Here is a 72089-nt window from a genome sequence, read left to right as displayed (position 1 = left end):
CCAGAAAAAATCAATAAATAAAAAAAAATGCTTGATAATAAAAAGCCTTCATGTGAAAATTTCTAAAGCCAGTCCTCAAACAGTTTTAAGTTCAGCACTCGTAGCATCATATAACTCATTATGTAGAGCAACCTTGGAGGAATTCATAATACTCAAAGGTAAATAACTCATGCTGAATGACTGAACTGCATGGAGAAGCAAAGAAATAGTCTCTTAGGAAAAAAAGGCTCTCAGGGAAAAATCTTGACTTTTTATACTTTTTAAAAAATAAACAATTAAGTTTACTGTAATTTAACATGTTAAAGCACTTAATGTCATGTTACGAATTAATGCATTACTTAACCTCTTGATACTTTATTCAGCTCAACATCAAGGCGTGTTGAAAGTGCAAAATGAGTTAAATGTGTGGAATTCAAGCTGAGCTCAGTTGGCTGGGCTGTTTCAGTGGTAATCAGGCTAGGATTTTTTTTAATGGGGCGATTTTTACCTCCATTGACTGAAATTCCAGGGACATTTTGCAAAGTATACAAAACAAAATTGTACCTTATCAGAAAAGTAATAGTGATTTCATAGTGCAGGTGTCAGGAAAATGCTGGGCTATTATAAATATGTTCTGTACCAATTTAAAGGACTGACATATCTGAGCAATATAAAAGTCAATTGGTATGATAATTGTCACTATGCAGACTCTCAGTTTTGGATCCCAGAATTTTATCAGAGAAACACAGATACAAGTTTCCAATTTAGTTTGCTAACTATTGCAGCAAAAAATAGCCTGTTAGCTTCCTACGGCTATGTCCACAGTCCACACCACTACATTTTTGTTTAAAAACTGCCTTTTTTAAATGAAAATTACCTCCATCCATACTAGCTCTTTTGCATATCCCCATTCTCAATAAAACAACCGAAAACACATATGATATAGACTTTTGCCTACATTGGGCATGCACCCATCTACGGAGAAATCCTTGAAGACATGGTAATACCGTTAGCCACAGGTCACTGTAGTGACCCGTAAATTATTTGCATTTGCATTCAAACTGTTTCAAAATGCAATTTAGGTGCATACTGGTAAGCAACACAACAAGTACCATGGAAATCAACCCCATTATGTTTGCTATGTTGAAATTTGGCTTTCTTCCATGAAGGGTGACTAAACCAAGCAATGAGATGTTATAATAAGCAGAATCCGGTCAAGGAAGGGTACATAACAAGCATGAGCAAATCAGAGTGTGATCAGTGTCTGCATTTTCAAAAGTCTGCGTTTTCACCCTTCCACATTATAAAACCGAGCTGTCATTTTCAGAAGTATACAGCTCTGAAGTGCATTTTCAAAAGCCTCCATGTTATGGAACTAAAAATCTTGGGTTAGTGTGGTCAAAAGGTGAAAAGAAAAACTAATGTCTGTGTTTTTAAGAGAAAACAAAGTTGTGTGAGCCAATTCATAAACCATGCTCAACCAACACTCACTATGTGCAGAAATTTGTTGATTGGCCGTTGGTTCCAAAAAGGCACATATTTTGTTATGTTTTTGCTGTCATTCACAAAGTCAGCAACACTGCTAGCACTCATTAATGTCATTCAGCTCTTCCAATGCATTTAAAATATTTTATTAGTATGCATCTCTATTTCGAGTGTAACTTTCATGTTTCAGTAGTTGGTAGGTTGGCCAATTAAACAGGAGTGTTGTGCTATTGTATTGTCTTTCATCTTTGCAGCAACGTGTTTAAATCTGGAGACATTTTTTCCCTTTGCTCCCATTCTAGTGGTAATTTTATTAGTAGTTCTAATTTTAATTTTAAAAAAGTTCACAATAAAGCTCATATCCCACCACATCCTCTGATCATATCTCCTTATGTATTCATCCATCTTACCGCGATTTTTACCAAGTTGTTCTTGCTTGACTATAGACTATTGCAGGACACAACCTGTTAGTCAAAATGCTGCTGGATGCAAAACACACAGCTCCTCAGGGGCCCTAGTGTAGTTTACACAGAAATCACACTGACAAAATGATCCTGATGGAAACTAATTATCTTTGGTACATAATGAGACAAGTCTCCATTCTTAACTATTGTATATGCTCAAATTTCATGATGCTTTCAAGCAATTTCATCATTTTCCGAGAAAGTTTGGACAGTGGATAGCAATTCATAACATAACATTTTCAACTCACTCAGTCCAGGTCAGTGTTGTGAAGGGCAGAGCCAATTACGCCTGCACTACAGAACTAGGCAGGAACTAATCCTGATTGGGGCACCAGTTTACCTCTGTGCCCACCTACTCAGGAAAAAAATGTAGTTAACCTAACATGCAGATCTTTGGAGAGAATATGTAGGAAACAAGCTTACACTAACATGGGGAAAGCGTGTCTGCTTCACAGTCAAAAACAGAGCACGAGTTTCAGTCCTCGAATGCTGTTTCCATGAGGATGCAATATTAAAACAGTACTCCACCAACCAGCCCATTTCATGGCAGCTCAATTTATTGACATATTACTAAACAAATCTATACAGCCATATGAAAAAGTTTGGGAACCCCTCTTAATTCTCTTAAGTCCTCACAGGTGGCGCAGTGGTAGTGCTGCTGCTTTGCAGTAAGAAGACTGTGGAAGCTTGTGGGTCCGGTTCCTCCCTGTGTGGATAGCGCTTTGAGTACTGAGAAAAGCGCTATATAAATGTAATGAATTATTATTATTAATTCTTTGGATTTGTGTTTATCATTGGCTGAGCTTTCAATGTAGCAACTTCCTTTTAATATATGACATGCCTTATGGAAACAGTAGTTTATTGGATTAACAGAAAATATGCAATATGCATCATAACAAAATTAGACAGGTGCATATATTTGGGCACCCCAACAGAGATATTACATCAATACTTAGTTGAGCCTTCTTTTGCAAATATAACAGCCTCTAGACACCTCCTATAGCCTTTGATGAGTGTCTGGATTCTGGATGGTTGTACTTTTGACCATTCTTCCATGCAAAATCTCTCCAGTTCAGTTAAATTTGATGGCTGCCGAGCATGGACAGCCTGCTTCAAATCATCCCATAGATTTTCGATGATTTACAAGTCAGGGGACTGTGTTGGCCATTCTAGAACATTGTACTTCTCCCTCTGCATGAATGCCTTTGTAGATTTTGAACTGTGTTTTGGGTCATTGTCTTGTTGGAATATCCAACCCCTGTGCAACTTCAGCTTTGTGACTGATGCTTGAACATTATCCTGAAGAATTTGTTGATATTGGGTTGAATTCATCCAACCCTCGACTTTAACAAAGGCCCCAGTTCCTGAACTAGCCACACAGCCCCACAGCATGATGGAACCTCCATCAAATTTGACAGTAGTTGCAGGTGTTTCTCTTGGAATGCAGTGTTCTTCTTCCACCATACAAAGCGCTTTTTGTTATGACCAAATAACTCAATTTTTGTCTCATCAGTCCAAAGCACTTTGTTCCAAAATGAATCTGGCTTGTCTAAATGAGCATTTGCATACAACAAATGACTCTGTTTGTGGAGTGAGTGCAGAAAGGGCTTCTTTCTCATCACCCTGCCATACAGATGTTCTTTGTGCAAATTGCGCTGAATTGTAGAATGATGTACAGATGTACACCATCTGTAGCAAGATGTTCTTGCAGGTCTTTGGAGGTGATCTGTGGGTTGTCTGTAACCATTCTCACAATCCAGCACATATGCCGCTCCTGTATTTTTTTTAGCCTGCCAGACCTGGGTTCAACAGCAACTGTGCCTGTGGCCTTCCATTTCCTGATTACATTCCTTACAGTTGAAACTGACAGTTTCAACCTCTGAGATAGCTTTTTGTAGCCTTCCCCTAAACCATGATACTGAACAATCTTTGTTTTCAGATCTTTTGAGAGTTGCTTTGAGGATCCCATGCTGTCACTCTTCAGAGGAGAGTCAAAGGGAAGCACAACCTGCAACTGACCACCTTAAATACCTTTTCTCATGATTGGACACACCTGTCTATGAAGTTCAAGGCTTAACGAGCTAATCCAACCAATTTGGTGTTGCAAGTAATCAGTATTGAGCAGTTACATGCATTCAAATCAGCAAAATTACAAGGGGATCCAAATTTTTGCACAGCCAGTTTTTCACATTTGACTTAATTTCATACAACTAAATACTGCTTCACTAAAAATCTTTGTTCGGAAAACACCCCAGTACTCAGATGTTCCTAGGAAATGAAAGACATACCACCGTTATCTTTTTTGTTGAAAATAGAGTAAATTATTATGCAGGCTGAGAGGGGTTCCCAAACTTTTTCATATGACTGTACCATTAAGAAATACATTAGTACAAAAAAATTAAATATATTTTTGTTTTTCCCTTAACAGATTAAACAGAGAAAGTGTTCTTACACATTTACAAAAATATAGGGGAGAGTTTACATTATATGGTCATTGTGTCAAAAAAAAAACGCATTGCCCCCACAAAACATTGTGGTCTAGTTTGTATGAATGCCGGGATTGGACATTACCACAATCAGGAATGTAAATGACATCAGGATTGCCATAAAACGTTAAATAATAATGACACTGTGATTTGTATAAGAACTGATTGAGTCAGATAGTGGCCAAAGTTTTAGTTTTTATGAGGCATATACGTCAGTCCCAAGTATTATTGCATTTAATGGATGTACAGATATGACAGATTAATGACACAAGTGACAGCAGTTACAGGATGTGCAATACTATTAAAGTACAGGTAGATGCTGTGACAGGCTCAACAGCCATTACATGTGTCAACATCCTTAAATCCTCTGCTGAGTGGTGGTACTGTCAATAGGTTGATAGGTAACATCAAGAACCATCGTTGCATAACTTTTGAACATTTGACATTATCAACTGTATTTGCTAAGCTGCTTTAAATGGGTATCCAGTCATTTTCAATGATGAGTGTTACTTCTTCCTTGAGGGCTAAAATCCATCAGATCTGCACTTGGACACAATGCAGGCAACAGTGCAATCCAAACAAACTTCTTAAATGACACACCACTGGAACCTCAGGTATCACAGAGCAAGAGACCAGCACCTACAACATTTGGTTGATCACTGATGCCTGTTCAAAAATACTTCAAGAGACCACAACACTGATCATGTAGTCTATTATGATAGACAACCAAAAAATGCCTGAGCATATAAAGCCTCCATTTCCTGTAATTTCCTATTTGACCTTAGAACCCTTCATTTTTTCCAAAGGAGCATATGTTACCATTCTTGCTCAGTATCTACGCTTTATAAACTCTGGCAACTAGTACCCCTCTGGAGGAGCCATTAGTTTTTTTGGATATACCACAAAATATAATTTAGGCCTTCTAAAAATCTTGCCACAACACAGAGCAGCTTGTGCTGTCAATTTCATGGATTTTCCCTGATTTTAATGAACCTCATGTATGGTTCGATTTTCAGGGTAAGGGTGGAGTCACTCTTTCCCAAATTGTTGGGGAGCACAAGATGAACGTAACCTCACATGCTAGTGATTCCCTCTGCCTGGGAACTTCTCACTTTATTAAAAGAAGAAGAGGTTTCAGACTCCAGTTAGTCATGAGGACATATACTCCCACTGCTCCAAATGTTCTCTTTAATGGTAAACCCAAAGCTTTACATCTTATCATGTAAAAGATATTTTTTATACTTGTATTTGCTTTAGTTTTGTATTTAAATTTCTTTTTTCACACCATGTCTTTAATGCATTTAAAGTATGAACTAAAGGGCATCTACTAATTTTCTGACTTCATGCATCATGCACATGGCACAATGTGGAAGGACATGCAGAAAAGCCTACACAGGAAGAATATGCAAAACACACAAAGAGAACAACGAAGATGAGATTCACTCCTAGTGCCACCATATCACCTCAGACTGAAGAAAAAGTAAGACAATAAAAAAAGTAACAAACTGCAAAACAAAAGTCTTCCATAGAGTTGTTTTGAGCAGTTTAAACCATCAAATTATAAGTGTGTCAATGGGCATGACCGTACCCTGTCTCTTCATCAAAGTTTGGACTCAAAAAACATCAGTATTGGGTAACAGTATTGTAAACAATAGGACAACATGCAAAATACAAAAATAATAAACACCTTACAATCCCTGGGTGTGTTTACATAACAGCTGCTAGATTCTCCTCTAGAGAGGCACTGGGTGCAAGGTAGGGACCAACTCTGAACATGCTGAAAATCTGTCAAAGATCACATTCAGTCACAAATGGGCCCATTTTAATTACCATTCATCCTATCCTGTTTGTTTTCTTGTGCACCAAAGATCAGCATTTTCTAATAGGACCTCCTGTCAACATTATCATTTTTGTATAAGGAATCCTGAGTGCTCCCTCCATGGAGTTTTTATGTTCTGTGTTCTCCCTGTGTCCAAGTGGGTTACCTCCAGCTTCTCTGGACTGCTCAAAGACATAAAAGTTAGATGAACTGGCTTTGTAAAGTTGGCACCTGAAGAGCAGGAACTTCTGTGTTCTATATACATTATTATTAACCCATGACTAACAGGATGTGTGAAACATAATCGTCTGTGAGTCTCAGCAGGAAACCTGGGTGTCATCACTTGATGCATTCCAGAACCACAAAAAGAGGCTACAGAGACCACATAACTAAAATAATGAACAAATAATAAACACAAGGAGGACAAATACAAAAGGCAACTCAACTCAAAAGTATCAAAATAAACATCTACTGGCCTTCCAGACTCTGACTAACAGGTAAAATACAGTGCAATTGTTCCTACAGGCCTTTCCCACTTCAAACAAGCAAAAAAGCACTTCCCTGCCTCATCTCAGACAACTTCTCTCAAACATATTTTGACACTCTACCTCCCGTCAGTTAAACCCTTGTCCACCTACACTCCCAACTTCATGTTCAAAGGCCTTCTTACCAATGAAGCCCCAGCCTCAAAGTACTACTTGGGTCACTTCTGGTTTCCTCGGAAAAAGTTTCAGCCCAGGGTTAGCTTGTTCCTTGATAAAAGACACCAGGTCACAGTTCCATCTAGTACAGCGTTTCTCAACCTTTAAGTGTTTGCAACCTGAGTTTTCATAACAGCTTTAATCACGTCTCCCTAACCTCTAAATATTTGTAACCCAAGTTTTCATAACAGTTTTAATCACGCCCCCCTAACATTCTTTTGAAAGGAGCCCACTAATACAAATTTGTTCTTTTTTAATTAATAATATATCATAGATGCATATTTTATTATATCTACTTAACTTTTATCGATATTTATCTAACTCTATATATATTTTTCTAGTATCAGAATGTAGTTTAAGTTAATTTGTTTTGGTTTCAATAGATGTATTTTTCATATTTTCGATTCTTGTTTTCTTTTTTTCACATCTTTGCGCCCCCTTTTTTGTTACTTTGGGGCGCTCCCCACAGTTTGAGAACTGCTGATCTAGTAGATCCTACTGTCCATGAAGCCCTACAGGAGTTTCTGCACAACGTGTAACAGGGCTGCTTCCAACTGGGCTGATAATCACAAGGGTAAAGACCATGGATGGATGCATAATGAGATAAAATGAGCAGTCGTACATGGGGATGAAAATAAAAAGATTGATTTAAGAGAATTAAAAGAACAAGGAGGAAGAAAGGAAGGTAGACTACCTGCCTCTTAACGTTGCAGATTTATTAGTTAGGCCCTGGGCATAGCTTATAGATATTTGATGTTTGATTGTGTTGTGGATTTGTTTTTTTAATGTTTCACACCTTCATAATGTGTCTCTTGTTAAATAAAAGGGCATCAGGAAAAGACACAACCTGTATCTTTGAGTTGATGTTATGTTGGATTGCAAGATATGGTAAAACCCAGTGATAAAAGAATAAAAATAAATGAAAACTACATATTATATTATTATATATTAAGTATAATTCTGAGCTATTTAGTATTATCATAGTAATATTGAGGCTAGCAGTATGTCCCAGAAGGTAGGTGCTTTGGCCCAGTGTTTTTTATTAAACTTCTTAGGTGTTCTCTGCAGACGCTCTGTATTCTCCTTGCATTCATGTGGTTTTCACCAGGCACTCTGTTGTCCTCGTTCATTGACAAACACATGTCGCAGTGAGCTTCTGTCTGCTTTTTATTTGACAGTCTGCAACAGACAAGTAACTCACTCACCATTGCTTCCAGTATAGACTGTCATCTCACAGCCTGAACTGAATAAACGGAGCAAATGATAAACAAAAGCTTATCATATTCAAATTCATGACCATGCAAAGCATGACAGATATGGAAAATACACAGATTAATTAAAATTTCTGTCTACATAAAACAAGATGGGCAATGTGTTTTATTCTCAGGATTGAATTTGTGTCATTCAGGTGATCCATGCTTTTAAATTTTAAATTTAGTTTTTTTTTTCTGAATTTTCTAATCAAGTAATCATGTCACTTAAAGATTTTAGAACGTGCAAGTTATCAACAAATTTAAAAAACGAAACAGCTAAACAACTTATTCATTCCTTCACTAGTGTTCTGTTTAATGCTCATTTGCATTATAATGGATGAACAGGGTGGACCCCTGTTCCCTTACTTGAACAGGAGGCCAACACAGGGAATGTCTCGGCCAACTGCTTGAAGGATGCAGTCACAACATGGCAGGAATGCATGGGAGTTTATACCCAGATGGGAGGCCAGTATAATGGATGGACAATCTGGGGGCATCCTGGCTGGGAAGGTAAGTGTACCCTTTCCCGGTTGGGAGGACAGGGCAAGTGAAGGACACTAGGAAGCTGTCTCTTGTACTCCTTGCTCCTATTTATATTGGAGAGGGAGCAACTGCATTTCAATATCTGAAGGGCATCATGGGAGTTAAGGTGCTTTAGGCCTGCCCTGTTGGGTTCCAAAAGTACCACCTGGGGGTGCTATAGGGTGGTTTTGCCTGACCCAGAAGTGCTTTCTGGAGGCAGTGATTTAGCACCAGGGGTTCTCCCAGGTAAGATTCTAAAGGGAGTGCTCCACACAGCCTGGGGATTTGGCAAAGCTTGTAGGATAGGAGTGAAGGCAGAAAAGGTAAGAAAATACAATGTGTTGGGGAAGCAGCATGTTACAGAGGTAATTTAATAATCTATTGGAGGTGGTTGGAACATGGGACAGTTGCCTGTGTAGTTCTGTCAAGGGTTTGGGACACAGAGTTTCACACATTACATTTTTGTTCACAAGAATTTTACATAAGTGGTTAATTTAATAATATTTTATTAGAAATTCATGTGTTTAGGACTTTGTGTGCATAATTCTTGATTACTTGACATGTGGATTATGGGATATGAGTAATGGGAGTTTTTTTCCATGGATGTTTTTGATAGTTTGTTGTTGTCAAGTGTTGGTCTCCATAGACACCTAGTCAATCAGAAACGTTATTATCTCTGTTCTACATGATTTTTTTTTTTTTTTAGCCATCATTACAAAGAACGTGGGTTAAGTTACTTATATTTTATTAATTCAGTTGGAGTATTCTTTTAATTAAGTAACACAATTATAAACAGTACATAACAAATACAATATAAACTTCTAGAATAGAGTTATTCTTGATGCACAACGATTATTTTGCTTAGTAGTTAGCAGTGTAACATGTACAGAGTACAGTGAAATTCTTGCATGTGGTCAGACCATTATGCAACAAGGAGTGACGGCGTGTGCGTGTTGGGTGGGGATTGCTCTGTACATGTGACAATATAGCTACTACTGCTACTGACGCTACTACTAGATGTAAAGGTGTTATGCCATACAGAGATATGTGAAAGTCACATAATATATATATATATATATATATATCCATCCATCCATCCATCCATCCATTTTCCAACCCGCTGAATCCAAACACAGGATCACGGGGGTCTGCTGGAGCCAATCCCAGCCAACACAGGGCACAAGGCAGGAACCAATCCCGGGCAGGGTGCCAACCCACTGCAGGACACACACAAACACACCCACACACCAAGCACACACTAGGGCCAATTTAGAATCGCCAATCCACCTAACCTGCATGTCTTTGGACTGTGGGAGGAAACCGGAGCACCCGAAGGAAACCCACGCAGACACGGGGAGAACATGCAAACTCCACGCAGGGAGGACCCAGGAAGTGATCCCAGGTCCCCAGGTCTCCCAACTGCGAGGCAGCAGCGCTACCCACTGCGCCACCGTGCCGCCCATATATATATATATGTATAATATAGTATATAAGTGTATAATTAGATATACATAGATATGAAAGGCAGTATGTATATGTATGTATATAACAGAGAAACAAATTAATGCTAAAAAATTAAAGATGTTAAAGGCAGTGTCTTTTATTACTTTTTTTATTTATCATGGGGCTGTAGAATCAAAACATGTTATATTTTGGCTGGACATGCAAGTAGGAATTTCACCATATTCTGTACATGTGGCAATACAAATACTACTATTAGTACTACTATCATCACTTTCTAGTCTCATAAAAAATTAGATTGCATTAAAATACATCATTTAATTCTATTTAATAATAATAATAATAATTCATTAATAGAAAACATAATGCAAGTTACCCAATGTGTGTTTCGATATATAAGATAACAATTTATTAATCCCCAAAGGGAAACATAAGCACTGTAAAATTAACTAATATTTGTTGCTTAAATTTAGACAGATTAGTTAACTTCACAGAGCATCTAACATATTAATGAAATGGCCTTCTACACCTTCATTCTTTCTTTTTGTTAGAAGTATTAAGTAAATAAATAGTGCCCTCTATCAGTCAAAATGGGAACTTCTGCAAAGGTTCCTACATAGCATTAAGCTAAAAATAAAATCTAACCTGTATGTGAATACAACGCAATAATTTTACACAACAAAATTGTGTTGCTTGCTAGGAAGCATTAATCGTAAGATGTAGAGTCTACTTACATTGAGTTCAGAAAAAGTATAAATCTGTGCACATTCAAAATTCACACAGGCAGCTTTTATTGACAGATACATATTTAAAAACAACATAAAGCAGCTACTGGTTTTGAGATTGCTGTCCATTGACAGATTGTCACTATTATTTTCATTGAATTTGTCTGAAAGAAATGAGTTCACATTCTCTCGGCAGCTGTTCTCACAGTTTGTTCACATGCATTGAGGATGTTGTCTATTAAATGGCCGATATGATACTATGGTGAACCATTTTAGATGAGCTCCCAACAGAAACTCCTTAAAGTAAGAGAAGAACAGATATTATTCTCCAACTTAAAGTAAAGCAGTAAGTCCTGAAAGATAAAGGATAGAGAAAACTGGGAAATCTTGAATAGGGTCTGTTCACAGTCAGCTGGCACCATAACTATGAGGAGCTAATAGGTTGATGGTAGACAAGAATGCTTCTACACTACTTTTTTATTAAAATACATTTTTAGTTAAAAAGCTACGCAGGAACAGTGAGGCACTAACCAGTGACATCTACAGTACAGTTATCTACATAAGTGGTGAAAAGGTGAATCACTATTCCAGTTATATTCTTTATTTTTTTCTTCATCTTCTTTCTTTTTTGTAAGTCTTATGTGTGTTTGAAAGGGAGATTTGCTGTTTTTTAATATTCAATATTTTATATTTTATATGTATCTATCTATCATGGACGGAGTGTTGGCTCTGAGGCTAGGGATTTGCACTGGCAATCGGAGGGTTGCCAGTTCGAATCCTGTAAATGCCAAACTTGACTCTATTTCGTTGGGCCCTTGAGCAAGACCCTTAACCTGCAATTGCTCCACCCTGGGTATGACATTAATCTGCATCCAGTCCTGCATGTAGGCCCTCCAACCTGCAGGGAAAAACCTGGGGGTTGGTGGCAGAACTGGCAATTGCCACCATAAAAAACCTCACACTGTTCCATTCCATCTGAAGCAGTGTGGTGCTGAGGTGTCAGCTGTTGCATGGCTGCACTCAGGTCCTAATCTGGGATCCTGAATTGGTTCGTCATGTGGTGGGTGCGGCAATGTGCTGTATCAGTGCGTGCTCCTAACCTATCTATTAATCATTAGTTAAACTTCATTTTTTTCATTTCTGGGTGGCTCTTGGAACCTTTTTACCTACCCCATGTCTGCTTAAGTTTCCCTCTGGATACTATGGTTTTCCCCTCATGGGGAGCCAAAACAATTTCTGAATGGACACCAGACTGGCACAAAGCACTGCAATTTAAAAGTGACGATTTAGCTAACATAACCTGCCCATGTTTGGAATAAAGAAGAAAACAAGCAGCAGATTAGCACATGAACAAAAGGAGAACATTTAAATCCCACACTGGAGCAGGCCAGGAATTGAAATTTTGTTTGTTGTTTTACATTGAAATTTGCTTTCAGGTATAAAAAATTAATATATAAAATTTGGTAAAGATTTACAGTATAAAGGCAGAAAAAACTGGAAAAATGTATGTGGCTTAAAGCTTGTTATGAAGAAAAAGATTTAACAGCTACAAGAAAATAGGAATGCATGGCTGAATGTCTCCTCATGACTAATTAGGTCCTTGATTCAAAGTTTCCGCAACAGCTGCATGAAGCAACAAACATTATTGACTTTAATTCCTTGAAAAATGAAAAACAGGATCAACCAAACTTCACAAAGTGTCAAGCAGCCCAGCAGCCTAGGATCTTGGGCAATATTTTTGTGACAGTCCATCAGTAAGTTTCCTGGCAGTTTTTGGTGAGACTGTAAACATGTGGTCATATGTTTCGGTTCCTCAAGGCAGTGAAGTTAAAGAAACAAACAGAGTGGTCTCTGTGTGAAATGGGAAGATGTAAAGAAGTCGCAACAATAAGCCCAAGGGATGGGTGAGACGGGGAAGATGGCTTAATTCCCTGTCATCAGACCTCTAGTCAGTCTGACAGATATAATTAAAGAGTCACTACTGTAGGCCTCAATGGGATTATAGCACACATAGCAAAACTGAATTGTTAAAGAAAAGGAAAGTATTTCAAATTTGCTGCTGAATTGAGAATTTCAACCATATACAGTGCCGAAGATTATTATGGAGTTTACTAAACACAATAATGCAGTTTACTGCAATAATGTGGCAAGCTTTTTGTTAAACTTTTCTACATCAGTCTGCATAGCTCCAGATACCAGCATTTGATTTTGATTTTGCTTTATACAAATACTTCACAAATTTCTCTTTGATTCAAGCTTTCTTAGTTGGCTTTTGTGTCAATGACACCATTTTTCTGTATTTCCAGGAAAGACACTACCTACTAGATGCTAGGAAGGCCATCTATTCAGTGATGTATCAAAGCTGCAGACATCATGATAAATTAAATTGAGCCACTCAGGCCATTATGAAGCTCCAGTTTCTAGGATCCAATAATGAAAAATACTGAAATCATCTTTATGGTGACTATTCTTGTATTCATTCTTTAAACAAATCTACATTTAAAAAAGTGTTTTATTTTTTTCTGTTGAACCAACACCTTGCTCAGCAAATTGGCACTGTCAGCTTACAGCATTACAGACAATTTGCATCCCATTGTATCCTGTATGACAAGGTTACCAAGCAACAATTTCTGATTGAAAGGGGTAATTGGATTCTCACCATGGCCTGTTCACCAAGGAGCAAAGCAAAAATCCTTCTCAATATTAAAAACATTCACAAAACTAATCAAGAGAGAATAAGCCTTCTCCAAGCTTGTTGGCTAGCAATACACTTATTTTGTCAAGTCACAATGATAGGCTTTCTTTTTAGATGAACATTACTAACACTAATTAAGCTTTGAAAGATGGTGTGATATCAGGACCTACTGCTTTAGAGACATTTAAAAGGGAAAAAGTGGTGAGCTACTGCCTCACAAAACCCAGAAAGAGGAGAATATGAAAGGCACAACGTTCTTAATTGACATCCTCTTTAAGTGGCAATAGATGGAAGAATTCAGTAGAATTCATTAAAATGGAGAACGAAAGAAAGAGAAACTTCTATTCAACCATTAATGATGCTGATATTGATGTCGTACTATGCATATGTTTCTTAATATATCTCAAAGCTCTGTTCAAAGAAATGCTGAGCTACATACCCAGAGCTTAAATCAGAGAGGCTCGTACAGCATAAATAACAATTAAGTTGTGAAATTCAATATCCAAGTTATTCTTAGGTAGTACTCATCTAAGTCGAAAGGTTCAGAGCATATCAACAAACTTACAAAGGAACAAACTGTGTAGCAATTATGTAATTCGAGCACACCCATCTATGGACACAAATAACAATAAATTTAAATTTATAGTCTGGTGGTTAGGATGCTGGTCCAGTCAGTTTTTATTTTGCCTGCATTTACCAATAGGGAAACAATCCTAACTGGCTCACAAGACTCATAGTGATGTAAATTTGTTCCTATTCTTAGAAGTAGGAGGGAAAGCATTTTGTCAAGTGTCCTAATTTAGGAAACTTCTCCTAACGTCACCTAGATTTAGGAGAGCTTGTAAGTTGTCCTAACTCGCTATTGGTGCCACCAAAAGATGATGTTCGGACAGAGATAAGCATTAACTTTTTAGGAAAGGCAAAATGCTTTGGAATGCTGTACAACAATGAACTCATAAAAAGATATTGATTTGACAGAGATAGAATATTATTCACAATAAATCTTGTACATCCTGATATGGATGTGATCAACACTGGAGCAGCACAAGGAACAGTCCTTTTTCCTTTTGTCTTCACCCTGTACACTTCTGACTATAAATATAACAGCAGGTCACGTCACTTTCAGAAATTCTCATATGATTCTGCACTTATGGGATGTATCAATAAAGGAGAATGAGACAGAATATAAGGGTCAGGTGGAGTACATTATTTCTTGGTGCAAAGGAGAATTGTCTACATCTAAACACCAGCAAAATCAAGGATCTGGTTATTTACTTTCGCCTCACCAAAAAGCCTCTATGTCACTATTCGAGGAGTGGATGTAGAGGTGGTCCACTCCTACAAGTACTAGGGGGTCCACATTAATGACAGGTTGGACTGGTCTTGGAACACAGAGGAACAATATAAGAAAGGGCAGAGTGGGCTCTTCTTCCTTAGGAGAACTATGTTCCTTCAGTTTGGAAAGTGACATCCTTCACATCATTTACTGTACAACTCTGTGATAGCCAGTGTGATTTTCTACACAGTGCTGTGCTGGGCTGGTAACATCACTTCAAGAGATGCCCCCAGAATCAGCAAGCAAATTAAAAGGGCATGCTTAGTTATGGAATGCACTCTTGAGTTTGGAGGTTGTAGTGAAGCAAAGAGTTAAAACAAAACTGAGTGCCATTATGAACAGTGCTGCACATCCTCTCTCTAACACACTAACACTGAGGATTATTGAGCAGAAGTGGGTGAAGAAATGCTGCTGGAGCTCCTTTATACCAACAGCAATACATCTGCATAATACTTCACTGTGACTGTAACAGTCAAGTTAGACTTTTTCTTCTTTTTAGTTTTCTTGATTTTTAGTCATTTTGATGTGTGTTCAGTCCATAGTGTGTATAAATATTTACTTATTATTCTCTCTATGCATTTATTTATTTAACAAGCTTCTATAATAAGCCAAATTTTCACCTGGGAACAAATAAAGATCTATCTATCTATCTATCTATCTATCTATCTATCTATCTATCTATCTATCTATCTATCTATCTATCTATCTATCTATCTATCTATCTATCTATCTATCTATCTATCTATCTATCTATCTATTTTATTTGGTCGGATTTCATTTTGCAAGTTTTCTGTTTCACTACTGCTGAGAAAAAACAACAGTTTTGCTATGGTGGCTGTATAACAGTGTTACTGCCTTACAGCTCTAAAGTCTAAAGTCTCGGGTTCAAATTACAGGAGAGGTGCAAATGATGTACAAATAAAAGAGAAAAAATAAAGATGCATGTGTGCCTAGTGTGTATGCACACACACACTCACACATTCACACGGTTAAGCCAGGGAGGCAGGCTAAATTACTGGTTTGTGAGGGATATGACTTTGGGAAAGAATATGACTTTGGGAAAGAAACTCTTTGGGTGTGTGTTAGTTTTAGTTTTAATAAACCTAAAGCATTTACCAAAGGGGAGTTTTTGGAGCAAGTGATGATTGGGTGAGATGAGTCAGTGGTGATTCTTTTAACATGGTTTGTGGCACTAGATGCTTACAGGATTGCAAAAGATTAATGAGCACAGCCAATCATTTTCTCATCAGAGCTCAGAACACGTGGTAATTTATTTTTGGAGTGCACTGTTGCTGAACCAAACCATACAACAATGAAGAAAATGATCACACTTCTAGTTACGGCTTTGTAGAACTGTAATGGGATGGGCTGGGAGATATTTAATTTCTTTAGATGGCTTAAAAAGTTCAACTGCTGATGAGCCTTCTTAGTGATGGAAGTGGTGTTAATGTCCTAATTGACAATGTCTGTGATAGTTGTCCTGAAAAATCTAAAGAATTCCACCAAAGTGACTGTAGAACTGTTAATTTCTAGACAAAGAGGTTGTAACTGCTGTTTGCAAAAGTCAATTACCATTTTCACTGTTTTGGAGGTGTTGAGTACCAAATTATTTGTGCAGAGCACCAAGATACAAGACTAGTCACCTCCGTTCTGTCAGCTGTTTCTTTTCAATAATTAATATAATGATGGTGGTGTCATCAGTGAACTTAATTATTTTACTGAAGGGTCAGTGGACGTAAAATGTTTGGTGTACAAGAAACAGAGTAGCGGGGAAATACACAGCCTTGTGTTGATAAAGAGAGAGTCTGAGAGGTGGGAGCCCATCCAAACATACTGCTTCCAGTTTGTCAAAAAACTGTGACAGTTCATGGTCATTGGTGTTAAATGCTGAACTGAAGCTTACAAACACTATCCTGGCATGAGTTACTTTATAGTCCAGACGCTCAAGCACAAAGTGCAGACCCATATCTATGGCATCATCCACAGATCTATTGGCTCCTTATGCAATCTGAAGTGAGTCAAGATGAGAAGCAGTAACTAGTTAGAACTAGCCCTTCAAATATTTCCATTAGAACTGACATAAGTGCAATGGGCCTATAATCACTGACACAGCGTATTTTATTTTTCTTGAGAACAGGGACAAGATTTAAAGCAATCAGGAGCAGTACACTGTACAAGCAACTGGCTAAAGATGACAGTGAAGAGAGGAGCAAGTGTTTGATTCTTGTGATTGAAACTAAATCAGGACTTTTAGAGTTTTTGCAGTTTTTTCTTGCAAACAGCTTCCAAAAACCATTTTCCTTGATAGAAAAAGAGGAGTAGGAGTGAAGCTTTCCCAAGGAAGGAAGTCATGTCAGAACCATTTCAGGATGGGAGAAGCAAAGAGAGTGTTGATACTCTGCTGCTTGTGGTTCAAATATGCTGTAAAGCTTATTAAGCTTGTCAGGGTGTCATGAATCTGGGTGAGAACTGTAAATTATGTTTCTATAGTTAGTAACAGATTGAAGGCTTCCCCATACAAAGGAGCTATTGTTTCCTGAAAACTGAAGCTCCAGTTTACTCTTGTGTTTCCATTTAGCGTATCTTATTGCACTGATAAGCCAATTCCTGGCCTGTTTGTAGGCTTCCTGCTCAGTTTTATGGGCTATTTGTTTTGCTTGGAGAGAACCCCTTAGTTCTTTGGTGAACCAAAGCTTTCCAGAACCATTGTTATAAGTCACAATACTTTTGGTGGGATGCAAACCTCTTTAAAGAAGCTCATATAAAATGTTACAGTGTCAATCAGCTCATGAATGTTTTCACAGGTATTTCTAAAGACATCCCAATGAGTACAATCCAAAATATTTTGTAATGTATCAATTGCCTCAGCTGACCATGTGTGTATAGATTTTATTTACAAGTGTAGCTGATTTCAGTTTTTGTTTAGAAGTGCGTAACAACTGTAGCATTACATAGTCAGAATTATGAAGTGATATGCAAAGTAAAGCCCAGCATACATCCTCTATTGGCACTGTAGCAGTGATCTAAAATCCTTCCTTTGGTAGGTCTTTTAACTAGCTCTTTGTATCTGAGAAGCCTGATGTTTAAGTTTGCAAGAATACAGTCACCTATCACTATAAGTGAGGACTTCTCCAAACTCATGATGGAGAAGCTACACTTCATTCACATTCACCTCAGGTGGGATTTAAACTCAATTTTTTTCAAAAGTTCTCTAGGTGAACAGAATGAATTCCATTTAATAGTGAATAACACCAGATTGCCAGAACAGTGTTTCAAAAACACAGAAACATTGCTGCCCCATTTTATGAATACAGAAACAGACACCACTGACTTTAGACTTATTGCAATGATCTGAGTATCTATCTGCTCTATAAACAGGAACCCCAGCAATCCAACACTCGGGAACTGGTTCCTTAAGCTACATTTCCTCAAAGCAATATGCTGAAGTAAGAAAGTAATCCTTACTTGCTAGGAGGAGAAGATGAAGCTTGTTGATTTTGTTCTTAAGTGATGTGACATTAGACAAAAACAGACTGGGATGAGAAACTTGAAACCTGCATCTCCTGATGTTAAAGAAAGACCCTGTGCATTTCCCCCTTCTCCACTTCAGGTGCATGTTACCTACCCTAGAGTCCATGTTTGCAGTCAGGGTGTTCACAAGTGGTAATTATGCATATAAATGCCTTTACTCGATTGATGCTGTTTGAAGCCTGATCCCACTAGAAGCTGATCTCAAGTGTAAATAATCCTCATTTTATTACAAAAAATAAAGTTAACAGACAAAAGCAATAGACACATAAGCAGTGAACAAACAACCATGGCTACCTGGATTGGCAACATCAAGAAGCTAGTTATATTGACTGCAACACTTTGAAGTGAAAATGATTACTGGAGATCAGCATTTAAACATGTCCACTCATCTCTCAGATATGCCCCACTTGATTTATTATTGTATATATTCCAGAAGAAGGGGGGAGTTAAGTGTTTTACATTAAAACATGCTCTTACAATCTTAAAATGGCAACAGGCCCTCCCCAGTCCCAATGCATAAAGGCCAATGCTTTTGTGAATGGGAAAATGAGATGAATTCACAATGGGGACCTCAGAGTAAGTACAACATAATCCAACTTCCTTATAAACCTGTCATGGTGATACAATATGAAATATTTAATCAATCATCATAAATTGGATAAGCCTATTGAATTGCCTGTGCCAAGATGACAAACATTTTTATCAACTTGAACATTTTACTCTTTTCCAGAATCTGCACTTGGTAATTTTACATCAGAAACTGTATGTGCACATTCTTTTCCTCATGAACTTTGCATTTATCTCTTGAAGAATTATTTTTTGTTAGGGTTTTTCTTTTAAGCAAGGATTCAAGAGGCGTCCAATACACTATCAACCACTTAAGCTCTCAATTAAACAGTTGAGACCAGGTAGTCAAATATGGTCAAAGCCCTCTCACCGATGTTCATTCTTTGAGCAGTCACAATCTGTTTCAGTCTTGTTTCATTCCACCATGCTATTCTCTTTTAGTCTCCACTTTTTCAGCCTCACTGACACCTTCTCATGGTCTGTATCATTCTGCCTTGTCACCGTCTTTTTTGTTATCATATCATTCCATCCCATAGTAAGCTCTGCCTGTCCCACTTAATTTCACTTTGCTGTGGTTATGATGAAAAAGTGTAAACGCCACTGAGAGTTTGACCAGGCCGACATGTATGTATAGGAATCTTGAGATTTAGCAACAGCTCAAACTACTGCACTACCATCACATGCTTATCTTTTTTGGTTTACAATAAGTTATCCTTTCTCTTTGGGGTCTATTTATGCCTTATCATCTTTTCCTTCTCATCTTATTCTAATACCAGTAACCTTGCACTCTCTCCTTTATTACATCTTTCTGTGACACACCAAAATTATGCTGATGATGTTGTTCTTGCAAAACAACTTTATAATAAATCTTATCTGAAATCCATCCAAGCAAAGGCACATTAAGTTTGCAGCTAAACATTTGTTTGCCAAGGTTGGGCCATGCAAAGCTTCTTTTGTTTCAGTGGGTTCTTTTTGCTGTTTTTGTTTCACCCTGTACAGAAATATATGAGCACATTCCCCTTGATGTCCTATTTATGGATTCTGTTGCTATCCCTGTCACTAAACCTAACTTCATTTCTCAAATTTCATATCTACAACTCGGATGTCCGACTGCTATATTTAATCATCATCAGTCTTGCTTATGTCGGTTCTAATCATCATTCATCTTGGTCTGGATTACCTGGAAATTCTTAATGGGTAGATTTTACTGAAAATTCCTATTTATTTAGTTAATTCACACGGCATAACTTTTTAAATAATTAAAATTTTAATTTTGCTTGTGGTAGTCATAAGCTAAATCCAATTTCAAAGCACAACATTATTTTTAGATTTTCACATCTTCTGCTATTATTAAAAGGCCCTCAGACATCTCATAATATATTTATTACTATTAATACTGCAGATTTTTTTTGTTTTGCTTCCCAGAACTGTAGGCACAGGTCCTGCCAGCAGATACTCATCCTCATCTCATACTATGACACTAGAACCAAAATTTCAAAATCATTTATCAACAAAACAAGTAGAATATACTTTTCTTTTACTCATCAGGCTGGAAATCAAATCTTATTTCTAAATTAAATCCATACTATCTATTGCCTGTTCTCTCCATTTTTCTCTACAGGAACAAAACCCCATTTATAATTTAGACCTAAACCGTGATGACTTTGTTTTTCTTTTTCCAAATCTACATAATGACATAGTCTTGGTGTTCCTGCATAAGTGCCAACCAAAAATGTCGAACTTCAAAATTAAATGGATAAGAAACAATTTTATAAATATTACTATGAAGGCTGACAGTCTTCTCTTGTGACGGTTCAGGTTGCCTCCACAGTTCTTGGTAGTTTCTGAGAGCCACTGGGACTTAGAACTGTCAACAACATACCAGAGGATGAGCTGAGCAAATGAGGACACACACAGTAAGCAAGAGATGCTTTTATTGCCTAATCCAGGATTAAAAACATGCAACAACAACCCCAAAGTGTAAAGCAAGTTCTTCATAACATAAATAAATAATTAATCATAAAAACAGGTGATATGATCAAATAAATATATCCATGAAATGAGGTTAAGACAATGGGCAGATTCCTGCCACTCAAAACCACAGGCCTTGTTGCTTCTCCAAAAACTGCACCTCTATTATTGGCCTGAAACAAGTCTTCTTAGCCATCAGAGACACCCACCCACAACTGCAGTAAGCCAACACATGGGCTTGTATCCCAATCACCTCAGCTGGTCACTGACTCGTGTCCCTTGCTGCCTTCTCTCGTTTTGTGCAGGGACACCATGAGCCCCCATGCTTTGGCCTCCAGCTGGGTGACATCTGAAGTGGTAGGTGGCTCCTGCTCCTGTTACCCTCAAAAGGAGTGACTTCCACCTCTTCAGGGTCCTCATTCCCAACCGCTTGCATTCACTCTAAAACAACGCTGGCTATCACTTGCTGTTTTCCATCACTTTCATTTTCTCAATCTGTATAACAGCCATTTTTCTCTTCTTCATTAATCCCTCCTGTTTCCTGCCTGGACTTCTAAAGACAAATAGGGATGCAGGTGTGCTGATGACAGACACTGCAGTAATAATGAGACAATGAAATGAGCCATGCATATCTACATGTGCATGCACAATAAGCCGATTACCCCAGTTACCACCCCAGAGCTGCTCCACCCACAGAGTTGCGTGCACAGTCCATTGATCTTTACTCTTGTAACACATGCTGTATTGCCAATTCCAGCACAAATCAACTCATTAAGTTTGCCGATGATACAACAGTAGCGCGACTCATCAGTAATGAAAATGAAACATCTTACAGAGAAGAGGTGGAACAGTTAGTGAGCTGGTGTGGGGACAACAATCTGTCCCTTAATGTCAACAAAACAAAAGAGTTGATTCTGGACGTCAGAACAAAAGCTGAACATCCTTCACTGCATATCAGTGGCTTTCCTGTAGAAAGGGTCAACAGCACAAAATTTGTGGGCATCTACATCACTGAGGATCTCCCCTGGAGTCTAAGAACCACACACCAGGTCTAGAAAGCTCAGCAGAGGAGGCTGAAGTAAGTGAGAATCCCTCTTCCCATCTTCACCACCTTCTACCGGGAAACTATTGAGAGTGTCCTGACAAGCTGCATCACATCCTTGTAGTGAGGATGGCTGAGAGGGTTATCGGGGTCTCTCTCCCCTCCATTGAGGACATTTTTAAGGAAAGATTCAAGAAGAAAGCCCTCTGCATTGTTAAAGACTCCTCATACCTCTCTCATGAAGTGTTTGATCTCTTGCCATCTGGTAGGAGATATCACTACATAAAATCCAGAACAGCCAGAATATGCAATAGTATCTTTCCACAGGCAAAAAGACTCTAAACTCTCTGTAACAAGTGCATGGCAAACCAGTTTTTATACACATAATTGTTTATTTTTAGCCATAGGATTTCATTAACTATTTTACATAAGTATTGGTTGGACTTTGTGAATTTAGCACTGTCTTAGTTTACATTTTTGTGTTTTTTCCCTTTCTATTTTTGCACATTTTCAGGTCTTGAGAAATGCAATTTCATCCAACTTTATTTTACATATGGATGGAATGACAAATAAAAACTTGAACTTGAATAAACTTGAGCTTCAATCTACACCCCTCCAAAGCCTAAGTGCCTTTAATACTGTAAGTTATTTATTTAAAATTGTGCTTTGCCACAAGACCTACAAAAGCAATTTAAAAATTCCATTTAATAATTTTGGCTCTACAAACGTGTTGCCTTTTTATTTTTTTCTCTTGCTCTTATAACATCATGTGATAACTTTGCAGATGTAATCCCAGATTTACATTAACATACCATAACCACAATTTAATCCAACATCAGAGTTAGTTGGGGTTTGAATAATATAGATTAATAGGGACATTATTGTTACAGTTCTAATATTATACAGGATTCTGAACATCCCAGAAGCACTTCCTGGTCAAACAGAAGTGGCACCAGGAGTCCCAGCAGCACTAGGTGCAGTCCTGGACAGGAAGCCATCACGGGGGCCAGTTACATTAAATGCTCAGACAGAGACATCCATTTTATTTTTAATCTGTAGAATATACATGTATCATGGAGAATTTTTCTTACTTTTTTGAATGGGCATTTTTGCTACACACTTCACTCCATACATATGCATTGATTTTCAATAAGTCAATCTTCTTTCAGCTGCTCCTGTTCGGGGTTGCCATAGCAGATCATCATCTTCCATATCTTGCTGTCTTCTGCATCTTGCTCTGTTACACCCATCACCTTCATCTCCTCTCTCACCACATCCATAAACCTTCTCTTAGGCCTTCCTCTTTTCCTCTTACCTGGCAGCTCTATCCTTAACATACTTCTCCCAATATACCCAGCATCTCTTCTCTGCACATATCCAAACCAACGCAATCTCACCTCTCTGACTTTGTCTCACAACCGTCCAACTTGAGCTGACCTTCTAATGTACTCATTTCTATTCCTGTCCATCTTTGACACACCCAGTGCAAATCTTAACATCTTTAACTCTGCCACCTCCAGCTCTGTCTCCTACTTTCTGGTCAGTGCCATAGTCTACAACCCATATAACAAAGCGGGTCTCAATACCGTCCTTGAGAACTTCTCTTTCACTATTGCTGATAACTGTTTGTCATTTTCAATAAGTCAATGAATAATTTTATACAGAACCACTACCACCATGCACTACTACATGGGACAAACAAGAAAATATAAAACAAATGTAATCAGCACATTAAAAATTAGCAACCACAAATACAAATGTATAAATCCATATATCCATTTTAATATTGATTAATCTATTTGAGTATTGTGGGAGCCCTGCATCACACAAATGGCAAGATCCCAACCTGGATAATGTGCCAGTCCACCACAATGAGGATTTTCAGACTGAGTCAGTTTGAAGTCTCTGCTTAACACAACACACATGTCTTTGGGATGTAGGAGGAACATTGGACTAAAGTGCCCAACAAAGCCATTTAGAAAACATTAAAAATGTACACTGAGTAGCCATAAGGAAAAGTAATCACTACAGAAGCATATAGCAATCTTTTCACTGCAATATGTCATTGCATAAGTAAGCACAAGTATTTTTTTTTGTTTTTGTTTTTGGTTCTTTTTTTTATTTTCTGAGCCATGTTTAGGTATGTAGCAGTGCAAAGTTTATGCTGCACCATCTGAGGAAATGTAAAAGAAACACATTTTACTGGTATATAGTATGTATAATAAAATGCATGTCAACAGATGGTGCAGATGCAGCAGAAGCTCCAATACCCAACACTCTGCTCATCTTTAGATAGATAGATAGATAGATAGATAGATAGATAGATAGATAGATAGATAGATAGATAGATAGATAGATAGATAGATAGATAGATAGATAGATAGATAGATAGATAGATAGATAGATAGATAGATAGATAGATAGATAGATAGATAGATAGATAGATAGATAGATAGATAGATAGATAGATAGATACTTTATTAATCCCAAGGGGAAATTCACAGTTTAAGTTGATCTTTTAGATTCATTTACACTTTTACAATGATACAGCGAAAAACAGCATTATACTGTATAAAAACTTACATGTTTTCAAACATATTGACATCATTGAACTCTACAAACTAGGACTTTGTCTCTAACTTTAGCTGTCACATCTGCTAAAAGGTTTATTAATACTGAATACTGAAATTTGAACTCAGAACTTGACATAAACTAAGAAAAATTAAAGAAGCATTAAACTCCACCAAAATGACTCATGGTATTTGACTGTAGCATTTGTAGCTTCCTTTGATCACTTTCTTTTCTATTCTGATTGGCCAAAGTCCATTATTATCTACTATCTATTACTATTTGGCTGATGCCTTTATTCAAGGTGACGTACAACATTTGGAATACAATTCATTACATTTTTTTGTTTGTTCCAATTGGAGAAGAGTCATGTGAAGTGACTTACTCATTGTCTCACAGTGACAGTGGTGGCTCATGAGACTTAAAAGAATTTCCCATTTATGTTTCATTTAAGAATCAACTTTTTCACTAATATTTCCCCTTAAATTCTTTATGAGATACAGCTTAAGACAACAAGAAGACATGAGGCACAACTGAAGTAAAAGGGGTCAAAATTTAGAATTTGGTTTAAAAAGCATGTTATATTTTGTGAGATCTTTTTCTAGTCTTGTTTAAATTTCTTCATATGTTTTCAGTAGAGCAATCTCACCTGTTTATCCATCAAAGAGTACTGGGTGGGACATCACTCACACAAACACCCAAACTGTCAATACAAATGAATATTTAGCCTAAACAATTAACCTAACCTATATTTTGGAAGATGAATGAAAAGCTGGTGTACCAAAACAAATAAAAATAAAAAATATGCTCACACAAGGATAATGCAGAGTAAATAATTATTTAAAACCATGTCATAAAAGCATATGAAAATTGAGCTGATGTAGCTTTAGAATTTCACATTAATGGTAATGTATCAGATTATTACAATACGAAAGGGAATAAATTTAAAAATTCCACACCCAAAAATATATATCATACATAAGATGTGCGGTATTAACAAAGCTGTCTGGCTTTCCTTCATTGTACAATTCACTTGTTCTTTTTGCGTTTCTTTTTCCAATCACTGAACGAGTCAGCATGTGAGTGCTCCATTTCTTCGATGTCTTCTTTGTTTAGCACTTCTTGTTTTTTAAGAAAGTCACCAGGGGCCTCATTTATAAATTTTGTGTGGATTCGAACATGAAAATACAAGCAAGGCAAAAATGACAGGAAAATGTGTATGCCAAAAATATCTAATTTGATAGAACCTGGCACAAACACATTTCTACGCAATTTACCATTTATGAATCCCAATCACTTGCAAATATACGTACACTAGCGCACCTCAAAGGCCACACTGAAACAGCCATATATGGGGCATGCTAATTAACCTCATACATATGCATTCACATTGCTGCAGTGCTTCATTGGCTGATAGAGCAGCCTCTCCCTCCTGACATGTCAAGACACCGCAACATGCATTCAAGAGTATCTGGCTGCTGAGAGCACAAGATCATTAGCAGCATTTTAGTGATTCTCCTTTGTGTTCTGGGGGTCCGGGAAAGATGAAAAGCACCATTTTCTGAGTGCGTAGCTGCTATCACCTGGCACGGTTACAATTAATATTACAGGTCATTTGAAAAATGGATGGTTCAATTACCTTAACAACAAGCCAGACACCACATACAGCACCACCACATCTGTCCAAGCTACTTTGCCACAAAATAAATGAATCATGGGTTAACCCAGGACACCGAGACACAGTTTTCCAGTCACAACTTGGATTTCTTGTGTGTTAAAGAAATGTAACTGCTTATGGTTAAAAAAAGCAGCCACATTCTCGCTAGGTGCCCTTATTGCAATACGAGTACAGTAAAGTGTTCCAATTACATTAGATGAACTGAAAACTGCTGCATATTGACTTTTTATGTTGGCAAAAACATGTTAGGTTTTATGTATGTGCACACACATCTAATGAAAATTGAATGTAGTGCCTCGCCGGTTGGTTAATGGCTTCCAGCACAGCTGGTATGATGGAAATGAACTTGAGATATTCCAGACTTGTTGGCCAGTTAACTGAGAAGTGACAATAGGCAGTTAAAAAACTGACAAAAAAAGTTCTTCAGTACAATTATGCAGAATTGTCCCTCTTAAAAGGGAACTAAAATACAATCTGAACATCATATTCAATACTCTTTAGGTGTAATATGTTTGTCATATCAACGGCTTGGTGTATTATTATGCATCATTTTGCTGGTTTGGCTGCATTTCCTTACTTGATCAAGGGTGTGGTCATGTTCCAGTTTCTTCAAAATGTTGCATAGCATGGTTCAGAGTTGTCGTAAATATACATATGTTCCCCAGTCAAGTATCTTTTATAAATCCCAACATTTGATAAGAAAGTCATGTCTTAAAAATAACGCTTCTTTAATGGCACTATGATTCTTCACTGGGTTATGTGATTCCTCATAGAACTATTGCTTGACCAAGCACCCCATTTCATTCTCGGAGGTTGACTCTCTGTGCTTTGAAAAACTTCCTAATATGTACAAAAAAGCTGAAATCTTCAATGTTTCATAGGCTGCCTAACAGGACACTAACAGATTAAGAAAACCTGGACTTAAGCTGTGTTATTGTATGCAGCAATAGTCATTTTAAAATCATGTCTTAACCATTAGAATTTCACAAATCTGTTACCATCTATCAGTGCCGGATTAACCAATAGGCACATGTAGCATATGCTACGGGCCCCGCAATTTCGGGGGCCCCCAAATGGTGGACCCAATATTTAATGAAAAAGTGTAGCATTGAAAAACTGGTCTTTAAAAATATTATCTTTACGTTTTTAAACTGTAAATTTCTTACACAACAAAACTTTAGGGGCCCAACACATAAAATTTACATAAGATATTATAAGATTCTTATTATAATCGAGAGTAAAATAATTATTTAGTCCGGTTTGAACTGTTCAGAATCTAAATTTCAGATGATGCAGACCAAAAGGGCCCCCAAATTTGAAATGTGCTACGGGCCCCCAAAGCTCTTAATCCGGCCCTGCCATTTATTCATGGTTATTTATTGTATGGAGCATGTTACGGATCTAAATAAATAAATGTTTTCCTCTGGAATCTTCATATGGATAGGCATTTTGGGAACCAAAAATGGTTCCCTCGTGGCATTTGTCTGATGACCATTTTGGCACCTTTACTTTTAAGAGTCCACGCACATTTCGAGCCTCTTTTTGTACATGCGTAAATTTTAGAAACGAGGCCCCTGATCTCCACCACACTGAAATTAAAAAGAAAGCATGTGACAAACCATTGTGAAAGACTGAAACAGATGATTAGACATTGTGTTTTTGCACAAACTATTCAACATATCTATGGATATCAGCCCTAAAAGTCACAGTCAACCAAGTCCCAGCATTGTAAGTATATGATAAATGCTGTCTTGGAAACAGCGTTTCATACTACAGCATGAAAAATGAAGCAAACTTTGGAAAAACAGAGCTACAGCCGGGTTTCCCACTGATGTCTATTTGAATGGTGTGATTGAAACCAAATTCTAGTGAAACGTTTTATTAAAGGTTTAATTCCACTATCATAACAGTAACACAGTTTAAGCTATAAATTCATACCATTCACTATCAAACTGTTTAACTGGAGAGTCAGAAACTGGTACAGCAACATTGAGCATTGAGTCCCAAACACCCACAAACTCTGAAAAACATACACAAGGGGCATACTAATAATGGTCGGTTTATAGTGTCTAATACAAGGAGAGAAAACTAGATAGGCTGGTAGAAAGAGGAAACTCAACATTGGCATTGCCCAGCTCAGCTCCAGTTCTCAGGCTATGAGGCCTTTTATTTGATGAAAACTTAAATACTGGTAGTGCTGCATAGTGACTAGTTAGCTAGACAGCTTGTTTACTATGTAGCCATTCAGTACTCCATAAAAATCTTGCATTTTAGTGCACAAGTTCTCTTTGACATACACAAAATAAAACAAAGTATACTGATCTATAGCTGTTGATGTTCTCAGCTTACAGGGTTAAGATTGTTTGAAAAGGACTATGTTGCCCTCTAGTGTTTGGAAAACAAAAACACCAAAAATTGATAATGGCAAAACTAAAAACAACTGGTAAAGATAAGATGAGCACAATTATGTTAAAGTGAAGGGACAAATGCTCATGTGACAGAAATAAATGAAAATATATATCTAGAGCGTAATTAGCTTTAGAGATTAAGTTGAACAGAGTAGCTGAGCATTAGCTGTTTGTTCATTTAATTAATAATGATCCTGTCATAACTGATGAATAATTTAGTGAATTTTAATTGCCATTTAGAATTTAATTTCATGGAATTGTAATAACCAAGATTATGACCCTGGAGTCAGAGACGGCATAGTTTATGTTTGTTCACTGCTACTTGTCTGGACGTGAAGGTTAGGGTATAGACCTGCCACTTCTTCATATACTTAATAGGACAAGGTGGGTTTAGATTGAGGTGGATAAACCTGGTCTGGGTTGTACTAACCAAGAATCTGACACTGAATTGGATGGCAGTAATTACTTATTATTGGATGCTGTGTCCCTTCCAGTCCAGGATAATTCAAATTTGTTTAATTTGTGCTGTCACCTTGTTTGGCAGATTTTAGTTGATATAATAATGAATGTTAGTTTGATTCAAAATTTAATGAAAGACACAAATATAGTGTTTGGTTATTCAATATCAGCAATGAAGCAGTGTGTTTTAACAGAGCTACTAACTGCGCATGTTTGTGATAACGTGCTTCCATTAACACATTACATGTTGTAGGGTTAGATCTTTGCTTTGTACTTCAAAGCTTTATGAGCCGAGACAAATGTGGAAAATGTGGACTAACTAAAGTCATTTTATTCTGGAATGAATATATAGAGCAGCTCATTTTGTCACCATTGTAGATGGACACATGCAAGGGTAGCACCCAGTCCAACGGTGCCTGAATCATGTATAGTGCAAGCAGGACAGGCTCTCTTAGATTGAAGTTAGACAGCTAGTAAGAAAAATGAACTTTTAGATGGCCATTAAGGGCATGTAGTTTTATGACCGTTATGTATGTAGGTCAAATGTAGGTCCTGGTGTATGTGATAACAGAGTATTCGTATATACTTCATTAAGTATTCATATGTTATCAACCTTTTTCCTTATTTTTGTTTGAACTGTTTGCTTTAAATTTCACTAAAATCTTTTAAAAACAAAGGTACTTGGACTTTTTGTGTACAACGTATCGTACTATTCCTAGAATGTCTTTCTGGTAGCTGCATTTCAACTACTTTGAACTACTTGGAAACCCACAACCAATGCAGCTGCAATTAGTTTGATTTAAAAAAAATATAATGAGTGACATTATTGTTTGGTCATTCATTATCAGCAGTTAAGCATTATGTTTTAACAGCCCTACTAATTTTATTTTACCATCTCATGATTGATGTGAAGGTGCCATTTTTTTAAAAAGGCTATTTATGGTACTGCATTAAAAGATGCTTGATATAAACATCATTTCAACTTCTTCATTCCAAAGTGCAAAACTACAAGTTAAAATGACTCCAACTGATTGGTCACATCATTGTGCTCTCACAAGTAAGCACAAACTGGGTATTTTTTTATTTATAACCAATTCCATAAATAGATAAGCAAGAAAGGATTTTTGCCCTAAAAACAAAGTGGGTTTTTTATGGTTCTTCTGCTGTAACTGGAAATGCAACAGCTTCTCTCCCTGTTTTCTGTGCAATGGGTTCTCTCTTGCTTTATTTGCCTTCACTCACCCTTACAGTTCCTAACTTTTCTTTTTACTTACCAAACATACCATCCAGTGTCTCCTCACATACTAGAAACTGATAAACACTGGTCCATAGAAAACAAAGCAATACATTGCACAATTCATTTGGGCATACACCAAAGAAACACTGTTCAGCAGCTAAAAACACACAAAGCTGTGTTCTCTTTCATTGACTATGGAGCATAGTGTAATATCTGGAAAGATGACAGTTCAGGTTGTTAAATATCTTCTCTCTTGATGCAACAACAGGAGATGCTGGGTTGATAGTCACCAATTGTGCTTTGATTTTTTTATTATATCAACAATAGGTTGTCTTTTTTGCTGCTCACCTGGTAAATATATGTCGTTCAAGCATAGACATAGCAGGAAGTGAATTAGGAATGTCCATACTTACTGTCCCTGAGCCTGGGCTATACAGCTGTTCTTTCTGGTTCACAAACAAGAGAGCACAAAGAAATTCTGTTTCAGCTTTCAAAGTTATTTATTGCAGCTTTGCTGTATAAAGTACTGTTACATGGTACATTATGGACATTACATGACTAAAAAAAATCTTCAACTGCAGATGTATTTAAATCCCTATATTCACATTTCTGTTTCGCCACTTCACTGTATTGAGCTCTGTAAGCATGTGGAGCCAGATGTATAATACATATGTCTGGAAACAACCGTGAGTGAATTTTGCTTAAAAGTGGGTAAGAAAACAGCTTATTGAGTGTCACATTTCTAAACTAATCTAATGCCTCATGAAGGCAGCTCTCAAAGTCATGGTGATGATTTTGAACTGCAAAGAGCAGTGGTGTTCTCATTAACCTGGACCAACAGAGAGGAAACCTATGTTCACAGCTGAAATGCCTCTTAAAAAGATCCCTATTAAACATATAAATGTGTGTGGCATGTGCAGAGAACATAATGAATGTGCTAAAAAGAAACATTACTCATTGTAAAGGAAAACACTCTGTAAAATCAGTTAACATATTGGAATTTAAAGGCATCAATAGACTAGTGGTAAAAGTGAATGATGCACTGTCACAGGTACAATGTGTGCTCTCTGTTATTCAATTACGACGTTAGTGTTGAGGTGATGTCAGACTGAAAGAATTGGCAGCTACATTTGTGAAAACAGGAATTGCAACATACGCACTCAAAGTAAACGATGTGTCACACCCTATCAAAAGGAAGTGAAAAAGACTGCCATTAAGAGATTTGATAATGAAGAGCCACTCAACTCAGTAACACTGACCACTTCAGCAGAACTACAGATGAGACTGCACAGTATCTGCATGTCTAAATGAATGACTGAAGTGAGTTAATATTACTGTGTAATTGGAAATGCCAAAAATGCCATGCTGGACAATAGTTGCAGCATTTTAATAAATAGTGTATCCATAGGCCATAATACTTATTTAAACTCTTCTTGCTGCTGTTATGTCATGCAATGATGCAGTAATCAAAATGAGAGAAAGATATTGTAGCAGACAGAAACACTTCTCAAATGCACCTGCAGTGGTCTTCATGAGTGTCTGTCTCTTATGTCGCTGTGCTCATTTCAATGTACAAATTTATTATTAAGGTTCAGTTACCTTGTTCTACTAGACTCTTGAATTCATAACAGCAATTTCAGCTTTTCATTTTCTATCAATGTTCAGTTTCTTTTGCTCTCTCCCTGATTTTTCATATTTATCTTATGTATTTGTCTAATGCCAGAAGAGATTTTATTTATTTTTTTGTGGGACACTGTAACCCCAGCTGTTTAAAGTACACAGACTGGAGGAAATTAGAGGTGGCATTTTAGGAAGAAACGCTGTGTGCGGAGCCTCTTCTATGGAATACAACCTTTTCAGCCCGTTGTCCCCAGATGTGCTTTCTCACTCAAGAATCACATCTGGCCCCATGTGACTTGTTAGCAGGTAAACTCTGTTGGAGTTTCTAATTGTTAAACAAAATGAGAAAGAAAAGGTTATTCACTAGAATATTGTCCTTATTTTTGTTAATCATTTTACATTAGTTTTGTTAATCACAAGTTGCTTAATTAGAACAGATGTTGAGATGCTATTTTGTTGATATAATATTCATTAATATCCTCTTCCAACTTGGTATTTTCTACTCTAACTGTGTCACTGATTATTTTATGTAAATTGATTAGTTCATGTTCTGTAAAAAGATGCTCTGAATAAAATGCAGCATTCATTTCTATGCCAGAAACTGTGTACACCCAGGGTGGAACAGAATGATGATCAATCAAGCACATCAATGACGTCTACAGAGGAAGCTGCACCTCACGCCCATTTAGGCAGCAGAGAACAAAGGAGCCTGCATGGAACAGAAGGGGGGGGGGGGGGGGGGGGGGAAATGGAGAGACAAAGAAAAAAGATCTGAAAGAAAAAGAAGAGTAAGATAAGGGTTTTTCAGCTTCGTCTATCGAAGCAAGAACGGCTCATAGCTTTAAGGTTCAAGATGAGGATTCAAATGTTTTCAGTCACTTTGGAGAGATCCCCCTCCCTGGAAGAATACCAGAGAAGGTTCCCATAGAGAATCCTAGAACTTCTGTTAACTTGCCATTGCCTCTGTCTATTCCTTTGCCTCGCATTTACTTAATAGATGTGGTGTATGTGTTTTTAAGGTAAGGTTGAACATTCTCCTGATTGGATATAAGTCACTTCTAGTTACAAAATCAGTGTCTTGTAATAGGTGGGTTCTTCTACCTATCTTAGATGTCATCACTTGAATTACTGCCTTTGTCCTTGCTTGAGTCCATTTTGTTCCTTTGGCTCAAGCGGTCTGCATAGGGGCCTCTGGAGAGATGTCAGTGTAACTCTGATTTACACCTTTGTTATCAGATGAAGTTAAGGCAGATCCTGGTACAAGATGAAGTTCAGTTACTTAGTTTGGAATGGAAGTAAGGGTTTTGTGGGGAGGATGCCTACATCCCTGTTAAATCTGCTTTCTTAACAGGCCTGGTGTACCATGAAAGCCTAGTAGAATGGGCAATTCTCACCTTGTCATACAGAACCCCAGCCATGGGTTGAACTCTGGTTGAAACATGACAAGTGATACGGTGTATTATGACATTTTACAGGTTCCTTTCTGCACAAAACTTCCAGGATACATTCTTCTAATGTTTATTTTTATTTATGAATGATTAGTTTGTATTACTGGACACCCTGCGTACCATGCTGTACTCATTCATACACAAATGAAACAGAAGCACTTCAGGATTATTGTGAAGAATAGCATTGCTAAAAGAATGACAGACATGAGAATATCATCTGGGTAATATAAGGATAGATTACTCAAAAGCTTTAAAATATGTTCAGAAATTTTGTAATAAATTCCCTCAAATTTTCAACTTCTTAAGTCCATTTTATGTGTCAGTTTTGTGTTCTCTGCATTATGGAAATCATAAAGCCCTTGTCTTTTCAATGGCAATACCATTTATAATGTTTTGAATGCTTTTAAAAACAAGACAATTGACTGGCATGAGTTGAGTGTCATTTTTTATCTTTTACTGAATTTAGTAAAACATGTAACATTCCATGCAATCAACTTTACAAAACTAAATTAAATTCAGCCCCCACCCATGAGACAGAGAGGAAGGCCAACAGCTAGAGTACAACTTTTGTGAGTAGTAAAGAGAGAAAGGAGTCTTGCTCCCCAATATAAAAGCTTATTCTAAAATGTTAATAATTAGGTCCTACCAGGTTTTTAAAAACTTTTGAACAGATCCTCTAACTGAGAATTTGATTTTTACTAATTGCAAGTAGTATATAACATCAGTTATCCACTGACTTAAAAGAGATAGGTTAGGATTCTTACAGTTTGAGCAACATAAGTCTACATGCTAATAGTGAAATAAAGGCAATTGCAGTTTGTTTGTCTTTCTCCACTTTAAGCCCATCTGGTGGTACACCAAACACGGTTGTTAGTGGATTAGGAGGAATTGTGACATCAAGGCTGTCTGATAGAATTTAAAAAATTTTGTCCAGAATGATGTTCATTTGGTACACGCCCAAAACATGTGGCCTAGTGAAGCAGGAGCTCAATTGCAATGTTCACAGGTTGGATCTTGCCCTGGAAACATTTTTGACAATTTTAAACAAGACAGATGTGCTCGATAAAAAAAATTTAAGTTGAATAATTGAATGCTTTGTGCATATGGAGCTAGAATGAATTCTATACATGACTGTCTTCCACTCCTTTTCTGAAATGTTGAGTAAGTGATTGGAGCTGCGTTTTTCCAAAGTTACCAAAGTGCAGCAACTCTAACTTAAAAAATGAGATTCAACAAAAGCCTGACGCGCAGAAATGATTCCACAGACAAAATATCTTCGTTTTTAAAAGTTTAGTTAAGTTTCAAAGTAAAACAGTTCACACAAAAAAGAAAATTAAAATAGCAAAAAAAAGGAAAATTCTTATTAAGAAAAGTTCTGTTCAAAGCTTCGTGTTACATCTCAAATCGTTACTATTTGCTTAACATTTCTGAACCATTTCAAAACGTTTCTGAACCATTTCAGTGTAAAACTGTATGCTTATCCCATTTCGGAGTTAAAAATGGGTCTTTCAAGTCCCTGTTTACTGGGACCTGTTCTAAACACAACTGAACCTATTATCACACTGTTTCTCAGTTATAGTAAGAAGGTTCTATGTCTTACTAACACATAGGGGGAAAAGACTATACCATTGTCTATGACTATGGAAGAAATTGTATTCTATTCAAATTAAGCAAACATTAATATGAGTTTAACTCAAAACTTTAACTTTCTAAGATTGGCTCTTACAGTGATCCTTTTCCCACTCTATTCTGGGATATTTAAAAGGAAGGGACTTTAAAATGGTTTTACATATTAAAGAAATGCTGTCTGAGTCATCAAGACTGGTCAATATCTCTTCTGGAACAGAAATACAGTAGGTGGGAGATGAGAAAAATTGAGCAGATTTCATTTAGCAAAGTTTCTAATTTGGAGAGAATGGAAAAATTGTGTTGATGGGAAACTAAATTTGGAATGTAACTGTTCACAGGATGCAAAAACATTATTTATATACAAATCTCTAAATGATTTAATTTCATACGTTTTCCAAACATTGAAAACTGTGTAAGATCGAGAGGGTGGAAAAAAGGTGCTTATCATGTAGAGGTTCCACAGATAAAATATTCTTTAACTTTAACTGCTTGCTAAATTGGTTCCATATTCTGAGTGAATGAAGGACAATTGGGTTGTTAGTATATTGACAATAACTTGTATTTACTGGTGTACAAAGCAAGGAATATAAAGAAGTACTGCAGGATTTAATTTCTATTGCAGACCAAGCCTCTGTGTATTCATCAGTTTATGTCAAAGTCCAGGTTTTTATAGCTTGTATATTTGCAGCCCAGCAATAAAATTGAAAATTACGTACAGCCATGCTGCCTTCTGACTAAGGTCATTGTAGGGTCGCCCTGTGGATTCGTGGATATTTCATATTCCAAATAACTGAGATTATCATTGAATCTAATTCCTAAAAATTTTTTTTGTTAATGTACATTATATGGGGATGTTTTGAAATAGAAACAGAAGCTTAGGGAGGATATTCATCTTGATAGTGTTAATTCTCCCTGTTAAAATAAAATGGAGGGTAGACCATCTATGCATGGCTTGATTAATTTTGACCAAACAGAAAAATTTTGTTGAAAAAGAGCTTTATACTTACTTGTGATGTTTATCACTAGATATTTAAACTGATTTGATGATAAAAGGGAAAGTGTCCAATCTAATGTTGTTTGCTAGAGAATTCACAGGAAACTTTTGTTCAAATTAATTTTGAGCGGTGACATCTTTTGAAATTCTGCTAGTACAGTTAGGGCTGCATGCACTGAATTTTGTCAGTCTGATATATACAGTACCATATCATCTGCATATAGTGAAATTTTCTGTTCAAGTCCTTTTCTAAAAATCGCCTTTATTTCTAATGCATTTCAAAAGTGAACAGCCAATGGCTCAATGGTGATTGAAAATAGCAGTGGTGACAAGAGGCATTGTTGTCTTGTACTTCGTTCTAGTTTGAAGTAGTCTGAAATAATGTAGTTAATACAAACTGAAGCTTCTGGACTGGTATACAAAGTGGTGAATTGTTAATCCCATTCAACCATATCAAATACTTTTTCTGCATCCAAAGATAATAAGATCTCTGGAGTGCTAGACTTTATTGGTGAATATATTACATTAAGTAGGCATTGAAGATTGGAAGAGAAATGTCTACCTTTAATAAATCCGGTTTGCTCTTGTGATATTACTGAAGGAAGCATTTTCTCAGTCCTTCCCGCTAGGACTTTGGAGAGTATCTTAACATCATTATTCAGACATGAGATTGGTCTGTATGATGCACATTGCAATAAGTCTTTATTTTTCTTAGGAAAAATGGTAATTAATGCTTGGTGAAAAGTTTGAAGTAGAATTTTATTGTCTCTGGCTTCTATAAATGTTGCTTATAAAAGGGGAGCTAACTTAATTGAAATTTTTTTATAAAATTCTGCAGGGTAGCCACCAGGACCCGATCCTTTCAACATTCTGAAGTGAGTTTATAGCATCTAGTAATTATGATAATCTTAAAAGTTTACCCAACTCCTCTGGACTGAGAGTAATTTATCAAAAAAACACATTAGATTGTGTCTTGTATTAAATTCTTTAAATTTAATATAACTGAATATAAGGACTTATAGTAGTCTCTAAATGTGTGCATTATATTTTTATGGCCAATGATTCTGTCTCAGTCTGTGTGGGTGATTGCTGAAATTGCTCTGTGAACTTCCTGCTTGGGAGGTAGTTAGGAGACCCGGGTCCTCCCTGCGTGGAGTTTGCATGTTCTCCCCGTGTCTGCGTGGGTTTCCTCCGGGCACTCCGGTTTCCTCCCACAGTCCAAAGACATGCAGGTTAAGTGGATTGGTGATTCTAAATTGTCCCTAGTGTGTGCTTGGTGTGTGGGTGTGTTTGTGTCTGTCCTGCAGTGGGTTGGCACCCTGCCCAGGATTGGTTCCGTGCCTTGTGCCCTGTGTTGGCTGGGATTGGCTCCAGCAGACCCCCGTGACCCTGTGTTCGGATTCAGCGGGTTGGAAAATGGATGGATGGACATCCTGATTGTGGATTTGTAGAGCTAAGATCTCATTAGTCCTGCCTGCACAGGAGAAAAAGTAGCTGGGTGTTTGGAGGTGCGCTTGGAAAACGTACATGTACTTGTACATATACTTGTTCTTGTATTTGTATTTGAACTAACATCAAAGAGAAAAGCAGAAAGCAGCAGTAATTGACAGTGGCATCTACAGTATAAGTAAATAACCGTATCATTGCAATAAGTAGCTAATAAGCAACTGAAACAGCGATTCCTTAGTTTAAAAAAAAAGGGGGAAGGCTGACATAAGGGACTGTAGGAGCAGATACGATAGTAAGAAATTAACCAGCAGCAGATACTCACTAAGCAAGTTTTATTTATTTATTTTAGAATGAACAGTTCTTAGCGATCCAGATGTAGAACAGTTAAGTTGGTGACAGTGTAAGGGTTCATTAATATGGGAATTACAACGAGCAAAAGTGGAGAGCTTTTTATGTAAGGAACAAGAGGTGTGCAAAGTTAGAAAAACAGACAGAGAAAAAGTAAAGTTAACCTCATAGAAGAACAAACAGCTGGCAGTTGAGAGGAAGAATTTCACAGGAGCTTAAGGGGACAGAAGATGTAAAATAGCAGTAGCAGTTCTATAATTTAATTTCTTTGGCTTAAGTTTTTTTAGTTTTACCATTTAAGTTAAATATTTTAATTTTTATTTAAAAAAAGAAAGAAAAAGTTAAGGCTTTTTTAGTAATCCTGAATCAATGAGGCCAGTGCAATGCAAGTCCAGTTGTATGTTATACTTTTAAGATGATGCCTTGGTGCAGCCAGTCATCTATGAGGGCTACATCTGGAGGGGATGCCAGCTGATCTCGAGCTCAGGGTCGGTGAATGGGAGGAGGAGTTGGCTGGCTTATGTTGCATTAGAGAATTGGTGAACCTGCCCAAGTGTCCTATAGAGAGACAGATTGAGATAGGTGGGTCACAGTCACACGGCATAAGGTAAAGGGTGCACACTGTCTGGGGGCATCAACCCTAGAATTAGAAGTGTCAAACTGTTTTCAGGTCCTTGCGGAGCTGAACGGTGTCTCTGATGATTCTGGGGTGGTAAGCAGGGATGAGGACCCCCAATGGGCAACCTCAAATCCAGTTCCCAGAAAGAGAGAGGTAGTGATAGTTGGGGACTCAATCATTAGTGGGACTGAAGCACAGGTTTTCTCCAGAGACAGAGTCTCACGCGGTGTGATGCCTTCCAGGTGCACAGGTTAGCCAAAGCTGGGGTGGATCCAGTTGTCATTGTCCATGTTGGAACAAATGACATACATATGGGTAGTCTGTGAGCTCTGCGATCCAAATTCAAAGAGTTAGGTGCCAGGTTGAGGAGCAGAACTGACAATGTAGTCTTCTCTGAAGTTCTGCCTGTGCCACACACCAGCCCATGTAAGACTGAGGAAATTAGAAAGCTTAATGCATGGCTCAAATCTTTGTGCAGCATAGAAGGGTATAGGTTTATGGGGCATTGGGACTCCTTTTGGAACAGATGGGACCTGTTCCGCCATGACAGGTTACATCTGAACCAGAGGGACACCAATGTATTGGGGAAGCATATGTGGAGGTTAGTCAAGGATTGTTTAAACTAGAGAATGGGGAGGACAGGGAGTTTAGGACAGGGCAGGTTTAGAACTATAGATGGAGGAACAAACAACAGTGTAGAAATAAAAATGCGTAGTAATGTAAATTCTAACCCAATGTTAAAATGTAGAAGAAGTAACACATTAGAAACTGCTTGCCTTAATGCTAGAAGTATCAAAAATAAGGTACATGAGTTCGAGTTGTATGTAGCAGAGCATAATTATGATATTATAGCAATAACGGAAACCTAGCTAAATAACAAAGACGGGGATGGGTATAACACATAGGCATACACATTTTTAGGAATGACAGGCAGAACAGAAAAGGAGGTGGAGTTCCTGTTTATGTCAAACAGAATCTAAATGCAAGTCCTCTTCAATTGGACAATGAACCCCATCTTAGTGAAGACATGGGGCTTTGCCTGGAAAACATTAGGAAAAGAGGCCTTATTTTCAGGAGTTTGTTATAGACCACTCAATTCAGACAGTAATTTCAACACACGTCTTTTTAGTAGTATTAAAAATGTAAGTTTAAAGGGGGGTATCATAGTCATGGGGGACTTTAATTATCAGAATATTAACTGGGATAACCTTGCAAATGGCGGAGCACAAGAGCAGAAATTTTTAGAAGTAATCAGTGACTGTTTTTTAACACATGTCAAAGCACCAACGCGGGGTGAAGCTTATCTGGAATTAGAATTTTGTAATAATCAGGATAGAATTGAGGGTGTAGAGGTGATTGAACCACTAGGGTAAAGTAACCATAATATAATACAGTTCTCAGTGTTTTGTAAGAGTGTGGATGAAAAGAATAAAATTTTTAAATTTAACTTTGGTAGGGCAAATTTGAGAAGACACAGCAAAGTCTAAGCAGGATAGATTGGGATAACCTTTTAATTGTGGAGACAGTCAAGTAGCAATGGAACAGGTTTAAAAATGTTTTACATGTAATGCAGGACAGGTACATACCTAAATGTGGAATTAACTGGAAATTTAAAGAAACTCCACAGTGGGTTAATAAAGAGTTAAAAATGAAGCTGCAAAAGAAAAACAGCTGTATAAGGCATACAAGACTAATAACTCCAAAATGAATCGTAGGGCAACCATTAAGAAGGATATTAGGGAGGCTAAAAGACAGCTAGAGAGGAATATAGTAGTTAAGGCAAAAGATAACCCGAAGAGTATTCAGTATTTTAGAAGTAAAATAACAGTCAAGGAGGAGGTAAAGTGCATCAGGAATAGTAAAGGGGAATTAAAAGATATGAAAAGTGAAATAGCGGACCTCTAAACTTGCATTTTTCTGAGGTCGTCACAAGGAAGGAAATGGATAACCTTCCAGCTGTAAAAGGGACAACTAAGGAGGTTCTGAGTGATTTAGAAATTGTAGTGGGTGATATACTACACAGATTAAATACGCTGAAATCAAACAAATCACCTGGATCAGATAATATTTACCCTCAAATTCTTAAGGAGGCTAGTGAGTACATATATAAACATTTGCCACATATTTTTAGGAAGTCACTAAACACTGGGGAGATTCCGAATTACTGGAAAATGTCAAATAATATTACATCATATGAAAAGGGTGACCAGGCAGATCCAAGCAACTATAGGACAGTAAGGTTAATGTGCATCACAGGATAATTAATGGAAGGAATTATTAAGGATAAGATTGAGCAGCACATTACAAGTACAGTTTTTCTGAACAGTCAGCATGGGTTCAGAAGAGGGAGGTCATGTTTTACTAACATGCTGGAATTCTATGAGGAAGCAACAAAAGGATACGATCAAAGTGGAGCATATGATATTATTTATCTTGACTTTCAGAAAGCATTTGATAAGGTGCCACATGAGAGGTTGGGCATCGAACTAAACGAAGTGGGAGTTCAGGGTGATGTTTTTAAATGGGTGCAGAATTGGCTCAGACACACGAAGCAGAGAGTGATGGTGCAAGGAACCATTTCAGAATTGGCTGATGTTAAGAGTAGTGCTCTACAGTGGACAGTGCTAGGGCCGCTGCTATTTTTAACATATATAAATGATTTAGATAGGAATATAAGTAACAAGCTGGTTAATTTTGCAGATAGGTGGATTGGCAGATAATTTGGAATCTGTTAAATCATTGCAGAAGGACTTGGACAGCATACAGGTTTGGGCAGATTTGTGGCAGGTGAAATTTAATGTCAGTAGATGTAAAGTATCACACATATGAAGTCAGTCAGTCATTGTCCAACCTGCTATATCCTAACACAAGGTCATGGGGGTGTGCTGGAGCCAATACCAGACAGCACCTAGGGCACAAGGCAGGAACAAACCCTGGGAAGGACGCCAACCCACTGCAGGGCACACACACACACACACACACCCACCCACAATTTAGGATCGCCAATGTACCTAACCTGCATGGGAGGAAACCGGAGCACCAGGAGGAGAACATGCAAACTCAGGAAATGAACCCAGGTCCCCTTACTACGAAGCAGCAGCGCTACCACTGCGCCACCATGCCGCCCCACAGAGGAAGTAAAAATGTTAAGCTTGAATACACAATGGGAGGTCTGAAAATTGAGAGTACACCTTATGAGGAGGATTTAGGAGTTGTACTAGATTCTACGCTATCAACTTCCCGACACTATTCAGAAGCCATTAAGAAGCCAAATAGAATGTTAGGTTATATAGCACGATGTGTGGAGTACAAGTCCAAAGAGGTTATGCTCAAGCTTTATAATGCACTGGTGAGGCCTCATCTAGAGTACTGTGTGCAGTTTTGGTCTCCAGGCTACAAAAAGGACATAGCAGCAGATGGTCCAGAGAAGAGCAACTAAGTTCATTTCAGAGCTACAGGGGATGATTTATGAAGAAAGATTAAAAAAGCTGAGCTTTTTCAGTTTAAGCAAAAGAATATTAAGATGTGACATGATTGAAGTGTTTAAAATCATGAAGGGAAAGGGAATTCAAGTTCATCAAGAACACAGGGACACACTTGGAAACTTGTTAATGGTAAATTTCATACTAACATTAGGAAGTTTTTCTTTACACAGAAGATCATAGACACTTGGAATAAGCTACCAAGTAGCATGGTAGACAGTAAAACCTTAGGGACTTTCAAAACTACACAATGTTTTTTTTAGAAGAATTGGGTGGATAGGACTGGAGAGCGTTGTTGGGCTGAATGGCCTGTTCTCGTCTAGAATGTTCTAATGTTCTGATTGCAAAGCCTGTCCTTTCAAAAAAAGTGCCTCATTTGGAGGCCTGGCCTGATCTTGATCTATTCAGGTAATTTCACTGATTAACTCTGAGGCCTTTTTGTTATCCAATTTATTTTTGTGGGAGAATTATGAGATCTGTCCTCTTAAAAATGCCTTAAGTTTCCTAGAGCATTCCTGCAGAAACCTCATAGGATGCATCTGTCCTTAAAATAAATCAATTTGCTTAGATATACATTCCATACAGTTCTCATTAGCTAATGACTGGGGTTTAAGACGCCAACTGTAAGATGAGTATGTGGGGCATAGTGATGTGAGCTCCATGATTAGAGGGGCATGGTCAGAGATAACAATAGCGTTGCATTTGCAAGATTTGATCGTGGGCAAGAAATTGTTAATTATAAAGAAGTAATCAATTCTTGAGTAACAATTAGGTACTGGTGAAAAGAAAGAATATGCTTTTAAGTATGGATTTAGAATCTTCATGGGTCTGATAAGTTGTGATCAATTAAAAACTTTGATTATTTTTGCAGTGTTAGATTGCCTCTGTAGCTGAAGACCTATCCAGGTCTGGATTTAAAACACAATTTAAGTCTCAGGCCATTATAATTTTGTGAGTGTTCAAGTTAGGAACAGATGCAAATAGGTTTTGGATGAAGTCTCTGTCATCCACATTGAGTGCAGATATTTATCAAAATCACTTTGCAATTAAAAAAACTATCCATAATTATCACAAATCACCCTTCAGGATCTGATGTTGCATTTGATACTACAAATGAAATTGTTCTATGAATTAAGATTCCCACACCTCTAGGTTTCTTTGTATAGGTGGAGTGGAATATTTGGCCAGTGTAGTTTCTTTGCAATCAAAACTGATCTTTGCTGTTTAAGTGAGTCTCCTGTAAAAATACTACCTTGGCATTTAGACCTGTTATGTGAGAGAATAGTTTCTTCCTCTTTAATTCGTAAATTAGAACTTTCACATTCCAACTCACAAAGTTCACTGATTAGTCATAGAGACATTGCTTCTGAACTTTTGCTTTAATTTTATAATCTGGTCTTGTCCATTACAGAAGATGGACATCTGAGACAGATCTCTGTTAGCAGTGGTGTTACTTGTTATTTTTCCTTTTTTTATCATCCCGAGGTATTCTGTATTTACTTAACTCGAGGAGCTTCAATTACAGCATATGCAATTGTATATAAGCATGACTGGCAGGGAAAAAGGCTCATAAAGAAACAGAAAAGACAGCTAAAGCTTCACCTAAGTCTAAACAGGCCTCAAGTTCAAGTTCAAGATACATCAAGAACAGTCCATGTCAAATGTAACGATTGCGGCAATGATCACCACAATAACTACCGCAATAACTACCACACTTGGGGAGGACATAAATGACATAAAGAGCAATATAAAGAATATCACAAAGGATATAAGAAAAGATAAAGGACATAAACATGACAAATGAGAAGTTGTTTCAGAATATTAAAGACTTGGAGAAACATTTAAGTAATCATTTTGAGGAAACCATTAAAGGTATGCTAAAAAAATTGATGAAAAAATACAAGAAAATGCAAGTAAGTTTGAAAATAAATTTAGAGCACTTGATGCTCAGCTTGAAGATGTTAAGCAATTTTCAAGACTCGTTGAACAATTGGTTTTCACTGCTGTTGAAAAAGCAACAGCTACTAAATCTGAATGCAAAGTGCTTGAGGATAGGCTAGCTGTGCTGGAAGATGGATATACAAGAAATAATATCAGAATTGCACGTCTTCCTGAAAACCATGAAAACTTAAACCCAGTGAAATTCAGTGCTGAACTATTCTCTGACATAATTGGAGAGGACTTCAAGTAGGACACTGGGATATCAGCAACTAACCGCATACATGGATCAAACGCCTCAAAATCTAGAAGCCTCATTATATGTTTCAATGAATTACAATCTAAAATGAATCTGATTTTTCTTCTCAGGCTTATGCAAGATAATTATATTTGAAAATAATCATGTTCACATTTTCCCTAATTTTTCACCTTCAACAGCTGCTAAACGTGTCACATATTACAGCATTAAACAGCGCTTACGCAAAGCTAAATTTAGATGTTACTAGAGTGAAGCCTATACACTCATTTCTGCTTAGCTGTGCAGTTGTGCCCTGCAAAGGACTGGCATACCGTTCACCACATTTGGTTCTGCCTTACATCCAGTGCTGCTGAGATAATGACTGGCTTGCTGTGACCTTAAACTGGGCAGACCATATTTACTCCTCAGCATATGCAGGAAATAATGTTTATGTATAATGTCTGTTCAGGTCTTGTTACTGGATAGCATGCTAAGCTCATGCTTACGTTCACTAGTTGCCATCTGATAAGTGAAGCATGCATATGCCAATAATAACAGTGTCAGCAAGCAATACTTTGCCACATAACTCAATACTTATTCAAAATAACAATAGAATTATTGCAAAATACAATACTTTTGTTAAATCATTTTTCTGGCGGAGTGGCAGGATTAAATTTCCATAGCATTACTATTCTTTTATGGGGTTTTTTCTGAGCCTAATACATTTTTAAGATTTAATTTTTTTTTTTTTATATTATGAATTACATGGATTTATTTTGAAAAAAAAAAATCATGTCACCATTTTACTTTTAACAGGCACCTTTGAGCAAGTACACAATGAGGATTTGCTATGGGGTGAATTCTTGGAAGCCACAACCACAGTTGTTATCAGTGGAGTGGTATTTAAGACGGCATTGCATGTAACTTGTCCAAGTTTGTGGATAATCTCTGAAAGTCAAGTGTGACTTATATAATTTTTATGGCAATGATGTTAGGCTCTAGTTTTCTGACTTTCAATTTTGGTTAACATTTTGAGTTCGATGAAAGATGGGCTTGATACTTTTGACCTTCAATTTCCTTTTAAGGTTGTGCTTCACATTCTGGTCCTTTCACTCTTCTTTTCCCACTGTGTTTCTCTGTTGTGGCATTACAATCAAGGTGTTTTAAAAAATTCAGTTAATCATCTATATCATATTTTTGCACTGCTCGATTATTACACACTTCACATACCATGAACATCCACTGAAACTGGAATTTCTATCCCACCCAGTTCAGGCTAGCTCCAAATGTCATTAGTTTGGACTTCTCAAGGAATACTCTGAAAGGTCATATGAACATGAGGTTAAAGGAGCAATGCATAATTGGTTTTGCGCTCAAATAAAATTTTATTTCGGGAGGCCAACCATATTCAGGAAATGTACTGAGAATCAGGGAGACTGTAGTGAGAAGTAATTAATTAGAAATGTTCAGAACATGTAACAATTTTTATAAAGTAAAATACGGAAATTATTTGAAGAATCATTTATATATTATTAGTGATTTTGGGTCATGCTGAATTAAGAAAAATGATGAATAAAATATTGCTTTTTATTTAAAAAAAATAATACAGAAATAAAATCCTACAATTTCAACTTAATGAAAACAATAAAAAAAAGTCCTGTTAACAATAAGACTTGAAACTATATAAATTTCAATTACATATTAAAACATGATGTTATACAAACATTTTAAAAAGATTTTAAAATCAAGAATTATACCTTTCACCTTTACTATTCTGTGTACTAAAACCAGTCATTTTATCATCATTTTGAAATGCCTTCTCCCCATCCACAACTGGCCATCTTCTAGCATTGCGATTCCTTTTTGCAGTTGAGAAACTTGTGTACAGTAAAGATTCTTGACTGTAAGTCATAATTTAGAAGGTAAATGATATCAGTATCCATATGGCAAAGTAAAATGATCTGAATTCAAAACTCGTTTGTCAAAAACAATATTAAAATCAGGCTGAACTCCTTTTACCATATTTTGATTTGTATTCTTGTTATCAGGCCCAAGTTTAAACACGTCTGTCTTAACAAGGTCAATTATTGACGCAAGGTTCACCTGGTCAGAACTGGCATGCTCAAAAGCAAAACCTTTCACTTTCATGTATGCTTCTCCTTTGAAAGTTTTATATCCATAGGTTTTGTGGTTTGCTGATACAAACTCAATTATATGGTCCTCGTTCTTTATTCTGCTAGAAAAACTTCCAAGTTTTGTTGATAGCGGTGGCTCCCATGAGCCTGGGCGACTGACAAACACAATTGTGTCAGTGTCAAAATATAGACATCTGTCCTGTAAGTTCTCCAATACACTGTACAGCTCTAAATGTACATAGGCTGAGGCAAAAGAGGCCAAAAATATATTTGTTGGGAATTTTTTAGTGTCTGAATCATAGTGCCACTGTACATAAGCGGTTGTCTCATTAAAGAAATTCACATTCAAGACACGGAGATATTTTGAAAAAATATGCTTATCAAGCTCCTGTGACATTGTAACAATGCTGCTTCGAAAATTAACAGCACTACTTCCAAACTCCTCCCAAAGGGAATCTAGCAGCAATGAAGAAACTTTGTAGGAACCCTGATTCATTTTTATATTATCCGTCTCCAGCTTTACACCTTCTTCATCAAAATACTTTTTCACATACAGATCTTTCTGTTCATCATTGTTGCACCAATTTGGAAATCCTTGTGCTTCTTGTTTAATCTTCATATTTCTCTTGATATAACGTTCAAATAACTTAGTTGACCTTTTCTCAAAATGCCACACCTCAAAAACTTTGCCAACCCTGTATCCACATTCCAGAGCTTTTGACAGTTCAACTGTAGACCATATTCCTGTTAAAGATCGCTGTTCATCCTCATGGGTGCAGATTGCTGTTTGCTTCATTTCAGCACAAGTCCTGCACAATGAAAAGAGTATGTGCCCATTGAGACAAGTTCCTAACACTGGAAAAAGTAGTTTCTTTGGTGGGAATATTGTGACCTTGGCAAAGCCGAAGTACTCACTGAGATCATCAAAGTTTTCGCGGATAATGACCGGGTGACCAGCAGGAAAGCTTTTTGTCTTATATACAGACATCAAGAGGTCATTGAAAACAAAATATTTAATTTTCTCATCTGGTTGTATCTTGTATAGCAAACAGATAGCTTCTGCCCGATTTCCATAAATGGATTCCCATGGATCAAATGGATCTGGATATTTTTTCAGAAAAGGACGCATCTTGGGATCTTGTTTCAGTTCGAGCCACTCGTGTTCCCACATAATACGGATCTGAAGATTACGTCCTTTAAGGTAAGAGATTTTTTCCTGCAAATCCTCATACTTTTTACTGTATCGAGCACAAGACCTCCTGCTGATATTCTTTAAGCATTCAGGACAGCCATATATGGAACATGCACAGTATAAAAAGCATATATCTTCACCATCTATAGTTGCAAATCCATCTACAAAATAAGGACCAAATTGTTTTTCACCAGCATTCAAAGCATGCTGAATTTTGATTCCCTCCACAGCAGAAACATACTCTAACCACTGAATGTTGGCAGCTTGAAAATAGCGATATTCTCTACGGTAGATGTCAAAAGGTATTACGGGAATTGTATTCTTTGGAAAAAAAATTGTTCGAAACAAAGCCATTGCAGCATTTCCAATGTTTTCAAATTTAAAAGGATCAATGTCTTTCCCATCTGAGAAAACATTTCTGAAACACAATAATGCTTGCAGCAGCATATCAACACTATTCTTGCAGTATTTTTTCATTTCACTCAGCAAGTTAAATCCAGTGCTCCTTCGTAATTTATACCACGGAAGGAAACAACTACTTTCTTCTCCAACCAAATGCCGCTGTCCATAGTACTGGATGGGTGGAACAAGCCCACAGTAGTTCTCTTTGATAGGTGTATTGAAGTAGTGTGGAAAGTAACCTCTGAACATTTTAAAGCCAAATGCTTTTGGCATTGCTCTTAATTTCATTGGCATAAAGCAGTAAGTATTGATGAATCTGATTTTTGTTAAAAGCACTGTAAACCCTTTGAAACTAGTTCCTAGGTTGAAATATTCACATTTAATATGATTCTGAACAAGGAAATTCAAAATCAGGTCACCATCAAAGTTTTTACAGTTATGTGCAAGGAAAGTATAGCCTTCAAAGCGACTTTTTATAAAAAACGTACAAAACCGTGCAATGCAATCATTGCCATAAAATGCCTTCTCCACTGTACTATCTATAGAAAGAGCATAAATATAACAAGGAATGCGACCTGGTCTGCATATAATGTCAAAAAATATATAATTGCTTGTTAATGGTTCAGGCTTTAGTTCTGAAAGGAAGCATCTGTGCTTTTCATCTCGAGATCGTTCGCCACAACCATGACATGTCACCATTTGACACTGATGTGCCTTAACACCTGGAGTCAAGTTAATAGGGTTACGACACTCCCTGCAGTATACTACAGAATCACATGGAGATGGTGTTGGTTCTTGATTTTTCTCATCACTCTGCAGCAGTTTGTGGCGAATGTAGCACAAGCGAGATCTGCATGTACGATAGCAATCTTTACAAGAAACCCTTTCATTTTTGACTTGCTGACATGTGGAAGACAGGCACACTTTACAGATCGAGTTGCATTTGTGAGTATTTGTTGTAGGACGGTGACATGACCGACACATTTGTTTTGCACCAAGGAAACTCTTTAGACTTGTTATACCATAATAATGGTTGTTCTGTAAATACATGAAATATGTACGTGGATGAGGAGCGGGAGAAGTTTCAAACTCTTGGAGATCTGGACCATTATAGTAAACTCTTATCTTAATGTCAAGCAACTCCTCAAATTTAGCAATGTCCGAAAAGCTTACCATGTGTTGAGGTGGTAAATTAAGCTGTTTATGGAGCTCCACCGCTTCTTTCATTATTTTATCAATTCTTGCATTTTGCAGATCCATTAGCCCAATCAATGTAGCTGCGAAGCACAAATTATTGCCTTGGTTGTTCAAAATAAACATGCATCTTCTTTTCTTACGAAGTATATTACGGGGCAATACATAATTAAGTTGTGAACCGATTCCTGATCCTCCTCTTAGATTGCTTACAGTTTGTAAAGTGAGAGACAGATTTTCACATGCCAATATATCTTTGGTAGCTGGTAATTTATCTGCAACCTTGTTTAAAAATGTGCTCACATTCACGTCAGCAGTGTGTCCTTGAGTAATCATGGAATCTTTATGGGATTCAGTACAGAGGTCAAGCTGAACATAATCATCCTCCTTTAAGTCAGGCTTTGCATGATCAAGTACTTCCTGGAATGTCTGGTGAACAGCTAAATAGAGCTGAGAAAAAGACTTCAAGAAAGCCAAACTTTTAAAATTAAAATTACAACAGAACTCACAGTTCTGAAAAAAGGGTCGCTCTCTCCTTTGTATATGAAGAATAGCTTTATTAAAACTTGGATCCACGGGATGTTGGAAACTACCACCTGAACCGACATTCAGCGTTTGTTTGTCACTCCGTATTTCCAAAACAGATTTATTTGTGGATTCTTCCTTTGCACGTAGTGGAGCTGACAATGTGCTACTTCCTTTCTTAATTATTTTACCATCCTCTTGACTTAAATGCACATTGCTCTGCTGTTCATAAGAAGAGGTCAACAAATCAGATGAGAGAGTTGCATCATTTGTAACACACTTTTTTCTCTTTATGTTTGCAAGAGATATATCCCATTGGTGGTGCTGAGGGTGCAGGATGTTCTTTTTATTCATATCAACAATAGGTTGCCATTTTAGCTGCTCAACTTGTAAATATAAATCAGACATAGGCATGGTAGGACCTGGATTAGGAATTTCAGAATTCACTGCAACACATTCACTCTCTTGTTTAATTTTCACTGAACCCAAGCTGTATTGTTGTTCCTTTTCATTGTCAAATAATAAAGGTGTACAAATGACATTTGTCTGTATTTTAGAGTCATTCAAAGTTTCTTTGTTGTATAAATTACAGTTGCATTGTACATTATGGTCATTATATGCAGAAGATATTTCTTCATCTGCAGCTGTATTTAAACTAATATGTTCACATTTCTGTTTCCCCTGTCCACTGTGTTGAGCTCCTTTAGCATGTAAAACAAGTGAATCCGTGCCTGGTTGTGCAGCAGTTCCCTCTATATTTGATGATTCATTCATGACAGACTCATTCTTTCCTTCATGTTGGAGACTCTGGTTTTGAGAACATTTTAAGGATGCAGAAAAGTAAAGTGTATTAGGAACCTTTGCTTCAATCTCTGCTGCACTGCCTTGAAAATTTTGAGGTTCAATTTTCACAGAAGATTGAAGAACAGGACACACAGTGGCTGGACTTGGCCCTCTCAAACACACAGTAACCTCCCCACTCTCATTTTCAACCTTAATGTCACCCGGTCTGACCAGATGTTCTCTCTTATTTGAAAGTGTGGAACATATATTATTTGTCATCACTCCAGAGTCATCCAGATTGTATATCACATGATTTTTACACTGGTCATATTGAGAAGATTCAAAAGAACCAGCAATAGCTTCATTTTCAACATGAATTTTTAAACCTGTATTTGCCCTTATCTGTTTGATCTGATCCTGTTTATTCTCATTTCTTTGTTGAAGTTTTTGTAATTCCTGGACAAGTGACTCTAAGACAGTCTGAGGAGGAACTAATCCGTTATTCAATGCGTCATCAGCGACAGACTCCTGCTTTAGTTTTTGAGTAAGAACCTGGGTTTGGCACTGTGGCGAGGTATGTCCTACCACCACAGGACAGGACACTGCACCCAGATGTTTTTGTTTGAACTCCAACAACTCATCTTCAGGAGACATCGTAATTTTCTTGGGGATACCTAAGCCTATATCAACAGAGCCATCCTCTTCTTTAATTTCTTCTTTAACCTGATTACTTAGGTTGCCTTTCTCATTTTCACAAAATAAAGAATTTACAGGTGCATTCTTAGAGGAATTGAATAGCTGTGAACTTTCCTCAATCTTGCATTCATTATTCTTGCATTGCTCACTGTGGGAGACAGGCAAAGAACAAGATTGCCTTGAAGCTGATGCATTCTCTTCCATTTCTTGCTTAATCAGTTCACATTTGTTCTCACTACTTTGTTTCTGTGGCTGTAGCTTTATCTCCAAGTCAGTAGAAGTTGTCTCCTTTTTCACATTTGATTGCATAGTTTGGCCCTGGCACTTCAAATTGGCACACTTCATCTCTACAGAACAGGCAGCTGTATTGTTATAGCTCAATTTAACATCCAAGTTATTCTCTTTACAAGCTGGTAAAGACAATACAGGAAAAGAGGCTGTAGGAATGGCATTGGAGATCCCCAGTGCAACAGCAACATCATCACATTCACTTTTTATTTCCAATTTATCCTGACTTTCTAATTCAACTTTATGGTTTTCAGTATTTAGGGGAATGAATAATGCATTGCTGGATCCATATTCAGATAAATCAGTCTTTTCAGTTTTGCATTCCTTATCTTCCCATTTGTCATTATGGTAAGCACTTGAAGAAGGCTGGTCTTTAGTCACAATTTTTGAAGTTAATGTGGTGTATTCCGTTTCTTGCTTGAACAGCTCACTTTTCATCTCACTAATTTGCTTCATTGGCTCTACCATCATATTCAATGTATCATCAGAAACAGTCTCCTTTTTCACTTTTTGTTCAAAAGGGTGCCCATTATAATGTACATCTTTCTGATTTTCAGACTCCAAGTGAGTGGTGAATGCTTTTTCTATATACAGTTCAGAAAAATCAGATTTCTCTTTCTTACATACATTATTTTCAAACTGGTTTTCCACCATAACCTGTCCATCAGATTCTGTTTCCAGCTTAGTCAGATTACATTTCTCATCTCTGTCCTCTTTATATTTCTGTAACTCCACAACATTATTTGAGGAGTGGGCTTTGAAAGTCTGGACTTGGCCTTCCAGTGTTGCATCTAGCACTGAACAGCAAACTGTATCTGGAATATTTTGAAAATTCTGTGGATCACTTGGAGAAGAAACCATTTGTGTACTTAATAAAGAATCACTCTGTTTTCTAATATCTCTGTGCTCACTCTGATTGCAGTCTTCGATTTTGTGATTGTCAAAACAAGCAGAGATGTGAAAAGTTTTTACAGTAGCAGTATCCTTATTTTCTTTAATAATTTTACTCCAAGAAGAACTTTGGTTTTCTTTATAAAGCACAAGCTGCTCAATGGATGTAGAACATGATGTAGATTTTTGCTCATTTATATCCTCTTCTGACTCACTATTTGTTTTTCCAGTTGGACCATAGCTTTTATCATGTAGATTTAGTAGTTGATTACCTGTAAAATAATACTCTGTAGAAAGTGCATTATCCATTTCTGTTCCAGTAACTGTGTATGCCCAGGATGGAGTGCAATGCTGATTGCGTAAAGTAAAAGTATGTGTGGTATCAATAGCATTATCTGAATCACTGAAATTGATTAAAGTGTCAAAAGTAGAGCTTGCAATGTTGCATTCAAAGCTTGTGCTTGTTTCATCTTCCTCTGACAATCGTAGTCTTTTAGGACAAATGCCACTGCTCATGACCTTCCTTTTCAAGGGACTATAACTGCCACTTAGGTTTTCAGAGCCCATGCTACATTTGGTAGGCTCTCCATCACCGGTGCAATTGGTCAAAATTGTATTAGACCACATGTCAAGGATTTTTTCACTTTCTTCATCCATTTCTTCACCTTGCTCGATATTAGGGAAACGTCAGAAAAGGCATGGTCCACTATCTTGCAAAAGTCTTCAGAACTCAAGCATCAAAAACTTGATCTGGCATATCCTTATATCTTCAAGATAGAATGTCTTTAAAAAAAAAAAGTTATATAATTATGCATGCATTTAAAATCTGCAATACTAGTATGACAATTTTTTTTTAAACCACTTTATTTAGCACTCTCCAAAAAAAATAGTCTTATTATACAGGAATACACCAGACATACACAAAGCATTAAACAAACAGTATAATGAATCCTATATATTTCATCATGAGAGAATGCATTAATTAATGACCAATGACTATTTTAAACATACAGTACCTTCCATTATTTTGAACATTTCAGGAAACAAGGTTATCCTGTGTTTTGTTTTGTTTTTTTCTAAAAAAACAGAAATAAAACAACATTATAACTGATAGACCTCATCAATACAGAGTCCCTAAAAGGACATGAGCTAAAAAAAGTCTTGTTTCTCATATGCATGAGAAAGTTTAAAGTGTAAAATGTTGTGGGCATGTGAAACATTCATGTGCACAGTCAAAACTTTCACATATGCATGCAATATTTTCTTGTGTACACAAGAAATACGATTTTTTTTGCTCATGTTACATTACTACGTACAAGAACTTACAGCACTTCTTCAAGAAAACATCCCTTTAAAATATGTTAACTGCCCCACACTTCACTTAGTTTTTTATTATGGTAAAGAACATTTTGAGAAAATATTAAGCATCAACTAAAGCACACTGCCCTAACAAAATGAAATCAAGAAGTAGAAATATATATGTTAATTTAAAAAAATGAGCAGAGTTAATGAGAATATATGAATACAAAAACACTAAACACTGATGCTACTAGGATGGACCAGACAAGACAACAACAACATTTATTTATATAGCACATTTTCATACAAAAAAGTAGCTCAAAGTGCTTTACATAATGAAGAAAAATAAAAGACAAAGTAAGAAATTAGAACAAGACAACATTAGTTAACATAGAATAAGAGTAAGGTCCGATGGCCAGGGAGGACAGAAAAAACAAAAAACACTCCAGACGGCTGGAGAAAAAAATAAAATCTGCAGGGATTCCAGGCCACGAGACCGCCCAGTCCCCTCTGGGCATCCTACCTAACAAAAATGAAATAGCCCTCTTTGTATTTGACAAGAATGTAACATAGTAAGCCTGATACTGCAAAGGACAACCAATTACTTTGCCCTTGGTTAACTGTTTACCAGACACAGCAGAGCAGCTATGGAGTAGTCTTTGTACAGATGCCATTATAGATGGTGAATCGCTGGCAACCCCAAAAGTATAAGTAATTATCAAAATATTCATCCATCCATTATCCAACCCGCTATATCCTAACACAGGGTCACGGGGGTCTGCTGGAGCCAATCCCAGTGAACACAGGGCACAAGGCAGGAACCAATCCCGGGCAGGGTGCCAACCCACCGCAGTCAAACTATTCATTATAACAAAATTTCCATTATTACAAAATATTTTTATTGTCCCATGAATTTCGTTACAATGGGATTCCACATGTATATGCTGACACACAATCACTATGTATTTATTAAACAGTGTGTAATAAATGCATTGTCATATATTTCTTACTACTAACTACTAAGACAAACTCTGCAAGTTGTCCAAAGCTCTAAAAATTAATTTCACTGCATAATGTTGTTTTAAGCTATGATTTGACTATTTTACTGACTCACTAAGTCAGAGAGTTTTTGGCAAGAATGTCATGGAAAACATTTTGCTACCTTGTATGTGTCTTTAGGTAAGAACAATAAAAGGAAGTCACGCTCAAGATGGATATTATTTTGAGGTTTTCAGTTCACTGTGAACTCATTTTGGTTTCAAACTAAACAAAAAGACAGGAAAAAATAGAACTTCTTCAGGAAATAAGATAAGTGTACAATAAATGTCCAAATCAGATTCCTTGACTTCAGAAACCCCGGTTTAGCTATAAAGATGTCCTTGAAACTTACTACAGTACTTACTACAATTAATAAAATACACCAGTCATGACAGTTACCTTTCATTTGTTGTTTTCTGTAGAGCTGCTATGACAATGACACTTCTAGTTTACTCCAATATCTGCACAGCCCAGAAGATGTATCTAAAAGGAAACCAAACTTACTATTACCTCTTCCATAATACAACAATTAGGAAATGAACACAAGCTGTAACATTCAGTAGCATTCAGGGAATTATTTACATTTTTTTTATCCTTGCTGCATTTAAAATTTTTTTACTTCTTCAAAGAGACCTACCACATTGTTGTTTATTAAATATTTTTCAGCAATTAGTCATATCCAAAAATAGCAGTGAGAAGAGAATGTAAATACATTTTAGTATGCACATAAATACATATTTACTAATAGCATTTTACATTAATATGTAGTTAACAACTGAACCAAACAGGCTAACAGTGACTAAATTTGTTTTTATACATAGTAGATTCCAAATCATATGATGTAAATATTGAATCATTGATGTACTATTGTTAATTGCTGGTTGTTAATGGGTTATGTCTATTTGTAGTTCATATTTCTTAAGCATAGAAATTTTAAGGAAGTTCCCACTGGACAGTATCCATGATGGATGGGAAGTAGTGCTATACTAATTATTAAAATTTTGACTTTGGCACTAACAGAAGCTTTGACACCTCAGAACCAAACCAATTCAGTATTTATACTGAAGCAAATAACAAACAACTTGGAATTTTTCAAAAAATAAAACACAAAATTAACTAATAATTCACAAAGAGCAGAATGGACACAGGTGAAGAGAGTACTAAATACTAAAGAGCAGCAGAAAACTTCAGTGTTATCCACTTGTGTACTTATAAGCAAAAAATGGATCAAATAACTTGAACATCAAAAAACACAAAATATTACACAGCAAGATAAAAATAATTAATTCATGCCTATCTTACACACGTGTAACGAAGCCTCTTTAGATTTGATTAGATTTATTAATAACATAAAGAATCAGAGAATGCTGGTCTGGAGAGTATTCTAACCTTAATTAAAGTTCACCCAAAGAAAACACCACCCATGAATCTCCTTTACGTGTGCTTAAATCGACAAAATAAAAAAATCAAAACCATGAACAGCACATCTCTTCTTAACTATGGCAACTCCTAGAGGATAAAATACTTTCAATACCACCTAGTCTCATAAAGACAAGAAAGTACAATTCAGGCAGGTCTGTATCACATTTACATGCTTGCTTCTTCCATTAATCATTTAGCATAACCTAGTTTGTAATTTCTGCAGTAACAAAAGAAAACATACAAACTGTTACATGAAAAATCGCTTAATGAATGGAGAAATCAATCTAAAACAAGAAATTGGTTAGAATGAAACCCTGCAGCCACAGGGGAGCTAACTTTAGAATCCCAATCTAAACAGTGTTAACATTAATACAGTCTCAATTTCTATTTATTTTTGTGAGATATGTAATTAAATCGGTGAATACAATATACACATTTGGAGGGTTATAAATATTGTAACATAGACGGAGGGTTGTAAGAGACAGTGGAATGGATTCAGCGACCCAACACCAGACCGCTGGAATGGCCCAGGAAAGAACCTTAATTTTCTTCGACAGGCCTGCAACACACCATCAAGTCTACTGTGGCACCACTCACTCCCAGCTGCTTTGTCCCCTTGGCCAACATGCACACACATAATGTCCGGCACTGATCATCCCCACAATCCGGGGCTTCTTAGAGAACATGTCTCTCTCAGGTCCACACACACGGTTTCTACAATATTATTAGTGAAATGCATATTAACCCCATTAGCATTATGTTTACCCTGGAAAAAAAAGCATTGATCCCCCCCCCCCCCAACAGGAAAAAATGTTGTGTAATAGAAATATGTAAATACTAAAATGTCAACATAATCACAGTTGGAATGGTATCTCTAGGTTCTGCTACTGTACTGCATATTTAGTATACATGCTTTATGTGACATGCAGTCACTAACGCACATAAGTACTGTTTGAGCAGATATCAAAAGAATGTTTTGAGCTTGACAGGTCAGAATGTCAGTGCACCATCGATATCACCCATTGTGTTATTGTAGACTACTGCAGCGCAAGACTTAGTAACATCCACATTAATGACAGTGGTTCCGTCATACAGATAGATAGATACTTTATTAATCCCAATGGGAAATTCATATTCTCCAGCAGCAGCATACTGATACAATAAATAATATTAAAGATTGATAATAATGCAGGTGAAAAACAGACAATAACTTTGTATAATGTTAAATGTTCAATTCCACTCGGGGGGGGGTAAACATTAAGAGTCGCATAGTTTGACAGATTGAGGAGATCGTTCCTCCCCCAGTGGAGCAGGACAGTGACAGCAGTCTGTCGCTGACGCTGCTCTTCTGTCTGGAGATGATACTATTTAGTGGATGCAGTGGATTCTCCATAATTGATAGGAGCCTGCCGAGCACCCTTCGCTCTGCCACAGATGTTAAACTGTCCAGCTCCATGCCAACAATAGAGTCTGCCTTCCTCACCAGTTTGTCCAGGCGTGAGGCGTCTTTCTTCTTAATGCTGCCTCCCCAGCACACCACCGCGTAGAAGAGGGCGCTTGCCACAACTGTCTGATAGAACATCTGCAGCATCTTATTGCAGATGTTGAAGGACGCCAGCCTTCTAAGGAAGTATAGTCAGCTCTGTCCTTTCTTGCACAGAGCATCAGTATTGGCAGTCCAGTCTAATTTATCTACGGTGCTGCATGCATCAGTTTTCCTCTGAAGTAAAATCTCAAGCAGTTCAGGTGAGTTATAGAAACTGTATCTAAGTACATATTATATTTGACAGCATAGATGATGTAGTGACACCATATTGATTGTACATGCCATTCCACCTGGTTCCTCTACCTTTGAAAAGTATCGTGTTTCATATGTACCCAGAAGCTGCATAGCATTTACAACCTGATACAGACTTATGTCTGTTTGGATGTGATGTACTGTATTCATGAGTCTTCCTTTGTAATCCATGAAACTTTCATCAATACTTCTGTTGGAATCAGGAACATATACCTTCTGCATTTGATGTTGATCTGATACACTTAAAACTGTATAGTTTTGGTCCTGGGTGATTGACTTTATCATAATCATCATTAGTGAAATGTGGGCATTTCAGAATGAGTGAAAAACAACAATTACTCATTGTCTGCAATAACTGATTTTTTAGAAGAGTACCATCTCTAGAATGGCTTACCTACTATGTCCTACAGTATCAGAAGAAAGAAAAACTCTCAAATGGCATCTGCAGCGAGAGCAAGCTAGCAACCACAAATGGCTTACTGTGAGTTTTCTGACACTGATCAGCATAGCAGTTCGTTTAAGCAACTATGTTTTTCACCAGGGTATCATCACATAATTGTAAATAGTCCAGATAATCATAATGAATAGACATCTTAGGACTGGAGTTACCCATAAATGGTCAATGAGGAGGTGCAAAATTGTCAGCAGCAGTATAAAGTGACAGTTTTAAGGGTCCCCGTGACCCCTTGAATCCTCAGACCAAACGTCAGACACCAGATAAAAGTCCAAAATGAATATTTATTATTATAAATAAGTGCACAAAGCACCCTCCACTCCACAATACTTAATAAATTAATAATCACTAATCAATAATCACAATCCTCCACTCCCAGACGCGTTGCCACCCTTCCACCCAGCTCAGCGTCTGGGATTTCCCATCGTCCTTTTTTTGTCCCTGACCCGGAAGTGTTTCCAACCCTACAGTCCATGTGATTCCTTATCACTTCCGGGTCAGATAAAAAGTCCTTTTCTTCATCCCGGAAGCACGTCATTTCCCTTGTCACCTTGCCTATGACGTACTTCCGGGTTATAGGGCATGTAGAATTCCCTGAGCCTCCCTACAGCGTCTCCTGGAGGTCCCCATGGTATCCAACAGGGCTGGTTGTAAAAACTACAAGGTCCATGAGGCCCTGCTGGAATTCGGGGAACCCATATACTGCTGGGAGGGCTCCATCTGGCGGCTTGGAGGTGTGGACCGGAATATATGGCCGGCCATCCCTCACAAAAGTCAACACCAAACATGAACATTACTGAAACTTAGTAGGTCGAAATCTACCAAACAGGTGTCAGTTTCACTGTATATCAACATCTGATGATGAATTCACATTTCCCTAAAGGCATGCATGTTATGCTAACTGGCAATTTCAAACATGGCTCGTGTTGTGTGTGTGTGTGTGTGTGTGTGTGTGAGTAGGCCCTACAATGAACTTGTGCCCTGACTGGGTCTGTTACTTGCCTTGAATGTAGTGTCCCTGGTATAGGCTCTGGCCCTGACAATGACCCAGTATTGGATTAACCAGCCTTTAGATTGATTACATCAATCCTAGTGTCTTATTTTAACATGCTAAATAAATGATTATATTGTAATGCTCTAGTACATAATTAATACAAGCATTTTAAAACACAGTAACATAAATGAAAAAAGTCAGACAGTCATGAAAAAAATGAGGAATGAAAAATAATTTAAATATCACTTTTAATTCTATTGAATTTAAATATGAACACCATGTTGTGGTTTTATGTGTCATGTTTTGCAGTGCACATTTTCCAGCACCTGAAATGTCATCATTAGTACTTTGTTTATAACAGTCAGTCAGTCATTTTGTAACTTGCTTAGTTCCAAACAGGGTCACGGGTGTCTGCTGGAGCCTATCTCAGCTAGCATAGGGCACAAGACAGGAAGAAACCCTGGGCAGGGCCCCAGTCCATCGCAGGGAACACGCACACACCAAACTACACACTAGGGCCAAATTAGTATTGCCAATTCACCAATGTCTTCATATTTGTTAGGGAGAAACTCAGTGTCAGGAGGAGTGGCAGTACAGTGGCCTCAAAGTTAAAGATTTCTAAGCATCAATTTTGACCCAGGTACCACTTCTGTAGAGTGTGCACATTTCCACAATGTTTGTATGATATTATTCCTCTGTTGTACCCCAAATATATGCATGTCAGGTTAACTGGAGAGTCTGCAATGGGGATGCATGTAGGACTGTTTTCTCTCTTGTTGCCAAAGCTGCAGAGATAGCTCATCAACCCTATCTCACTGACATGAAGATGTTGTAAGACAATGAATGTAGAAAAATAAAGTTTTATTGTTCTAGTAAGATCTGCAAGGCCTATATTGATTCTGAAGTTTTGTTTTTAAAAAGATGTGGAATGGCTTTGAACTCCCTCAGAAGGCTTATAATCTTCTTCATAAATTGTCAAAAGGAAATGTCCTGCCAAGGTTATGACAAATGCCGGGTTTTCTACTTAAGGCAGGTTCTCTTTTGAACCATTTCCAGTCTCTATCTCCACTCTTGTGAGAGGATGGTAGCCTAAGGTCAACTTTTTCTGTAGTTAAATGTCTCCTCTTTTTTGTCCGCTAAGGAAGTGCTCTATATACTTACAGCAAGATCAATATTATGATCTTCTACTCCATGTCCTTTCATAAAATCACACAGTATTTTTCATTAGGCACTGATTTGGGGAAATAATGCTTCATGCTATATTAATGCAAGTCCATGAATAATTCAAGAAACCTAACAGATTTGTAGTTGGTAAACAAAAAACAAACAAAAAAAAACATTCCCTATAGGCCATAAAAAGCAATCCTCGCAAATTTTTAGGCACAACTATCCAGAAAAATCATAAACGCAGACTTGCTACAGGCCACACAGCGTCAGTAGCAGGACCTGACCTTATGGTTTGATGTCCAAAACCTTAATCACTACATCCCACTCATACCCTGTTTAAGAGATGGAATCAAAGAACTTGGTGCTCTGGAACAGAATGGATTTACTAACGCAAGGAACAAAAGTGAGTTTTACACACTGGTAATGATGGCACACTTGCTGATGACAGCAAGAAAGAGTCCTGTAATCTGATGGAACCAAATGTAAGAAACACAAGACTAAAATATTGTACTAAACGAAAGCGGACAGGAAATTAACAGGTGGATGCAGAGAGTTATGCTTAACAAACAGTACAAAACATAATTTGATGGTGATGTTTTAGAAAACATAACTCTGACCTTTACAAACTGACTTGTTACTTTATTAAATAACTAAACATTCTCAAAATGATCTATCCAAACCTTGACTTTTCCATAAATATCCATATGCCAACATCACATATAGAGAATAATTTAGAGGTAACAATAGTTAAGTATTTTGCTTTGCATTGTACACTGAAATATGTAAGTATTTGTTTCAGAAATGTTATGGAGAGAACTACTGAAATGGGTAAGTAAATAAAAGGCAAGAATGTACTATGAAAATGGATGACGTAATACACAAAATGTAATAGGAGATGAGTAAGAAATCAGCAGATGTCAGGTAAACAACAAGACTGGACAGTTATCACTTACACAGATACAGAGCCAAAATTATGAAAACGGTGTCACTGCCAAATACTTATGGACCTGGCTGTATTTGGGTATAAGCCAACAAACCAATCAGAGTAAATGTATGCATTAATCAGCAATGGTATGTAACTTCACTTGTTTATAAAATAGACCTGTGCTCTTACATTTCTGTCCATTCTGTAATAGACTACTATGATGAATGCTTCTTCTTCAGCATTTGCTGGAGAGAAATAAAAGACGCATTGGACAAGCTTCCGCCTGCCTGGTTCCTGACTCATTGAGGTTTTGTCAAACTTGTCCTAGTATAGGATAAGTTTCTTTCTTTAATTAATATTAATTGCTTCTACAACATATGCCAACTTGGGAAACTGCCTAGAAATACATTACTGGGATTCTTGATGAAGCTTTGTTAACTTAAGCCTTTGACCTGGAAATCTTTCTGCAAGTTCATGGATATGAGCCTAGAAGGTGGTTGCAGAACCTAAAGAAACTTTATTGCACAACATTTTTGTCCATGGGAGTATATAGTTTGAGTGCAGTATGACACCGTAGCCTCAAGGGGACATCAAGGCAGTACAGTGTAAATGAACATATAGAAGCAAGACACTCCATAAGCCTTAATGCGAGCAGCACTAAATAACTGTCAGTGGGTTTACAGCAAGGAAACAATATTTAAGAAGGTTTGGGCTTAACCTGCAGGGTATCTTGGTATTTTTCAGGCATTCCACGATTCGTTTCAGCTATGGGCCTTGAACGTAGTATTCTACATTTACCGGCTGGTGTTTTAGAGTTGGCATTGAGGCCAAGCACATGGCTGTCCAGAATTCTGAAAGAGAGTTCTGAAAGAGAGCCACAGGGGAGCCCATTTTGTTTACCTGTGAAGGTACACTGCATCATTCTTTTTTTTTTTCTAGTAACCTCAAGGTTAGGTGGAATTGTGTTTTGTTTTGGCAGTTAGGGTTCGATTATATGCATTTTGTTTGTGTGTGTTTTGGTTTTTGTTTGAGTGTGTAATTTCCCCCTGCAAGATCATAATGGTATCTCCCTATGTGTAGGCACAGGAAATGAGAGGTCTTCATAAATACAGTGTATAGTTGTGGGCACAAGAAGGGGAGGTTTTTTGATCAATTGTGGAGACTTGAGAGACAAAGTCAGTGTGTGCGAGGTGCACTAGATGACGAGGGGGCTAGAGGCTGAGCAAGTGGTTGCTGTTAAGGGGCAACTTGAGGCTCCTGGGAACCAAAGACAGCTCCTGAGTTGTTTTTTTTTTTTTTGTTTTTGTTTTTTTAAGGAGTTGCAATTAGGGCTTGGACTGACACAGCATCCGGTTTTAGTTGTTTTTGTTTTTCTTAAGGCTGCTATAACCCTTTTCCTAGACTGAAACTAACTGAACAAATATCAGGATAAGAGCCTGTTTTGTTTCTTACTCCATCTTCACTTCTTAGTGTTTTTTTTCACCCACTTCCTGCTAGAAGATCTGTTTTAACTCTGGACTGCATTTTTTTTATTGTTGTTTAGTGCATCATGCACTTTTTTCTGATACATATTTGCACCAATAACTGAGAATTTTTGTTATAAAACACAAAAGCTCTCTTGTTGAATAAAAATCTACCTTTTGTAGTACATCTGCCTGAACTACTAGCAGGCCATCTACTTCAGTACACAGCTTGTGACATGCAGGAGTGACATTATTCTCCATTATGCAACATAACAAAACCTTAACTAGAATGTTTGAACCAGCTAATCACTTCCAGTTAAGTGGATATAAAATATTGAGTCTGCATTTTTCTTCTTTGAATGCTAAACTCACATCCATGAGCACCCATACATTCACACAGAACCAACACAAGTTGCTAATCTATCAAATTTGAACCTGTTTGGGATGCGGCAGGAAATTGGTGCAAATTCTCACAGAAAAACAACAACACTCAAGCTTCAATTTGAGTAACCCAGATATGTTACAAATAGACAACAGGTTAAAATTTCACAAAGGTGAAACTGACTTCAACTATATATTATAATATGTACTTACAAATTCATCATGCTCAACTTCAAGAAAGATACATTCAATGTCCACAGCTCAGCTTGCATTAGAGAATTTCTTTATTTTTTCTAGATCTTACCAAAAAACCATACTGACATGATGCCAACTTGACATGCACTTTGGAGAGATGTTAAGGACTAAGTCAACAACATATCTTGCTGCTGCAGGTATCTGCACCTGAAATGACTTGTGTTCATAGTTTTTCAACTTTCTTATTTAATTTTTACTGGATACTCCAATAATACATTTTTAAGCACCACCACTTAAATTTTAGTCACGTTTTAAGCTGATGAACTGGACTTTGAACTAGGCTTCAGCTCACAATGTCTTTAATGTTCTGATTATGCCTTGAATAGAGGCGTCTATATGTGTACTGCTATATACTGGTTCCACGTAAGAAAACATTCTGGTTATACACCCTGTCGCAGCTTTGTGTGTGTACTCTATCGGTTCTGTGTCCAAACTAGACTGGCTGTTCACGTGATCTTCAGCGACAATGGCAGGGGCAAGAGGCGTTTCAGAAGTGTGAAGGGGGTAGGAGACGGAGTTACACGTTAAAACTGCTTACTATTTTATTTTTCACACAATAAGTCTGTGAGAGGACTTGGTGATAATTATTACTGTTTAACAGTATTTGCCCTTAAGTCTGACAAGAACACAACACTGAAGTTAGGTAAATATTTGGCTGTCTTCTCATTCTCTCCTCGCTATATATTTGCTTACAGCCAATGACTATTATTCACATAAGTTTTGCAAACCAGCTACTTATTCCGCATTAACAACAATGCAAAATATTCTACATTTACGACTGTCGTCTTCATCCATGCGAATTACAACATCTGAGATACAACTGATTGTATTTATTTTGTTCCTTCGCACTCAAAGGTAGACAAGTGAAGTGGCTTGCTCAGTCTCAGAATTGGGACCTAAAAACTAACCACAATACCTGCATCTGGGCAATATTTATATATAATTTAAAAAAACTAAATAGTTCAAATTTTAGACCTGCACGGGTGACTTCATATAAGGCCAACTTACATTTCACAGTTCAACGCATATACTGTAGCAGAGTCAAACTGACAAAGTATTCAAACTCCAATATCAAATGAACGGGATTAACTGTAATATTTAATGGGTCCTGTAAAGGGTGAATTCACGTTGGTCCACCTTAATTTTCACAGTGTTGTGACAACAGAGGTTCCTTTGTTAAAGTAAAGTTGAGTTTAACACTTTAGACCCGTGCAGGTCCAAAATGTGGATTTTTTTAAAAAATAACATAACTTTCTAATGATGCTGATTAATGTACATGTTGTTAAATATTTTGCTTTGTTGTTAACACAGAATACGAAACTGGTTTGCAAATGCTGTGTTAATAAGTAGCTGACTGCAAACGAATATGTACCTAGAATCGAAATAAAAGCCAGCCGAATATGTACCGAACTTCAGCCACGGGTTCATTTTAGATTTAAAGGGAAAACACTGTTATAAATAACTACCCCCAACCCCTTTCACAAGCGTATTGTGCAGACATACTTTAAAAGTTACTATCAGTGCAACTGATTTTCCAAATTGGAATTCAAACAGAATGTCATCAGTCATTATTTTTCGTTCTATTTTATTTTGTTCTATTTTATCCGTTCTATTTCAACTCTATTTTACACGATTCAAATCAAAGTATCACAGACAAGAGGGTTAATTATGATCACTCACTCATTAAAGGACCAACTAAATCTGTTATGAAAGTTTCACGTCTTGCTGAAGGAAAATCCACAGCGAAACAGGGAAAACAAAATCCGGACGTTTCTAATTGTAAAAGGTTAAAAAACATCTTGAACACCAGCGAGGAAAAGGCTCTGCCAATTCACTGTAATAAATCAAAACCTCTAGCGAGTAAATTCACAGTTAGACACCAGGGGGAGCTTCTGTGTCGCCTAGGACAATAGAATACGACCATGACTAAGAAAGCCTGGCGGAAGACGAGGAGGAGGGTGGGAGCAAACCTGAATGGCTACAAAATTGGTGTTACATTCTCAGCGGTCGTCTTAATCCCAAGGTATACAAGTGAAAAGGAGCAAATATTTAAGACCGCGAGTTTATTCATGCATATCTCAAAAGAAAGGATGATAATACACGGAATGATGGATATAAAAAAGACAGACAAATTAAGAGGTCCCTGAATTTTATGCTAAGCGTTAGCAACTCCATCGGCTCAATCACTTGTGTTACTGATATTTTTTTATATTTACTTATTTATTTTATATTTATAATATTTTCTAGCAATTAAAGTAAACATATGCATTTATACTTACATTAAATATCATGGACTTATTCCCAGCACCAAGAAATAACTGCAAAGTGCAGCATCAAAAGTTTGTCTAATTTCGCTGTCGATTGTCGCAAGTGCATGTTGCCCGATGACAAAATGTTCATCCAATCATCTACGTTTTTTATTAATCCATGAACTCGGCTACAGGCAAACTGGGCTGAAGGAAACAATGAGCTCAAAGGGAAACTTCAATTCATCGCATGGCGGGTATTTGGAGTCATCACAACCAATAGGGTAAATAGAACCAAAACATTTAGTTATTTTCGATTATACCTATTGTGTTTTCGGTCTCGAAAACGAAAACAACAATTTCTACAATATGCTTTAAACTAAAAAAAAGACTGAAACTCGATTACAACATAACAATCGACAACTTTTATCAGACTATTTAGAAAAGTAGAACACGTAGGCATGCAAGTGCGTATAAGGGAGCGTTTCAAATATTTGCGTATTTATTTCAACAAAGAGAAAGCTATAAGACCATATCACGAAATGACCTCTCACAGCCAAAGTAAATCTGAAACAGGAAAATATTTAGAAATTGAGAACCCAAATAATGTCTCAATTTAATGATGGATAATTCTGAAAAATCGCCAATGCTTTTTAAATGAAAGTTTTCAAATTATAAAAGCCATATACGGCGCAATCTACTAGAGATAGCTCAATGAAAACTAAACTTTTTGGAAAGTCTCTTAAGTATATATACGTCAAATGTAAACGGAAGGGGTTGATTTGAACCCAAGTTGTTTTAATAATGCGGGAGGATAAAACTACAATACATGCTTCGCCTGGTATACGAAAGGATCTAAAATGTGTAAATTTTCACCAGCTGAAGGAAAAAAATGCACGGTCACAATTACATTACAAACAACCAGATTAAAGTGACTGGAGTGGTGACTGAACGACATACACTTAGCGCTGCAACCCCCACAATACCCTCAATAAATGCAGGTCACAAGCAGAAGCACATTTTTTTAGTTCTGAGGACGTTACTATGTTTCTATGTTGCCTTTATTTACAAGTACATTAAACACATTACGTTCTGAGAGTCTTTTCTGGTAAGAAAGGTAGATATACTCACTCATCACGGCATCGGGGAATGCAAATCTGGACTTCGCAGTACTCTGCAGGCGTGTAAATGTACTTAATGGACCCACTGAAACAGTAGTCAGTTAAAAGGTAAAAGGAGGGACCCGTTCAAGATGACGTCATATGCAGTGGCGTTGTCACAGGGTGAAAGTATTTATGCTTTAGGGCGTGGCAATTCAATTACAAATTCAATTGGATCAGATTTTCAAACCATGAACTTTAAGTGGACCAACCATTTTTAGCGGCCGATAAGCAGCAGGTAATAACCACATTTAAACCAACACAAATGAATGTATTAAAAAGCAAGTACTGTAATGTTTAGTCATTGATTCCCTTTTAAATCCGGTCACGTCTGACACGGGCACTTCAAAAAGTGCATAAACAAACAAGAAAAAGCTATAACAACACATTCTGAGGTAGTAACAATAATTTTTTCCACTTTTAAAATGAAAAAAATAAACATTTTGGTCATAGGCACATCTCAAAGAACATAAAAACAATAGTGTACAATCAGGACCGGCGCTCATTTTGGCGAATAGGGCGCAAATCAGAATCTCTGGGGGTGCGGGGGGGCTAGCTGGTGTGGAGGTGGGGGTTGGGGGCATTTTACGTTCTTGTATAAGGATGGCAATGCAGCAGATGTCCAAGAGTGATACCAACATTCCAGACTTAAATAATTTCTGTCATCATAAGATTCCAGCATTCATGCATGAAAGCTATTTGTATGTGCTTACTTTCACAGCAGAAAGATTTATTTTTTAATGACTAATCAAAACATTGAGTTACACACAAAATCTTCATATATTCCTGAGATGACAGGAATTTTCCGTTAATTTCAATACCAACAAAAAGCTTTTGGACATACCATCAGTAAGGCACAGTATACAGCAAATCAATCCAATCACTTACTGAACTGACTTAATCCAATATTCAGTTGTACAAGGATGGGGCAAATGAGTCACTTGCCTCGGGTGAACAATGGGAAAAGGTGCCAAATTGATGAAAATTGAAAATTAATAAATTACAAAATAAAAGAAAAAATCCAAATTTTTGTTGTAACGTTCGTCAAATACCTTAAGCAAACTGACGATTTGCTTCGGAGGCTCTCGCTCCATACACTCGTTTCCTCGTATGATATAAGGAGTAATAGATATTTTAATATCACAACTTAGATGGTGATATGAAAAACTATATGGGATTTCGTCTGATTTCGAATTTTTAACAGGTGAAAAATTAAACTCGATGGATACTGAAAACTGCTGTGGGTTGGCGCCCTGCCCGGGGTTTGTTTCCTGCCTTGCGCCCTGTGTTGGCTGGGATTGGCTCCCTCAGACCCCCATGACCCTGTGTTCGGATTCAGCGGGTTGGAAAATGGATGGATGGATGGATACTGAAAATTTTTTAAAAAGCAGCTTGTGATTTATTCCTTAAATATCCAAACGATATAAATCAGGCAATGACGTTAATTCCAAACCTTTAAACAGCTACAAGTTTAGATCTTTTAAAAACGATTCATGAATATAGTTTAGTTCAGTCCTATGCAAATTTAGACTTTGCATTGAGAATACTGTATTCCTAACACTGCCTGTTACTGTAGCTTCTGGTGAAAGAAGCTTTAGTAAACTAAAAATTATCAAAACATATTTAAGATCGTCACTTGCTCAGGAAAAATGGTCAAATATGGCAATTTTATCAGTCGAACAGGAATTGACAAAACACATTAATTTTGATAAAATAATTGATGAATTTGCTTCACTAAAAGCAAGATTTTATATTGGGCATTTATTTAATTATTTATTAATTGTAATTATATAAAATGTTGTTTTGTGTAAGCATTATTGATATTATTTTGCCTCTATTAAATTAAATTACTGAAAAACTTGTAATATTCTAATTCATCTCATGTGTAATACTTATATTTTTAATATGTGCAATTTTATCCTCCTATTACTATTACTACATTCCGTGATTTGTTTTATTTAATAATTGATCAATTTATTTTGTTCTCAAAATCATTTATTTATTTATTTTTATTTAATACTTATTAGTAATAAAAAATATATATACATAGGGGCACAAATTTATCCTCTTGCCTCAGGTGAACATACCTCTAGGCCCGGCTCTGCCTGACAGCTTCAAGTGTGGCACAGTAACCCATCCTAGACAGGATGCCAGTCCACCACAGGCACACTGCTACACACTTGTGTGAGAGGCTAGTTTAGAACAATCGGTTAACAAAGTAAACTAAAGGTAAAAAGTAATTGAAACATTAATTGAACTTCATTTTAAAACATGTTATCTTTTTTTAGTTATATACTTTAAAACTTTCCAGAGTTTCCAGGGTTTCTGGAAGGTACAACATACACTTAGACATGATGGATTTACATCCCCTGGTGATATAAATGGTTCTTATTATGGGAACAAATGCAATTTATTATTGATGCCTGTTTAACCTTTGTAGTAAAGTTCAAAATGACATAAACAAAAACAAGGCTGCAGTTTGCTCAGGTGGTGGCCAAAGGGATGCAGTATACATAAAAATGGCATGTCTGGTTGTAAGCCTTTTTTCTTTTTCTTTGTTTAATAAACACCCTAGTCCTACATTTGATAAACCCCAAAAGAATGTGAGGTAATTTGTGCTGCTTTTAGTGATCAAGAGTATTTCTGTAAATTCCAAACTTTCGACTGTTCCACAGGCTTCTGTATTGCAAGTACAAGATTGTAGTAATCAGAAAGGCATTTTTATATAAGTGTCTAGTATGAATTGAGAACCAGTGGATTTCTTTATCTTTTTCGTTTTATCGCTTGGAACCTCAAGTAATTGTAATCTAAAACAGAAGGACTATGCAGTTTTAAAATGACTGAAATTTACTGTAGTTTTATAGGCAGCAAACTGTCTAGAAAGGAGGTGTAAATGGGAGACACTCAAATAAGAAAGAGGGATGTCTCCACTGCTAACTATTTTACAATGTGTGAAAATTCTAATAGTGAACTGCATTCCTTTACTAATCCTTGCCTTGAAACTTGAAACTAGTAATCCTCTTACCTCACATGCACCATTTGGATAGGAGTCAGACATATCTGCTTTTTAACTTACAAAGATGAGATGTGATTTTTTTACATGTGGCTACAGTGTCACTGACTGCTTCTCAGCAGTGGAGGAGCTAAGGTGAGATATTTACTCACTGTGCACTTTTTATATTTAAATGTGCATGATGCAGACTGCAATCAAAGCCCAAAAATACTTTAAAACATCAGTCATTTGTTTTATAAACCTGCTAATGAAGAGCAGTGTCATGAAGAAACAGGAGCCAATCTCAGCAAAAAATTTTTGAAGATTCGCTGTTCTAAGCTTAAAGCTAGTTTTACTGTACATATATTACAGATGCTTATTGCCTAGCAATTGGTTAAGTGGAGAAAGAAAATGGAAGGACAGGAATTTGGGGTTGGTATGTTTGACAGAGACAGTACTCATGCAATAAATTATTCCATCCAAAGTTGTGCGCATCACAGCAAGGATCTTACGCATGGTAGGAACAATCCCTGGATGGGGCACCAGCTCAACACTACCACTGTGCCACCGTGCCCCCACATGTTTTTAATACATGCTTTAATGAGTTTCATCATGAAAATGATATAAAGTATACATCTTAGAAATGTAAAATGTTCCAGAGAGCTGTAATGTCATGAATGTAATGTTTTCTGTGTGGTGATTACTGCTTGCGCACTCCTGTCGGCATAAGAGAAAGCCAATTTAAGAAGCATGTAGCGATTAATGAATGGGTTGGGGAACACATAGAATATGAAGTATTTAACCTGCTACAGTAGTAACGATGGGATTTGAGAAAAGCTAGTAAATTAAACATGGATTTTAAGATGAAGTTAATGACATTCTACTATATTGACAAAATAAAGTAGAAATTTTGAGATTAAAGTTGATATTTCGACTTTAATCTCGACACAGACCTTTTTTTTCTTCACTGTGTCAATATTTTTTAATAGCTTATATATAGAATAGATAGAAAGGGTGGTGATTCACACCCCAGCTGCCAGATACGTGCCAATTTTAAACAGGGAGATGTATATTGGAGTCTATTTGATGCACATTATGGTGTCAGCTACCGGCTTGCACCGTATCTGGCAGCTGGGGTGTGATTCACTCCCCTTTCTATTACCTCACGCTCAAAGAATGCAAAGAATTCCTCAAATGGTCGGGGCAGGGGTCGGACCTAGCAGCTTTCCAGCACGCGCGAACGCACATGGTCCTGTCCAGCACGCGCAGCTCTTGTCAGCTCAGAGAATCTCGGTGTGTAGAGAAAGAGATCGGGGCTGCTTGTCTTTCTGTGAAATGGAAGAGGAGGAGGCGGATATCCATCAAAATGCCTTTGACAGAAAGGACATCCGAGCAGGTGATGGGTGGGTGGGGTGGGCTCAAGGAGGAGGCAGATATCCATCAAAATGCCCTTGACAGAAAGGAGATCCGAGCAGGTGAAGGGGGGTGGTAGTGGGCTCAAGGAAGGGGCAGACATCCATCAAAATGCTTTTGACAGAAAGGAGAACCGAGCAGGCGAAAGGGGGGTTCAGGGAGGGGACCAGATGTGCGTCACCAATCCGCCGACAGGGGGCGGTATGCATCATTTAAAATCCACCAATTAGAGGAAAGGGGCGGGAACCGGACGTGCGTCACAGAAAGGGGCGGGGTAGGGGCCGGACGTGCGTCACCAAAGGGAGCGGGATCGAGACCGGAAGTGCGTCGCGGAAGGGGCGGGGCTTACCGTCATTAATCATTTTGACAGAAGGTGTCCTGGCAGTCAGCCAAAAGGGGCGGGGCTTAAAGGTCATTAATCATTTTGATTGACAGTTTGAAAGAACGTGCCCGCATAATTCTACTATCCGATCGCATTTTTATCATTGCTTGAAGAGAGAATGGCATCCGAAATTTTACCAATTTTAACGTTTGGGGTCGATTTTAAAGGTTTTTTTGAAATGTATGGTTTTCATTTTGACATTAAAACCCGTAGATTTACCATTTTGATTATTTAATTTATTTATGGCTTTTATGTTAATTTAGCAAATCTATTTACACATATTCTTAGTACAAGATTTGAAGAATATTTTCTGAAAATTTTTTTAATAAATCTTTATTAGTAAAAATGTTATAAACAATTTTATCCAATAGTAATCAGCTGTACGATTGTCACCATTACATAATGTAAATTAATTTAAAAATATCCAAGAATAGAATTAAAT

The 72089-nt window shown here is 37.2% G+C and overlaps 1 protein-coding gene across 1 annotated transcript; it reads right to left on the bottom strand.

The window, feature by feature from the left end:
* Positions 1-45825: 45825 nt before the first annotated feature.
* LOC114648659 (uncharacterized) lies at positions 45826-66912 on the bottom strand. The gene is made up of 3 exons (XM_028797813.2): positions 66832-66912; positions 54995-55078; positions 45826-53041 (listed from the first exon to the last, which is right to left on the bottom strand). Exon 3 carries the CDS (start codon positions 52913-52915, stop codon positions 46085-46087), a length of 6831 nt encoding a protein of 2276 aa, XP_028653646.2. The 5' UTR covers positions 52916-53041; positions 54995-55078; positions 66832-66912; the 3' UTR covers positions 45826-46084.
* Between the last annotated feature and the right edge of the window lie 5177 nt (positions 66913-72089).

The sequence above is a fragment of the Erpetoichthys calabaricus genome, chromosome 3, assembly GCF_900747795.2.
Source record: "Erpetoichthys calabaricus chromosome 3, fErpCal1.3, whole genome shotgun sequence".
Taxonomy (NCBI): domain Eukaryota; kingdom Metazoa; phylum Chordata; class Cladistia; order Polypteriformes; family Polypteridae; genus Erpetoichthys; species Erpetoichthys calabaricus.
Note: the sequence above shows the minus strand (reverse complement) of the source record. Positions and strands in the feature narration are given on the sequence as shown.

Excerpts from the sequence above, each read along its gene's own strand:
- LOC114648659 (XM_028797813.2), bottom strand. The coding sequence starts at position 52,915 with ATGGATGAAGAAAGTGAAAAAATCCTTGACATGTGGTCTAATACAATT.